Below are 72,089 nucleotides of genomic sequence, written 5' to 3' on the forward strand. Positions count from 1 at the left end.
ACAAAGAAGTCACCAGAAGATTCCTGGACTTGGCTTGTAAACAAGCCCTTACTGGAAGCAACCTGTTTTCAGATAAATGCCAGCAGGGAGCTTGTTGTTTTGACTTGGAGAAGGTGTTTATAGAGAAGTGACAGGTCAAGATTTATAGAGGTCAAGAAGCTTGATTTCTGGAATGGTTTCAGTTTCACTTTGATTTGTTAAAAAAGACTGTTGGCTTTTGCCTGCCAAGAAAACCCAGATCATTTCTTTCTCTCTCTTGGAAAGAAACCCTGCATATCAAGTGTGTCAGTCTCCTCTTTCCTCCTGTGTTTGAAGAAACCCTGCATATCGAATATGTGGGAACTGAAACCCCTGTTGCCACATTTATGCTGTAAGGCCTATCTGAAGCCTCTGTAGATGCATTTCTTGGAAAGTCTACCCAAACCGATCTTCAAAATCACCTGGAAAGAACTGTTTTAGGAAGATCCCAATGACAGCCCTCTATACGCATTTGGGACGCCAAACCAAAACAAAGGACATCTTTCCACATCTTTTCTTTATTCTTCAAGAATGAGCAAATATTCAGCCTAAGTGGGGTTTTTTTGGTTTTTTTTGTAACAGAGCTCTAAAGCGAAATTTCCTTTTATTCTTCCAGTTAAGTATGTGTGTGAGAGTGTGAGGGACTAAGGTAAAATGGGAATTGTTATACTTCAATCTGTGTGTTTATGCTTTGCTTCATTACTAGTTTGGACTTATTTTATAATAAACTGATCATTTTGTTGTTTATTAAAGAAACCTGGTTGATGTGTTTTATTCTGGGATAAAAATAGAGTCTACGATTGACCAGATTGGTAAGTGGGAAAAAAATTAAATATATGTTGTGACCCATGCAGAAGTGGAACTAGAATAAACAATGCACTCTTCCTGCCTCCCTCATAACACAGGATACAATTGGGTCACTGCAACTTTCTGGTGATTAAAGCCATTTTCCTGCTGATTACCAGCAGAACTCCCACAGATTTTTGGATCTATCTTTTTGATTAGACCTAAAATTATGAAGAAACAAAATAAATTAGAATGTAAAACGAATATATTACATAACTTTAGCTGGTACTTTAAACTGTTTCCCTTTAACTCAGACCCAATGGGGTAATTTTGGCTTTGTGCGATAATGTAAAACCGGTGATAGTGAAGTTGATGGAATTAAAAATTGGGAGAGATGTAAAACAGACTGCCAATTTTCTATCATCCAATTTGCACTCCGGCACAAAGTAAAAATCTACCCCAATGATTGTAGCTGGATGCGTAGCTGCATGGAGTTCCATCTTATTGTTGCAACACGTGGGACCGGTAGCATTGTGGTTATATCACTGTAGTAATCCACAGGCCCCCAACTAATGATCCAGAGACATGAGTTTAATTCTCCCCATAGCAGCTGGAGAATTTAAATTCAGTTAATTAAAGAAATCTGGAAAATAAAAAATAGGAGCAATGGATTATATGGTCCCTCAAGCCTGCTCTACTGTTCAATAAGGTAATGGCTGATCTTTGACCTCAATTCCATTTTCCCACCTGATCCCCAAATCCCTTGATTCCCCTAAAGTCCAAAAATCTATCTCAGCCTTGAATATACTCAATGACTGTGCACCCAAAGCCCTCTGGGGAAGAGAATTCCAAAAATTCACAGCCTCTGAGTGAAGAAATTTCTCCTAATCTCAGTTTTAAATGATCAACCCTCTACCCTGAGACCATGCCCCCGTGTTCTAGATTCCCCAGGTAAGGGAGACAATCTGTCAGCATCTAACTTGCTAAGCTCCCCAGATAATTAAAAATTTTGATTAAATCAACTCTCATTCTTCTGAACTCTAGAGCGTATAAGCCCAATCTACTCAATGGTCATCATAGGACAAACCTCTCATCCCAGGAATCAATGTAGGGAGCCTTTGTGGCAAACCTCCAAGTAAAGTATATCCTTCCTTTTATAAGAAACAAAAACTGTGCACAGTATTCCAGATGTGATCTCACCAAAGCCCTGTACAATTGTAGCTAATGTCATGCCCAGTAAACGCATGTCCTATCACTAATTTTAAACATGGAATGCATTCAGCATAGAAACTTCTGGAACTGAATGTTCCTTTTTTTAAATGAATCGCAATGGACTTAAAAGGCTACATAAGCTGAGGGTCAGGTGACTTTTGCAATTTCGGCCCAGTCTCGTAAGTATCTCAAGCATCCGACAGTATCTAATTGAATGACCATGGGTGGTGTCCCTTGAATGGACAGACCAAGATGAAACCATTTGTGGAATTCCCACCTCCTATTGTTTGTGGTCTTACCTAAACTCAATATCCAGGGACTCCTAGACTCACTGTCTCTGAGCTCAAAGCTTAACAAACAGAGTTGTAAGAAACCAACTACATCATAAGTACAGGTGAATGGCCACCATCTATCCCTGACTATGTAGTAATAGCTTTGAACTGCAAATCATTTTATGTGGACAATGGAAGTATTGATCGGGGGTTCCCTGACCAAAATTACTCACAGTTAACAGATCCTATTATCCAAAGAACCAGGGAGAAACTGGTCAATCTTCAAACAACAGCTGCAGAGACAGTAGCAAAGGTAAAACACCTATGCTTTAAAACTATAGACTACAACACCTTAAGGTCTCCAAGCCTGTTCCTTTTCAAGTCCACCAGGACAGAAAACTGACCTCCTAGTAATGAGACTACAAACAACTAACTTTGTGACCTGCTGAAACCCCACCTCTTCAAGAGAATCCTACAGTGACTTTGATATATGACTCTGGCTATCGAATCCACCTAACTACACTTCAGGAGTGAAAACGCCTTCTTCACCAGGCCTACAATGCATGCCTTTTCCCCGGGATAGGCCAAAATTACGTGACTTATGAGCTAGCCCTTTGTTTGTAATTGGTAAAAGGTGTACTATCCTCTTTAACGGCTTTCCTTCCTGACCATGTCTATGTGTGAGTGATGAATGAGTGACATAGTGTTAGATTTTCGGGATGAACATATGAATAAAAATAATCCTCTTGATTTAAACCCATGAAAAGCATGCTGCTGGTTATTCAAATTGGCCATACATTCAAGGGTTAAACACATACATCTTCCTTATCAAAAACACACTGATTACGGACAGTAAAGGGAAGGGAACTGGGGTTTCAGTTCTCTCTCAATTCTGTCCGTAACACAAGACTTCCTTACTGTTGTACCCTAGCCCCCTTGCAATAAAGACCAACATGCTACCCTGCTAGTTACATCCTTAAAAAGCTCTAATAAATTTATCAGGCACGATTTTCCTTTCATAAAATTGTGTTGACTCTACCTCATCATATTATGGTTTTTTAAGTCCCTTGTTAACATTTCCTTAATACTAGATTTCAGCATTTTCCCAATGACTGATGTCAGGCTAACTGGTCTGTAGTTCCTTGTTTTCTCTCTCCTTGCTTTCTTGAAAAGCAGTGTTACATATGCTACCTTCAACCCACTGGGACCACTGCAGAATCTAAGGAATTTTGAACGATAACAACGAAAATCTAGTATCAGTAATGGTGACTATGGAACCACCAGATTGTCACTAAAAGCCTCTGGTTCACTTATGTCCTTTAGGGATAAAAATCTGCTTTCCTTACCTGCTCTGGCCCATATATGACTCCAGACCCGCAACAATGTGGTTGACTCGTAACTGCCCTCTGAAATGGCCCTAACAAGCCACTCACTTGTATCAAACCTCGACAAAAAGGTCAAATAAGCATCAAGCTGGACAGAACACCTGGCATTGACCTAGGAACTGGAAATGACAAAGGCACAACCTGCCCAGTCAACTCTGCAGAGTCCTTCTCACTAGCATCTGCAGGCTTGTGCCAATATTTGGAAAGCTGTCCCACAGAACAGTCAAGCAACAGCCTGACATAGTCACGCTCACAGAATCATACCTTATAGCCAAAGTCCCAGATTCCTCCATCACCATCCCTGCATATATCCTGTCCCACCGGTGGGACAGACCCACCCGAGGTGCTGGCACAGTGATATACAGTCGGGAGGGATGGCCCTGGGAATCCTCAACATTGACTCCGGACCCCATGGCACCAGATCAAACATGGGCAAGGAAACCACCTGCCACCCTCCCTCAGTTGATGAATTAATACTCCTCCATGTTGAACATCACTTGGAAGAAGCATTGAAAGTAACAAGGGAATACAATGTACTCTGGGTGGTAGAATTTAATGTCCATCATCAAGATTGGCTCAGTAACACCACTACTGACTAAACTGGCCGAATCCTGAAGGACATATCCGACAGACTGGGCTTGCGGCAGGTGGTGAGAGAATCAATAAGATGGAAAAAGCTACTTGACCTTGTCCTCACCCATCTACCTCTTGCAGATGCATCTGCCCATGACAGTATTGGTAGGAGTGAACACCACTCAGTCCTTGTGGAGTCGATATCATGTCTCTACACTGAGGACACCCTTCATTGTGTTGTGTGGCACTACCACTGTGATTCAGATCAGATCCAGCAGCTCACAGCTACGCTGTGGGCCATCAGCAGCAGCAGAATTGTGTTCAACCTCAATCTGTAACCTCATAGTGTGGCATATCCCCCACTCTACCATTACCATAAAGCCAGGGCATCAACCCTGGTTCAATGAGGAGTGCATAAGAACATGCCAGCACCAGGCATACCTAAAAATGAGGTGCCAACCTGGTGAAGCTACAACACAGGACTACTTGCAGGCGAAACAGAGAAAGCAGCAGTCTCTAGACAGAGCTAAGCAATCCCACAATCAACAGATTAAATAAAAGTTCTGCCACATCCAGTTGTGAATGGTGGCCGGCAATTAAACAACTCAAGGGAGGAGGAGGCTCCACAAATATCCCCATCCTCAATGATAGGGGAACCAAGCATATCAGTGCAAAAGACAAGGCTGAAGCATTTGTAACCATCTTCAGCCAGAAGTGCCCAGAGGATGATCCATCTTGGTCTCCTCCTGCGGTCCCCCACTTCACAGATGCCAGGCTTCAGCCAATTTAATTCACTCCATGTGATATCAAGAAAGGAATGAATGCACTGGATATAACAAAGGATATGGGCCCTGACAACATCCAGGCTGTCGTACTAAAGACCTGTGCTCCAGAACTACCCTCACCTCCAGCTAAGCTGTTCCAGTACAGCTACAATAATGGCATCTATCTGACAATGTGGAAAATTGCCCAGGTATGTCCTGTCCACAAAAAGCAGACAAATCCATCTGGACAATTATGGTCCCTTGAGTCTACTCAATCATCAGCAAAGTAATGGAAGGTGTTGTTGACAGTGCTACCAAGTGCCATTTACTCACAAATAACCTGCTCATCAATACTCTCTTTGGGTTCTGCCAGAACCATTCAGTTCCAGACCTCATTACAGCCTTGGTCCAAACATGGACAAAAGAGCTGAATTCCAGAGCTGAGGCAAGAATGACTGCCCTTGATATCAAGCAGCCCTGACAAAATTGAAGTCAATGGGAATCGAGGATAAAATTCCCCACTGGCTGGAGTCATACCTAGCACAAAAGAAGATAGTTGTGGTTGTTCAGAGCCAATCATCTCATCCTCAAGACATTGCTGCAGGAGTTCCTCAGGTCAGTGTCCTGGGCCCAACCATCTTCAACTGCTTCATTTATAACCTTCCCGCTATTATAGACAGGCGGGAGATGATAGGAGAGTTCCTCCTTTTCATCTCTCGACTGACTGAAAACTGTTTTTTTTAAGGAAAGGATATTTTTTAACAGAAAAGCAAAATATTACAGATGCTGGAAATATTAAATAAAAACAAGAAATGCAGAAAATACTCAGCAGGTCTGGTAGCATCTGTGGAGAGAGAAGCAGAGTTAACGTTTCAGGTCAGTGACCCTTCTTCAGAACTGAAAAATATTAGAAATGTAAAAGATTTTAAGCAAGTAAAGCAGGGCATGGAGCAAGAGATAATAAAAGAGGTGTTGATAGGTTAAGATCACAAAGAATAGCTGACCAGAAGGTCATGGAGCAAAGGCTCCAATATATTAATGGTGTGCTGAAAGACAAAGCGTTAGCACAGACAGGGTGTGAATAGACTGTAAAGCACAAAGCACTCCAAGCACAAACATTAAACTTTTTTTTTAATGGAAACCGTGGATAGGCACAGTAGAAACAAACTAAACACACTAAAAATACCTAAAATAAAATAACCAAATAAAAAAGAAAAAAGAAAAAAAGAAAAAATAACTAAACATAAAAGGGGGTGGGGGGGGTGGGTGCCCATCATGCTCTGAAATTATTGTATTCAATGTTCAGTCTGGCAGGCTGTAGGGTGCCTAATGGGTAAATGAGATGCTGTTCCTCGAGCTTGCATTGATGTTCGCTGGAACACTGCAGCAATCCCAGGATAGAGATGTGAGCATGAGAGCAGGGGGGCGTGGGTGTCGAAATGGCCAGCAACCGGAAGCTCGGGGTCATGCATACGGACTGAGCGGAGGTGTTCCACAAAGTGGTCACCCAATCTGCGTTTGGTCTCCCCAATGTAGAGGAGGCCACATTGTGAGCAGCGAATACAGTATACTAAATTGAAAGAAGTACAAGTAAATCGCTGCTTCCCCTGAAAGGAGTGTTTGGGGCCTTGGATAGTGAGGACGGAGGAGGTAAATGGGTGGGTATTACACCTCCTGCGATTGCAGGGGAAGGTGCTATGGGAAGGGGACGATGGAGGCAATGGAGGAGTGGACAAGGGTGTCGCAGAGGGAACGATCCCTTCGGAATGCTGACAGGGGAAGGGAGGGGAAAATGCGTTTGGTAGTGGCATCATGCTGGATGTGGTGGAAGTGGCAGAGGATGATCCTTTGGATCTGGAGGCTGGTAGGGTGGAAAGTGAGGACAAGGGGAACTCTGTCAAGGTTCTGGGAGGGAGGGGAAGGGGTGAGGGTAGAGGTGCGGGAAATGGGCCGGACACTGTTGAGAGCCCTGTCAATCACAGTGGGGGAGAAATCCACAGTTGAGGAAAAATGAAGACATATCAGAAGTACTGTCATGGAAGGTAGCATCATCAGAGCAAATGTGTCGAGACGGAGAAATTGGGAGAATGGAATGGAGTCCTTACAGGAGGCAGGATGTGAAGAAGTGTTGTCGAGGTAGCTGTGGGAGTCGATGGGCTTATAATGAATATTAGTAGACAACCTATCCCAGGAGACGGACCATGTGAAGGTGACAGAAGGGTGGGAATTAGAAACAAAGTTGATAATGTTTTCTAGTTCCAGGTGGGAGCAGGAAACGGCACCGATACAGTCATCAATGTACCAGAAAAAGAGTTGGGGGAGGGGGCCTGAGTAGGACTGGAACAAGAAATGTTCGACATATCCCACAAAAAGACAGGCATAACTAGGACCCATGCGGGTACCCATAGCAACACCATTTACTTGAAGGAAGTGAGTGGAGTTGAAAGAGAAGTTGTTCAATGTGAGAACAAGTTCAGACAGGCGGAGGAGGGTGAAGGTGTATGGGGACTGGTTGGGCCTCTGCTCAAGGAAAAAGCTGAGAGCCCTCAAACCATCCTGGTGGGGATGGAGGTGTAGAGAGATTGGACGTCCATAGTGAAGAGGAGGCGGTTAGGGCCAGGAAACTGGAAATTGTCAAAATGACGTAGGGCATCAGAAGAGTCACGGATGTAAGTGGGAAGAGACTGGATCGGGGAGAAAAAATAGAGTCAAGATAGGAAGAAATAAGTTCAGTGGGGCTGTCAGTGGGGGATGTTTTTTTAACCCCTGAGTACTTTAATTGTCAAGAATAGACAAATAAATGTTTATTATACAACACCCAAAAAAACACAAAACCCATTCTGACACTCATACAGATACACATACACTCAAGAAAAGATAGAGATTATAAAAATAACATACGTTAGGTCTGATGTTTTGTAAAGAGTTCTCTGTTAAATTTGCTTTTCTCTGGGGTGAAGACTTGAAATGGTGCAGGCCTGTAATCTTTTCCCTTGTTCACTCAGGAGGTCAGGAAGATGGATGTGTGTTATATCAACAGTATGCTGATACTGGCAACAGAAGCAGTTTCCATGAAGTACTAAAATCTGTCTATGGACCAACACATCAAACCCAAAGCCCCTTGAGGAGCGCCGATGGCATGATTCTACACACCAACAAGGAGTCAGTCAGATCGGTGGTCAGAGCACTTTTAAACTCTCTTCAGCACCACGTGCACAGTGCATGATACTGCCATCAATTGCTTCCAACAACAGCCCGTTAAAGAAGGACTGGATGAGAGCCCAACTCTGGAGGAAACTGACTGCCATCAACTAGATGGAGGGCAACAAAGCCCCCGGAGTTGATGGAATTCCACCCGAAGCCTTGAAACATGGTGGCCCTTCCCTATACACCAAGCTCCATGAGTTTTTCACGGCTTGCTGGGAACAGGGTAGGATTCCACTGGATTTTCATGATGCCATTATCATCACTTTGTACAAAAACACAGAAGAAAAATCAGACTGCTTCAACTACCATGGGATCACCCTCCTTTCTATTGATGGGAAGATTCTGGCTAGTATACCTCTGAACAGGCTTATGCCTACCATTGTGGAGAAAAACCTCCCAGAGAGCCAGTGTGGTTTCAGAGCAAACAGAGGCACCACAGACATGGTATTTGCACTTAGACAATTACAAGAAGTGTCGTGAGCAAAACAAAGGCCTGTACGTCACTTTCATAGACCTCACCAAGTCATTCAACACTGTGGACAGAGATGGACATTGGAAAATCCTTGTAAAACTTGGATGCCCACCCAGGTTCCTGGCCAGGGTGAAGCAGTTTCATGAAAATCAGTATGGACAAGCCAAGCAAAACAACGACCTCTCAAGTCCCTTCTGAATCTCCAATGGCGTGAAGCAGGGATGTGTGCTGGCCCCAACCTTATTCACCGGGCTGAATTTTATTTGGGCGCTGTGCTGCGTGGTGGTGCCCTTTCAACTCAGCGCGGCGCCCTTATTTAGCGACCACCGCAGAGCCCGGGGGCTCATTAGCATCACTGCGCTGAGCCTCCCCCCCGACATTACATGGGGAGAGGCGGGACATCTGGCACAGTGAGGAACCCTTTGACAGTTGTGCAGCAGATGCTAGGGCCCTATTTTAAGTGCCCCAGCACCTGCTTCCTGACAGCTGTCAAAGAAATACTTACCTGACTGCTGAAGAGTGGGGCTGCAGTCAATCTGGCAGCAAAGTAGAAAGTGCTGCAGAAATCCAGCAGGTCAGGCAGCATCTGTGGAGAGAGAAGCAGAGTTAACTTGCCCAAGTTCACAGACCTGAAAGTTAACTCTGCTTCTCTCTCCACAGATGCTGCCTGACCTGCTGACTGACCCCAGCACTTTCCACTTTGCTGCCACATACTTACCCTACTGTGTCCCAGTGTCCTGTAAAGTTGCGATCCTCTTCTTCCACTCAAGTGTAACATTCCTTCTTGTAGGCATGCTGCACCTGGGTGAATAATCTTAAATTTGCACATTCCAGGACATGAGACTTAAATAGACGATAAAAGGTATTTCACAGGTTTACAGAGAACACACTGACACAAGTGGGAATGTCATGGGTGTCACAGCAATGTAAATAAGTCTTTCACTAAATGTTCCTCACCAGCAAGTGTGTCCTTTTCTCTGTGCGAATGATGTGTGCCAGCATGTAGCCCCAATGTCACATCCCTTTGCACCGTTGGCCCTTCAGAAGAGCCAACGTGTGCAATAACATCATTGCCATGCCACCATTACTCATGAGCTTCTCCACGGATACAGTGACATGCACATTAGCTCAGTCAGCTGCTGCCTCTAAAGGTTTACTCAGGGATGCTGCAGATGTGGACTGGTGCACAGCAGGTGATCGAGGGTGATGTGTGGCCTGCAGAGCTGATGTCGGTTCCTATGGAGCAGACAGCCCTTGTCTGATAAGCTACTTCCGTACATCCCTACCTCACTGCTAGCCTGCGTGCAGATCCTGGGTGCCATCTGCCCTCCCTTGTGTATTCATGTTGTAGGTCCTCAGCCTTGTAGTCTGAGGAGGAATCCTGTTGATGTCAGTCCTCATCACGCCAGGCCTGGCCCCTTTTGGGTGCATAGTTGTGCAGAGCAGCAAAGAAAGGAGCTGGCCTTTTCAGCCCATAGTACAGGGCATCACCCTATCCATACAGGCACTCGAAGCACACTTTCAGCATGCCGATCTCCTGCTCAATGGTGGCTCTTGTAGATCAGTGGCTGGCATTGTATCTCTCCTCTGCAGCAGTGGTGGAGTCGCTCACCGGTGTCGAGAGCCATGTCTGCAAGGGATAACCCTTATCTCCAAGAAGCCACCCCTCCATCTGAGCCAGTTCAGTGAACAACGGTGGCAACCGGGACTGGCGCAAGACCCAGGTGTCATAGCAGCTGCCTGAGAAGCGGTCATACATTCGCAGAAAACATCGGCGGTGATCACATACCAGCTTCACCTAGATTGAAAGGGCTCCTTTATTGGGACATCTGCAGGTGGTAGCCTGGCAGGAGGCCTGATGTCCACATGAGAGCAGTCTATGAACATTACAACCTATGGTTCTCCAGCAATGGTGCCAGAACTAATGGCCCTCTGGGCCTGGCTGTGAGAGTCCGTCCTGAAGTGGACATACTCACTGGCCCTCCGGTGCAGGGCATTGCTGACCTCTATGATGCAGCGGTGCACTGCTGACTGTGTGACCCCACAAAGGTCTCTGGTGGGCCCCTAAAAGGCTGCAGAGGCGTCAGGCTCGAGAACCAATGCCACTATAAGGAACAAAGGCATGGGATGTCCCCTGGAACCCATGGGCTGCAGGTCATCCTTGAGCAGGGCACAAAGACGTGTCACCACCCTCTCTATATGCGCAATCTCCTCTGACACCGGTGCTTCGACATCCGATGGCATGTCATGTGGGGCCTGTGGATGCACGGCAACTGTAATGGCGGGCTCCCCTTGGGGGCTGCTGCTCACGACCAGGGGCCTCTATGTGGACCGCACGTAACCGTTGGTATTGCCTCTGGCGCATACGCATCCTCACATACAGAGGATCACACAATGTAGGATAAGCCATACTTATTTCCATGTGATAAATAAAGTTGAACTCTTCAGAGGTTCCTAACAGGGCAGGGATTGGTGTTGATGGGTACATCAGCTGCTTTCCTGAATCAACTATGTGGTGCGCCATGGCATTGCCCATCTTGGCCAATACTCAGAGTGGCACAGCATCACCACATCAAGATCCTACCAGCTGAATCCATTGCCCCCACAATCCATAAAACCTTAATGCTCCTGCCCTTTCTGGCACCCTCCCCACACACAGGGTGCCTAGTGTACATTGCCCCCTCACAAACACAAAGTGTACACTGTTAACGGAGGGATGGTACACAGTAGCAGAGCTTTCCCTCCAGTAATCCCAGACCCCCTCCCCTTCAGAATGCAGAGTGAGACCACTGCATATCCCCCCTCCCTCCTCCCTTTAAGAATGCAAAGTTAGACCCCTTCATATCCCCCCTCCTGTAAGAATGTGTATCCCCCCCCTACCTCCTCCCTTCTGTAATGCAGAGTGAGGACACACCGGCTTTTCAGATCATGAACGGAATGGCACGTGACGGCCGTCTGTTCAACGAAAAATCCGCAAGTGTCAGTGAAGAGGCGGCGGGCTGCATAATCAGCATAGGTAAGTAATCATTCCTACATGTTTATTTATTTATTTAGAGATACAGCACTGAAACAGGCCCTTCGGCCCACCGAGTCTGTGCCGACCATCAACCACCCATTTATACTAATCCTACACTACTTCCATATTCCTACCACATCCCCACCTGTCCCTATATTTCCCTACCATCTACCTATACTAGGGGCAATTTATAATGGCCAATTTACCTATCAACCTGCAAGTCTTTTGGCTGTGGGAGGAAACCAGAGTACCCGGAGGAAACCCACACAGACACAGGGAGAACTTGCAAACTCCACACAGGCAGTACCCAGAATTGAACGCGGGTCGCTGGAGCTGTGAGGCTGCGGTGCTAACCACTGCGCTGCCCTGTTGATTATGGCGCTGCCGCTGTGCGGCGGGGGGGGGTGGGGCCTGCACCGAGGTGCTGCCGCTGGTAATATGTGGCGGGCCCTTCTCGACGTTGCGGGTCGAGGCCAGTCTCTCCCCATAACATTTTAACGGCCTCTGCGCCATGACCCGCGGCGTCGAGGGGCTGGTAAAATTTAGACCACCATCTTTTTCAGCATGATGCTGCAGCAGACAACGGAAGACCTTAAGGAAGGTGTTATGTACACTTCCGGACTGAGGGAGGCCTTTTCAACCTCGGGTATCTTCAGGCTCACACAAAGACACAAGAAAAACTCATCTGTGAACTTCTTTTCGCCGATGACTGTCCTCTCCTGGCCCACAGTCATACAGACCTGCAACGTATAACAACACATTTTTCCGAGGCGGCACAACTCTTCGAACTAAAAATCAGTTTAAAGAAAACTGAAGTCCTGCATCAGCCTGCACCCCAAGAAGAATATAGACCATCAAGCATTGTCATCGAGGGAACCGAGCTGAATGCCTTCAAGCAATTTACTTATTTGGGGAGTGTCATCTCATTTGATGCCACCATAGACAAGGAAGTGGACAATAGGCTCTCAAACGCAAACAGTACATTTGACAGACTCTACAAACGAGTGTGGAGCAACCACAGCCTCAGAGCAAAGACCAAACTCAAAGTGTACAAAGCCATAGTCCTCACCACCCTTCTGTATGGCATCCAGTCATAGGTCCTATACCGCCATCATGTACGCCTTTCAACAGCACTGCCTCCACAGCATCCTCAAGATCCACTAACAGGCCTGCATCACAAAGATTGAAGTGCTGGAAACAGCCAACATCACCAGGGGTCATGTCGCCCGGATGGATGACAGTCACCTGCCCAAGATTGTGTTGTATGGAGAGCTGACCACTGGTAAAAGGAACAGAGGGGTCCCATGCAAACGTTTCAAGGACTCCCTGAAGAAGTCCCTCTCTGTGTGCCACATCGACCATCACCACTGGGAAGCGCAGGCCATAGATCGTGATGCCTGGAGATGTTACATCAGGAGGGTTACAGACACCTCTGAGAGTGAGCGACGAAGCAGCAAGAAAGAGAAAAGGAGGAGAAGGATAGATCCAATTGCCCCCAGCAGTGACCACACCTTCACTTGTACCCGCCATGGAAGAATCTGCCAATCACGGATAGGCCTGAGTAGCCACCAGCGGGCCTGCAACCGATGAGTTCAACCTTCCCAAAATCTTCATCTGTGAAGAAATGCCAAGAATATTCCAGGTGACGGTCAATGGTGAGGTCCTGGTATAATTTCTCAGGTCGGAGGTTCAAGATGGTGATCTTAGGCAGGGTGTTTCCTCTTCACTGGAATTAGATGAGATCTTCAATTTTGAACTAATAACTGAATTAACCAACATTGATTCCACTCTGATTATTCCAGAATGCACTGCCACAATCCTTAGGGGAGGTGGTGGCGTACTGGTATTGTCACTGGACTAGTAACCCAGAGACCCAGGTATTGCTCTGAGGACATGGATTCGAATCCCAGAACAGCAGAAGGTGGAATTTGAATTCAATTAATAAATCTGGAATTTAAAGCTAGTTTAATGATGGCCATGAAACCATTGTCGATTGCTGTAAAAACCTATCTGGTTCACTAATGTCCTTTAAGGAAGGAAATCTGCTGTCCTTACCTGGTCTGGCCTACATGTGACTCCAGATCCACAGCAATGCAGTTGACTCTTACATGCCCTCGAAAATGGCCTAGCAAGCCACTCAGTTCAAGGGCAATTAGGGATGGGCAATAAATGCTGGCCTGGCCTGCGACGCCCACATCCCATGAAAGAATTAAAAAAAAAATCCTTGCTCCTGATTGGTCAGTTTGAATCCGGGCCGCTTCAGCGAACCTCAAGTCTGTTTGGGTTTGTTTCATAAGTTTATTATGTTGTTCATAATTTCTCCTTGCATAAGCATGACACCTCCTCACAAAAAGGGAAAAAATGAAAGTCCTTTAATATTTCATTTGCTTTTTAGAAAGAAGGAAAAGTAAGAACACATGATAGTATACATCTACATGCATTCATTCACATGCATTCCTCAGGGTTATTGTCTCCAGACCTTCCACAGTTTACTGGTGGCATATTGCCTGTTTAAATTCTGGACAGAGCATCCACAATGACATTGTTTTTCCCAGCTATGTCCCTGACTTTTAAGTTAAAAGGCTGGAGGAGCAAACTCCATCGGAACAGCCCGGGGTTGATAACTTTGAATTTCTCGAGGAAGGTTAGTGGTTGTGGTCAGTGTACATTAAAGTTTCCCTGTGTCCATTATTAACATAGACCTCGAAATGTTGAAGGGCTAACAGAAGTTCCAAAGCCTCCTTTTCTATGCTGGAATATTTCTGCTGATATTTGTTTAAGTTTTTGGAAAAATAGTCAATTGGTCTGTCAATACCTGAGTCATCTTCCTGAAGTAAGACAGCTCCTACTCCCACATTGCTCGCGTCAATAGCCACCTTGAAGGATTTGTTAAAGTTTGGTGCTGCTAATATGGGTTCATTTGTTAGGATAGCCTTCAATTTCTCGAAAGCCATCTGGCACAGTTCTGTCCACATTATTTTAGCATTTTTCTTTAATAGATTGATCACTGGTCTAACTAAGGTGCTGAAATTAGGGACAAATTTTCTATAGAAACCGCGCATCTCCAGGAATTGCATTAACTCCCTCTTGGTCTTGGGAATAGGGCAATTATCAGGACTTGTACTTTTGCTGCCCATGGCAACACCTGACCTGCTGGCCTACAACATGCTCCAAGACCGTCACTTTGGCCTTTAGAAACTGACTTTTAGCTAAATTTGTCACTCGGTTAGCATTTGTAGACCTTTGAATAATGCCCTTAAATGGCTTAGGTGGTCTTCCCAGCTGTCGCAAAAGATCAGCAGGTCATCAAGGTAGACAACACTGTTGCTTAGGCCAGTCACCACTTGATTCATCGGTCTTTGAAAGATTGCTGGGCATTCTTTAAACCGAATGGCATGACTTTGCATTGGAATAAGCCATCTGGCGTTACAAAAGCCGAGATTTCTTTAGCTTGAGCGGTCATGGATACTTGTATCCTTTTAATAAATCAACTTTACTGATGTAAGCGGAGTTGCCTACAATCTTCAATGACAGGAATCGGGTATGAATCTGTTCAGGTCACTGCATTGACTTTTCTATAGTCGATGCAGGGTCTCTTAGATCGGTCCAGCTTAGGAACTACTACAATAGAACTCCAGCTGCTTTGACCGGGTTTGACTAGCATGTATTGGATCTCCTCTTGGACTTGAGCCAATTTATCTGGTCTCGGACGATATGGGTTTTGTTTAATAGGTGGGGTCTCCCCTACATCCACATCATGAATGGCCAAAGAGAGGCGACCCGGTTTGTCCCTACAAGCTTCCTGAAACACTCTTAACCTTTCCTGTGCTCATCATTTAGATAATTAAATACAGTATTTAGCCTCCCTAAGATTTATGTGTTAGCTAATTTCACAGTAGAGGTTTCAATATGAGAATTTTCTAGGTTTCCTTCTTTCTCTAGTTCCTCTTCACTATTGTTTCCATCCTCAATTGTCCTCATTACCTGGCATACATCCACTCGTTTGTCTTGTTCCCGATTATAATATTTCTTTGACATGTTTATGTGGCACAGCTGTTGTTTCTTTCTCCAGTTGGGGTGTTAATCAAGTAATTGACCTCACTGATATTTTCCCCCATGCAGTGTGGGTCACTAAATCTGGCTTTCAGGGGTTCGCCCTGTAACGGCAACAGCACCAGGACCTGATCCCTTGTTTTAAATGTCTGAACCTCAGCATGTCTGTCTGCCTGCTGAGCCTCAATCAAGAAGGGTCCTCCTTCTTCTCTCTTAAATCTCTGATAAAGGTTTCGGCCAGCCAGACCTCTAGGTCATCTGTCCAAATTACTCACTCAGCTCCTTCTAATGGAGCTTGCTTACCATGAATGAATAAAGAAAAAACATGGAGCTCAATGATTGAAGCAACTGAACTCATGATATGACCAAAATTATGTTTTATGCATCCCTAAACTGTGAGTCAAGCCAGATCAATGTGCACCCAAGCAACTTTTGGAAAACAAATCTTATTCTCGATGGCTCATACATTTGAGGTAGCAACTATATCTGTAAACTCATATTCTGTGATGCTTATACGACTGGACACTACAAATGGAATTACCATTGTCCTTCAAAGAATTTAGTTAGCTATAGTCAAAATCCACTGGGGTATCGATAGGTTCACAGGCAGGAGAGAATTTCTATTGCAATTTAGCAGGTAGTGAGCATGAAGCACGCATGCACAATTCACACACAATGCACACACAAGAAATTTATCCCAGAATGCAAGCAACAGACCAGAGTTTAAATTTTCCACTCTAGGCCTTGTTAAAAATCACAGATTTCTAAACTACATATCTTTTCAAAATATGATACAGCATGAAACTGATTTCTGTCATCATCTAGTTCTGCTGTCACAAGCACTGTTGGATTCTTTTCTGAACTGAGTTTGAACATAACTGCCTTCTTAGTTTCTTTCAATTTTCTATTTATTTGTGAATTAAAATTTCTGAAACAAATATATAAAAGCTAGATAAGCTTCTGTCCTTTTTAGCTTAATTGAGATTAAAACATTACATCAGGAACATAATCACTCTTTGCCATTAGAGTCATAGAGAGATACAGCACTGAAACAGGCCCTTCGAGTCTGTGCCGACCATCAACCACCCATGTATATTAATCCTACATTAATCCCATATTCCCTACCACATCCCCACCTTCCCTCAATTCTTCTACCTACACTAGGGGCAATTTACAATAGCCAATGTACCTATCAGCCTGCAAGTCTTGGGCTATGGGAGGAAACCGGAGCACCCAGGGAAACCCACACGGTCACAGGGAGAACTTGCAAACTCCTCACAGGCAGTACCCAGAACCAAACCCAGGTTGCTGGAGCTGTGAGGCTACAGTGCTAATCACTGCGCCACTGTGCTGCCCGATGTTGCAACTTTTGCTAAAATTATATGTACATGCAGCTCTAACTTTAATACAGCATAGAGAATGAGCACTTAAAGCATTTATTTTTAATAAACTCAGCTGAAATCTTTTTCTGTTCTGGAGGGCTCTTTTTTAATGAACTCTTCCTCAGCAAGCTTCTGCCAAGGTTAACATTAGTCCAAGATTCATGTCTATTTAACCTCATCAGCAGGTCTCCATGTTTTTGCTGATACATTAACAATGTCATCTAGAAATTCCTACATGAGAGAAGAACATTTTGTAACTAAACTGAAATTTATTGCCACATGGGCAGTAACTGGATAACCCTGGGATTCCGAGTGTGCCGCAGTAGGTTGGGGATTCATGCTCATTTGTGAGCTTGATGGCTCTTTCCAATGCTCAAATACCTGTAGTCTGGATGACAACGTATGCAAATAGGAAGAAGATTCAACTTCTGCCTATTCACTGTAAGTATCGGGCTTTTAAATCTCCTTCACCTTCACCTGCGCATCATATCATCATCTAGGAAACAATGAATCTCCTCTTAATTACCTGAGGTCCTCTGGTAGTGTGGCCTCTGATTGGCAGCTGCAAGTTTGAAATATTGTAGAGCTTCACTCTTCTCCAAAGATAGTCCATTCCTGCTCCCTGTTTGGTCTTTAAATTCACAAACGCTGGCAGCCACAGATTCGGAAGAGATGAAGCACAACCCATCAAATTTATCATGTGACTCCGTGAAGTCTGCAGCAATGCCTCAGGCAACACCCTGCTCTCCCTGGACTCTATTACTGAATTATATAGTATCCTCTTTCCTGCTGAAAATCATGTCATGCTGGCTAAAGTTTGGCAGCAAGAGCAGCTCATGCTCCACATCTTCTAAATCTTTCAGAACCTACTTAAGATGCGAAAAGATTTCTTTCAAAAAGAACTCATCTAGTTTTCAATAAAAACAACTTTTTTAGCTCCAGGAAGAAATGTCTTTGGGTTTTGTGTCGTGCATTCCAAGGTCATTTCATCCCCAACACCCGTATTTCAACAAAAATGAACCAATATCTCCTTCTGTGCTGTAATTTTCGTGAGTCCAAGAGTGCACCTGCAATTGATGGAAATTTGCTTGTTGATATTTAAGCAGTGGCGTTGCTCATGCCATTCGAAAAATATGCAAATCAGTGCCTCAGGGTACTGTCAGCAAATGCACAGGGACATTTAAATTAGAGAGAGAGAGAGAAACACTCATGTCTGAGACTAATCTGCAGACAAAATTCAATTTCATAGAGAACTCATTCAAATATGAGAAGCACGAGGGTAGTGTGGCCAGTTTGAGCACTGGCTCTTTATTTTACCTTCAGCAAAAGATTGAAACAACAAAAAATAAAAACCCATTTGCACTGGGTGCCAGTATTTGTACAGTATTGGTGGAGGTCTGGGGGGGAGGTGTTGGAATGAGGGTGAGGCAGTGGGCTCACGCCCATGGAGCTCTGTGAACTTGCCTTTTTGCCCAATACATTTTTTTCAATCCTTTTAGTTTAGGTTTCAAGGAGAGAAGGCTTTTGAAAGGATATCACACACCTACATGATGGACGTGCACTCCAAAATGGGGTTTGGGGAGGGAATCTGCAATTGGATCAAACTGCTCGACACAAACATCAGTAGCGCACTCTCAATCAATGGGTGGGAACTGAGCAGGATGAGATGTGCTCGCATTACTTCTTCCAAGAGGTACACAGAGAGAGCTCTGTGATCAGAAGACTGAAGGAAGAAGATGGCTCAGCAACATCTTCGCAGTCCGACATACTAAGGATCAGCAAATCCTTTTATGCTGGGCTGTATGACACGAAACCCTCAGACAGCAGAGCCTCCCAGTCCTTCCTGTCATCTATCACAGAAGTCTTAGATGACAGCATGAGGGAGAGACTGGACAAGCTGCTAACTCTGGACGAGCTGACAAAGGCCGTCAAGTCCTTTGAGACGAGTAAAACTCCCAGAAGCGATCGCTTACCGGTTGAGTTGTATTCTGCCCTCTGGGACTGGGTCGGCCCGGACCTGCTGGAAGTATACGAGAGTATGCTCCTGACCGGCAGCATGTCAGAATCCATGAAGAAAGGCATCATCACCCTCATCTACAAGCGGAATGGGGAGAGGGCAGAAATCAGAAATTGGCGGCCCATCTCACTGCTTAATGTTGACTACAAGATTCTGTCAAAAGTCATAGCCAATCGAGTGAAGTCTGCTCTGGAGTTAGTGATTCCCCCTGATCAGACCTGTACTGTACCCGGCAGGAAGATCTCTGATAGTCTTGCGCTACTCGGGGATACGATCGCCTATGTACAGGACAGGAGGGTGGACACCTGCCTCATCAGCCTGGACCAGGAGAAGGCTTTTGACAGGATATTGCACACCTACATGATGGACGTGCTTTCCAAAATGGGGTTTGGGGAGGAAATCTGCAATTGGATCAAACTGCTCTACACAAACATCAGTAGTGCAGTCTCAATCAATGGGTGGGAATCAGAAAGTTTCCCGATCCAATCTGGAGTCAGACAGGGCTGTCCTCTCTTCCCGGTCTTGTTTGTTTGCTGTATTGAACCCTTTGCTGAGTCTATTAGGAAGAATGTGAGCATAAAAGGGGTGACAATCCCAGGCAGTGGAGGCACTCAGGTTAAAACCTCCCTGCACATGGACGATGTCGCCTTCTTCTGCTCAGATCCGCTGTCTGTGCGCAGACTGATGAGCATCGGCGACCAGTTCGTACTGGCGTCGGGAGCCAAAGTTAACCACGGCAAGAGCGAGGCCATGTTCTTTGGGAACTGGGCTGACCAATCCTTTGTCCCCTTCACCACTAAGGCAGACTACCTGAAGGTGCTGGGGATATGGCTCGGAAGGGCCGGGGCGTGCACCAAAACCTGGGAGGAGCGAGTAGCCAGGGTACAACACAAGTTGAGCATGTGGGGGCAGCGATCTCTCTCCATTATCAGTAAGAACCTGGTCATCAGGTGTGAGGCACCCACGTTGTTGCTGTACGTGGTGCAGGTCTGGCCCATACCCCACTCCCCTGCGCTGTGACGATCACCCGAGCCATTTTCTGCTTCATCTGGGGATCCAAAATGGACCGGGTCTGGAGGGACACGATGTTCAAACCTCTGGATAAGGGCGGGAAAAATGTACCCAATGTGGCCTTCGTCCTGATGACTACCTTCGTGTGCGGCTGCATCAAGCTGTGTGTAGACCTCCAGTACGTAAACTCCAAGTGTCACTACACGCTGAGGTTCTATCTGTCCCCGGTGTTGTGAAGGATAGGCCTGGTCACATGACCGTGGAATGCTCCATCCAGTTGGACCGTGCCGTACTACCTATCCTTCGTGGAAAAGTTTCTGCGGAGAAACACCCTTGACCACCAATCCATCAGGCAGTGGTCTGCATGGAATGTCCTCAAGGCCCTACAGGAAAAAGAGATGGTGGATCCTGTCGGATAGTTCCCCGAGCAGACTGCCAAACTCATTTGGCGGAATGCCTCATCACCAGAACTTTCAAACAAGCACCAAGATGTAGCTTGGCTGGTCGTGAGAAGAGCCCTCCCCGTCAGATCCTTCCTGCACGCCTGAAGTCTCACCCCCTCTGCACAATGCCCTTGAGGTGGCTGTGGTGGGGAAGAGACGGTTGCCCATCTTCTGGAATGTATCTTTGCAAAGTAGGTGTGGAAAGAGATGCAGTGGTTTTTGTCGAGGTTCATCCCAAGCAGCTCTGTAACACAGGAGTCTGTGCTCTACGGGCTGTTACCGGGGACGCATACTGAGTTAAACATCAACTGCTGCTGGAGGACTATCAATCCGGTGAAAGACGCCCTTTGGTCTGCCAGAAACTTGCTGGTCTTCCAGCGCAAAGAGTTGTCCATGACCGAATGTTGCACACTGGCACATTCCAAGGTCCAGGACTACGTGCTGAGGGATGCACTAAAGCTTGGGGCAGCCGCAGCAAAGGCTCAATGGGGAAAGACCACCGTGTAAGGACCCCCACCAAGATGAACCGAGGGGCTGGATCCATGGAAAACCCCTCGAGCTGTATCCGGAAAATATTTGTTTGCTGTAAAATGTACATGGCATGTAAAATGAAATGGAAGGATTGTGAGGGAACTTACTCCTGTATTGAAGGAAACTGATCTCCTTTGCACTCTTTGTATTGTTCGACTTGGTGCTGTTTGGAACTGTTTTGTAATGTATTTTTTACAGATTTTTATGAATAAAGAATATTTTGAAAATAAAAAAAAAGAATCAGAAAGTTTCCCGATCCAATCTGGAGTCAGACAGGGCTGTCCTCTCTCCCCTGTCTTGTTTGTTTGCTGTATTGAACCCTATGCTGAGTCTATATTGAAGGAAGCGGGCATAAGAGGGGTGACAATCCCAGGCAGCGGAAGCACTCAGGTTAAAGCCTCCCTGTACATGGACGACATCGCCGTCTTCTGCTCGAATCCGCTGTCCGTGCGCAGACTGATGAGCATCTGCAACCAGTTCGAACTGGCCTCGGGAGCCAAGGTTAACCACGGCAAGAGTGAGGCAATGTTCTTTGGGAACTGGGCTGACCAATCCTTTGTCCCCTTCACCGTTAGGTCAGACTACCTGAACGTGTTGGGGATATGGTTCGGAAGGGCCGGGGCGTGCACCAAAACACGGAAGGAGTGAGTAGCCAGGATACACCATAAACTGAGCATGTGGGAGCAGCGATCTCTCTCCATTGTGGGTAAGAACCTGGTCATCAGGTGTGAGGTGCTCACATTGTTGCTGTATGTGGCACAGATCTGGCCCATACCCTACTCCTGTGCCGTGGCGGTCACCCGAGCCATTTTCCGCTTTATCTGGGGATCCAAAATGGACCGGGTCCGGAGGGACACGATGTTCAAACCTCTGGATAAGGGCAGGAAAAATGCACCCAACGTCGCCCTCATCCTGATGACTACCTTCGCGTGCGGCTGCATCAAGCTGTGCGTAGATCCCCAGTACGCAAACGCCAAGTGTCACTACGTGCTGAGGTTCTATCTGTCCCCAGTGTTGCGAAGGATGGGCCTGGGCACATTGCCGCGGAATGCTCCATCCAGTTGGACCGTGCCATACCACCTATCCTTCGTGGGAAAGTTTCTGCGGGAAATCACCTATGACCATCAATCCATCAGGCAGTGGTCTACACGTAATGTCCTCAAGGCCCTACGGGAAAAGGTGATGGTGGATCCTGTCGGATGGTTCCCCGAGCAGGCTGCCAAAGTCACTTGGCGGAATGCCTCATCACCAGAACTTTCAAACAAGCACCAAGATGTAGCTTGGCTGGTGGTGAGAAGAGCTCTCCCCGTCAGATCCTTCCTGCACACTCGGAGTCTCACACCCTCCGCACAATGCCCTCGAGGTGGCTGTGGTAGGGAAGAGACGGTTACCCACCTCCTTCTGGAATGTGTCTTTGCAAAGCAGGTGTGGAAAGAGATGCAGTGGTTTTTGTCGAGGTTCATCCCAAGCAGCTCAGTGACACAGGAGTCTGTGCTCTCCGGGCTGTTCCCAAGGACGCACACCGAGATAAACCTCAACTGTTGCTGGAAGACCATCAATTCGGTGAAAGACGCCCTTTGGTCTGCCCGAAACGTGCTGGTCTTCCAGCGCAAAGAGTTGTCCACCACCAAGTGTTGCAGACTGGCACATTCCAAGGTCCAGGACTACGTGCTGAGGGACGCACTAAAACCTGGGGCAGCCGCAGCAAAGGCTCAATGGGGAAAGACACCGTGTAAAGTCCTTTCACCAAAGTGAACTGAGGGGCTGGTCCCATGGGAAACTCCTTGGGCTGTATACATCAAATATGTGTTTGCTGTAAAATGTACATGGCATGTAAAATGGAATGGAAGGGTTGTGAGGCAACTCACCCCTGTATTGAAGAAAACTGATTTCCTTTGCACTTTTTGGAATGTCAACTTGGTGCTGTTCTGAACTGTTTTGTAATGCATTTTTTACAGATTTTTATGAATAAAGTATATTTTTGGGGGGAAAAAAGGTGCTGCCTACACAGTACTTAGATGATCGTTTGGATGGAAAACTGAAACCATGGCCTACTAACCAACTTTGATCGACAGATCTTGATCAAGCCTCTTGCTTGCTTTGGCTGAAATCTTAGTCTTTGTGTATATATTATAACCATTTTATGTCCAGTGTCCTATGCTCCATAATGAGCAGAATGTTTTGATCATTCCTATCAGTGTGCTGCAAGTTTGAAAAGTGTCATTGTCATTGCTCTGATGGAAACTTGTCTTCAAAGATGTTAGCTTTCAACATTCATACTTGACTCCCTATAGCCACAACCAACTTTGCAACCATTTGCACCACTAGTGAGTTGCATTGTCATGCCTATTGCAGATGTATTGAGGAGTCACTCCTGGTCTTTATGATCTATGAATGAACAACACATGCAGTTTACTGTCTTTTGAAAGCTAGTCTTGCTGTGAATTACACCATTAATGTGGGATGTTATCACCCATTGAAGTACTAGTGGGTACTGCCTTCATGCTAACATTACCAGAATAAAAATGCTAACGTCCTGAATTTCTTCTATGGCAGTTATGCCATTGTTACATTGTTGTGCTGGAAATTTACACCATTTACCAGCAGAGGGAGTTAAAGATATCCATCATCTGGCGTATTTTGTTTTCTGGTTTAGAGATATCCTGCGGGTAAACATTTATGTCAAAATCGGCTTAAAATCATTAAGTTCCATAAGGTGGATGTGATATTCAGTTGTGTGTAGTATTCCCTATCCATGCGTTCGCTGGAGTGGAACGCCATGATATTACATCAGGGAGATTCATGCACAAAATGTCTGCTTGGACTATCTTCATAACTGAAATTCCTCATCCCTGGAACCATTCTCGTGAATCCCTTCTGTACTCTCTCCAATGCCCTCCCGTCTTTCCCCAAGTGTGGCTCCCAGAACTGGATGCAATACTCCAGCTGAAGCCGAACTAGTGTCTTATACAAGTTCAACATAACTTCCTTGCTCTTGTACTCTATGCCCCTATTAATAAAGTCCAGGATACTGTATGCTTTATTAACTGCTCTCTCAACCTGTCCTTCCACCTTCAATGACTAATGCACATATACACCTAGGTCCCTCTGCTCCTACACTCCCATTAGAATTGTACCCTTTATTTTATATTGTCTCTCCATGTTCTTCCTACCAAAATGAATCACCTCACATTTCTCTGCATTGAACTTCATCTACCACCTGTCTGCCCATTCCACCAACATGTCTATGTCCTTTTAACGTTCTACACTATCCTCCTTACAGTTCACAATGCTTCCAAGTTTTGTATCATCTGCAAACTTTGAAATTGTGCCCTGTACACCAAGGTCTGTGTCATTAATATATATCAGGAAAAGCAAGGGTCCCAACACTGATCCCTGGGGAACTCCACTACAAACCTTCCTCCAGCCCGAAAAACATCCATTAACCACTACTCTTTGTTTCCTGTCACTCAGCCAATTTCATATCCATGTTGCTACCGTCCCTTTGATTCCATGAGCTACAAGTTTGCTCATAAGTCTGTTGTGTGGCACTGTATCAAATGCCTTTTGAAAGTCCATGTACACTACATCAACAGCAATGCCCTCATCAACCCTCTCTGTTACCCCCTCAAAAAACTCCAACAAGTTAGTTAAACATGATTGTCCCTTAAGAAATCCATGCTGGCTTTCCTTAATTAACCCGCATTTGTCCATGTGACTATTGATTTTGTCCCGAAGTATTTTTTCTATAAGTTTTCCAACCACCGAAGTTAAACTGACTGACCTGTAGTTGCTGGGCTTATCTTTACACCATTTTTGAACAAGGGTGCAACATTTGCAATTCTCCAGTCCTTTGGCACCACCCCTGAGTCTAAGGAAGACTGAAAAATTATGGCCAGTGCCTCTATGATTTCCATCCTCACTTCTCTCAGTATCGTTGGATGCATTCATCTGGTCCTGGTGTTTTATCCACTTTCCGTATTCCCTATTCCCCCCACATTAAATGCCAATGCTTTGATAAAGGAGACTGCCACACTTTCAGTATTTGTTACGTTTTACATTTCCATGGTTTACTGTCCTCTGACAAGTTTTATGCAAGGACATAGGAAATGTGAGATGGAAAAATGCCAAGGTCCAGTTCACCTTCTACCATCCTGTAGTTACATGATACAACAATAATTGAGTTATTGACTACTCATGACAATCAATCTCTATTAACTGACCCAGTTAAGTGGCAATAAAAGCTTTAAGAACCAGGGCCAGAATTTTACATCCACCGGGAGCAGACTAGAGGTGGGGTGGGGGTGGGGGGCATAAAATCGAGTGGGAGGCGGAGGGTGCTGTTCTTGCTGCCTACCCACCTGCGGCCATTTTACCAACAGCGGGGGAGGCTGTAAATGGCCTTACTGTCTCAGGCCAATTGAGGCCCTTAAGTGGCCAATGAATTGCCACTTACAGGCCTCCTCCTGCTGCCGTTGGTATCTTACCAGCGACGGCTGGGCGCCATTACCTGGAGAGGCTGCCCGGTAAAACCCAGCAGCCACCTTGCGGACTGGGGGGCCCCGCCTGATCGGGCACCCTGGGACACACAGAGGGCCCCCCATGGCACAAGCCACCCCCACTGGAGCACCTTCCCCCCCCCCACTCCTAATCGACCCCTAGCCCCCTCCCTGGAGGCCAGCCGATTATCCCGGCAAGGACCGAAACCCTACTCACCTATTGGGGCCAGCGTCCATCCTGCTCTGCTGGCTGCATGCAGTTTCAGCAGTGGCCACTGCTCCCGGTGGTGCTGCTGGGACCGAGGAGCTGCCAGCCGGTTGATGGGCCCGCCGGCTGGGCTTCCTGTCTCAAAGGGGTGGAAGCCCCAAGCAAGGCCAATTAAGAGCCTGAGTCATGCAAAATTACAGCGTGGCTTCCAGGTCCGGAGGAGACGGGCTCACCTCTGACATTTCAGCTGGTGGGTGGGGCCTCCGCCACAATGTAAAAATCTGGCCCATTGGTCCAAAGCCACCTGTTCTTCCCAAGCTTACTACTATCGTATGCCATGAATCACATTACTCATATACTGTATCCCAAAATATTATTTTCTGAAATAAATCTAATTTGCATTTGAATGAATGAATGAATCAACACTATCTGCTGCTACTGTCTCTCTATGCAGCCTGTTCCATAAATCCCTCTTGTAACCAGGGATTGGTCAGTAGAACTCCCATCTGAGCGCCCCTGGATTACACTATTGTATAATTAGCGATAGGGCAGTATACACAAGCTCCTGAAGGTAAGAGGCATGAAGTTAATTTCCAAGAGTGATCAGTGCCACTGAGCCTCAGTGAATGTCTAAGATAGTCCCAAAATTTTTAACAGTAACCTTTATTTCTTTATTGTGGAGAAACTTTACACTTTCCCACTATTATGTCTCCATCACACAGTAGACAACAAAAGACCTCACCAAAGCTTGATTTACTGCTCACTCAACTCTGGTTTATTAAGAAGTTAGCATATTCTTCAAAAACAGGACTTAAATCTAAACCTGTTTATAGCAGGTGGCACCAGAGGAAAGCTTTTCAAGAAAGTTTGTTCAACATACTGACGACAAAACTAGGGTTTTAGATCTTAGATATTTATATATTTTCATGCAACAGCAACTGACAATTTTGTTCCACTCAACATTATTAATGGTGGAGCAGGTAAGATGACATGACTGTGAAGGATTATTTTCAGTACCCTGATTCTGGATTGCAAGAGTCACCAGGGACAAGTACTATACAACATTAATAACAGCTTAAAAGCACTTTACTTTCCCCAGTGCCAAGAGAGCTTTGAGGCACTTTTATGTTCGCCAATTCCTGTCAATTGTATACGTGAAGTACTCCTGCAGTCAATGACACTGTAATATAAAGTGGTGGTACTCTGCAGATCTGTTGGGATTGGAGATCTGCATTATTTTGGGTTTCCTGAGCTGCTGTCAGGTTTTCAATTTAATATAAAAGCACAAACAGGGCCCTTCTCTTTTGTTGTTTACAGTTGTGGGTCTTTGCCTTTCAAAGGAGTTTCGCCAGAATGGAGGCACAGGATAACAAACAGGGGCAAGCAGTGCAGAGAAGATCATGGGGGCAATTTTAGATTTGGGTGACTATCGAGTGGGACGATCAAATTGCCTGTTGATGTCGCCAATGGGAGGCCCAAACAATTTATGTGATTGAGCCTCATTAAAATGGAATTGGAAAGTTGTCAACACTAAATGGCAACTTACTGATAGGAGAGGGAGGGGATAGTGCAAATTAGGTAATCCAGTGTCAACTCCACACAGGCAAACCTTGAGGACAACATTGGAGGGCAGGCAATAGCAGCAGCAGATGGGGGAGGGACAGGGAGGGTGTGGGTGGGTGGTTGTGGAGGGGCCATCAGCAGGCAGGATGATTTCTGTGCAACCAGAAAGGACAGTCATGCTCCTCCAGCGCCCACAAACATCTCTAAGAAACTTATCTTTAATGCTTTAGAGTGATTTCCAGCAATTCCTTTCATCATTTATGCATTGCCCTCGGTGACATCATCCAGAAGCATGGAGTTAACTTTCACATTTATGCTGGCATCATCCTGCTTTAGCTTTCCAGCTCCACCTTCACTTTCACCTCTGTTGCTATTGATCTACTTGTCTAACTCATAATTTATGGGTATAATTTAATTTTCTCCGGCCTAATGTCTATAATATCTTAGACATTGTATGCAACTCTCACCTGGACTCATTAATTTTCCCAGTTGTTTCCTCAAGCCCCTGCACGCCACCTGATCCCAAGCTGAGTCTCTTCTATTCTGATGAGTTACTTTCTTTCACCTCTAAAATATTGTAAGCCTGAGACTCTAACTCTCCTTCACCACTGCAAAGACCATATTCTACAGATCCGAATGATCCAGCATGCCTCCTACCTCTGCAAACTACAACTTGTCTGCACTATCATGGCCTGAGCCTCTCCCAGACAGATCTCCAGGCCCTTACCCTTGACAAGTTTCCCTGAAAACCTGTACCCGAACGTATTACAAAATGCTTGTCTTCATGTAAAAATCACTTGAATCACAGAATCACACAATTGTTACAGTGCAGAAGGAGGCCATTTGGCCCATCTTGTCCACACTGGCTCTCTGAAAGACCAATTCCCTCAGTCCCATTCCCCTGCCTTCTCTCCATAACCCTGCACTTTTCATATAACTGTCTAATTCCCTTTTGAATGCTTCAATTGAACCTGCCTCCACCACTTTCTCAGGCAGTGCATTCCAGACCTTAATCACTCACTGCATGAAGAAGTTTTTCCACCGGTCACTTTTGCTTCTCTTACCAAATACTTTAAATCTGTGTCCTCTCGTTCTCGACCCTTTTACGAGTGGGAAGTTTCCCGCTATCTACTCTATCCAGACCCCTCATGATTTTGAATACCTCTATCAAATCACTTCTCAGCCTTCTCTTCTCCAAGGAAAGCAGTCCTAACTTCTCCAATCTATCTTCATAACTGAAATTCCTCATCCCTGGAACCATTCTCGTGAATCTTTTCTGTACTCTCTCCAATGCCCTCACGTCTTTCCCCAAGTGCGGCATCCAGAACTGGATGCAATACTCCAGCTGAGGCCGAACTAGTGTCTCAGACAAGTTCAACATAACTTCCTTGTTCTTGTACACTATGCCCCTGTTAATGAAGTCCAGGATACTGTATGCTTTATTAACTGCTCTCTCAACCTGTCCTTCCACCTTCAATGACTTATGCGCATTTACACCTAGGTCCCACAGCTCCTGCACCTGCTTTAGAATTGTGCCATTTATTCCATATTGTCTCTCCATGTTCTTCCTACCAAAATAAATTACCTCACATTTCTCTGCATTGAACTTCATCTGCCACCTGTCTGCCCATTCCACCAACTTGTCTATGTCCTTTTGAAGTTCTACATTATCCTCCTTACAGTTCACAATGCTTCCAAGTTTTGTATCATCTGCAAACTTTGAAATTGTGCTCTGTACACCAAGGTCTGTGTCATTGATATATATTAGGAAAAACAAGGGTCCCAACACTAATCCCTGAGGAACTCCACTACAAATTATCCTCCAGCCCAAAAAACGTCCATTAACCACTACTCTTTGTTTCCTGTCACCCAGCCATTTTCATATCCATGCTACAATCCCTTTCTTTGCAATCTCTTCAAACTGCTTATTTCTCCACATAGCTTTGTAACTCCCCCAGTTCCACCACTGCTGGTAATTCCTTCAACCATGATGGCTTTGTCCTCTGGAACTTCCTCTCAATATCCATCAATCTTCCCAACTTTTCGTGCTGCTTTCAAAAGTCTCCTTTAAACCTCCCCTCTTTATACTTTCATCTGCTCCTAACTTCGCTGTTTTCATCCTCTCCTGTTCAATGACCACTTACTTCTGCAAAGTGCTGTGAGACATTTTTCACCTTCTGGGCATTACTGGAGGAGAGAATGTTTTTGTTGTATTCCTTGGCCTGAAGAGGTTATTTTGTGAAGACCACAACACTTGCTTGATTAATAATAATTGAAAACATTACCTCGTGTTAAATTTAATATTTGTCTGATTTCCGTTTGTTTTATTTAAATCTTAGATTTCCAGTAGATGCCAAATACTTCCAGGTTCCTGGCACTGAAGGCTTTCGGTCTCAGTACCCAATAATAACAATTCTTCACATTAGATACCCAAGCCATATTATCAGCTGCAACAGGTTATTGATTGTTTTCTCAGTATTTGTACCAAGCAGAATCAGTCCGAAATGGATTTAAATTCCATTTCTAGAGCATATATCCGACATGGTTTGTTATGTGACAAAACAATCACAAATCTGTACAATTGGGTGGTTAACCCTAATTAAGTAATTAATTAATAAGTAGAGGAGTAACTAAACCGGAGGGAGGAGATTACTGTATTTGGCATTTAATATTTCTAGCAGAAATCTAACCATATAGTTAATTGTAACTTAATTTAGCAAGGATTTCATAAGTACTTATTTTAAATTAATTTATTAATTAGTGCTAGAAATGTCAGTTAGAGGGGTAAAGTGCTTCACCTGTGAGATGTGGGAGGTCTGTGACGCTTCCAGCGTTCCGGACAACTACATCTGCAGGAAGTGTACCCAATTGCAGCTCCTCACAGACCGCATGGATCAGTTGGAGCAGCAATTGGATGCACTTAGGAGCATGTAGGTGGCAGAAGGCATCATAGACAGGAGTTTTAGAGAAGTGGTTACACCCAAGGTGCAGGCAGATAGATGGGTGACCACTAGAAGGGGCAGGCAGTCAGTCCAGGAATCCCCTGTGGTTATCCCCCTCTCTAACAAGAAGAGCGTTTGGATACTGTTGGGGGAGGATGGCTTATCAGGGGAAAACAACAGTGGCAGCCAGAGCAGTGGCACCACGGCTGGCTCTGTTGTTCAGCAGGGAGGGACAAAGTGCAGAAGAGCAGTAGTTATAGGGGACTCTATAGTCAGGGGCACAGATAGGCGCTTCTGTGGACGTGAAAAAGACTCCAAGAAGGTATGTTGCCTCCCTGGTGCCAGTGTCCATGATGTCTCTGAACGGGCAGGGGGCATTCTGAAGGGGGAGGGTGAACAGCCAGAGGTTGTGGTACACATTGGTACTAATGACATAGGCAGGAAAAGTGATGAGGTCCTGCAGGGGGAGTTAAGGGAGTTAGGTAGTAAGTTACAAAACAGGACCTCTAGGGTTGTAATCTTGGGATTACTCCCTGTGCCACGTGCCAGTGAGGCTAGAAACAGGAAGATAGTGCAGCTAAACACGTGGCTAAACAGCTGGTGTAGGAGGGAGGGTTTCAGATATCTGGATCATTGGGATCTCTTCCGGGACAGGTGGGACCTGTACAAGAAGGATGGGTTGCATCTAAACTGGAGGGGCACAAATATCCTGGCTGCAAGGTTTGCTGGTGTCACTGGGAGGTTTTAAACTTGTGTGGCAGGGGGGTTGGGAACCAGAGCAGTAGGTCAGCAGGTGAAATAACTGAGGGGGAACTAGTAAATAAGGCCAGTAAGACTGAGAGGAAGAGCAGGCAGGGAAATGTTGCTGAGTACAGCGGGACTGGTGGTCTCAAGTGCATTTGTTTCAATGCGAGAAGTATAACAGGTAAGGCAGATGAACTTAGAGCTTGGATTAGTACTTGGAACTATGATGTTGTCACTATTACAGAGACTTGGTTGAGGGAAGGACAGGATTGGCAGCTAAACGTTCCAGGATTTAGATGCTTCAGGCGGGATAGAGGAGGATGTAAAAGGGGTGGGGGAGTTGCATTACTGGTTAAGGAGAATATCACAGCTGTACTGCGGTAGGACACCTCGGAGGGATCATGCAGTGAGGCAATATGGGTAGAGCTCAGGAATAGGAAGGGTGCAGTCACAATGTTGGGGGTTTACTACAGGCCTCCCAACAGCCAACCGGGAGATAGAGGAGCAGATATGTAGACAGATTTTGGAAAGATGTAAAAGCAACAGGGTTGTTGTGGTGGGTGATTTCAACTTCCCCGATATTAACTGGGACTCACTTAGTGCTAGGGGCTTGGATGGGGCAGAATTTGTAAGGAGCATCCAGTAGGGCTTCTTGAAACAATATGTAGATAGTCCAAGTAGGGAAGGGGCTGTACTGGACCTGGTATTGGGGAATGAGCCCGGCCAGGTGGTTGAGGTTTCAGTAGGGGAGAATTTCGGGAACAGTGACCATAATTCCGTAAGTTTTAAGGTACTTGTGGATAAGGATAAGAGTAGTCCTCGGATGAAGGTGCTAAATTGGGGGAAGGCTAATTATAACAATATTAGGCGGGTACTGAAGAATTTAGATTGGGGGCTGCTGTTTGAGGGTAAATCAACATCTGACATGCGGGAATCTTTCAAATGTCAGTTGATTAGAATCCAGGACCAGCATGTTCCTGTGAGGCTGAAGGATAAGTTTGGCAAGTTTCGGGAACCTTGGATAACGAGGGATATTGTGAGCCTAGTCAAAAAGAAATCGGAAGCATTCGTAAGGGCTAGAAGGCTGGGAACAGACGAAGCCCTTGAGGGATATAAAGAAAGTAGGAAGGAACTTAAGCAAGGAGTCAGGAGGACTAAAAGGGGTCATGAAAAGTCATTGACAAACAGGATTAAGGAGAATCCCAAGGCTTTTTATATGCATGTAAAGAGCAAGATGGTAGCCAGGGAAAGGGTTGGACCACTCAAGGACAGAGGAGGGATCTATGTGTGGAGCCAGAGGAAATGGGTGAGGTACTAAATGAGTACTTTGCATCAGTATTCACCAAAGAGAAGGACTTGGTGGATGATGAGTCTAGGGAAGGGAGTGTAGATAGTCTGGGTCCTGTCGATATCAAAAAGGACGAGGTGTTGGGCGTCTTGAAAAACATGAAGGTAGATAAGTCCCCAGGGCCCGATGGGATCTATCCCAGAATACTGAGGGAGGTAAGGGAAGAAATTGCTGGGGCCTTGACAGAAATCTTTGCATCCTCATTGGCTACAGGTGAGGTCCCAGAGGACTGGAGAATAGCCAATGTTGTTCCTTTGTTTAAGAAGGGTAGCAAGGATAATCCAGGAAATTACAGGCCGGTGAACCTTACATCAGTGGTAGGGAAATTATTGGAGAGGATTCTTCGGAACAGGATTTACTCCCATTTGGAAACAAATGGACCTATTAGCGAGAGGCAGCATGGTTTTGTGAAGGGGTGGTCGTGTCTCACTAACTTGATCGAGTTTTTTGAGGAAGTGATGAAGATGATTGATGAAGGAAGGGCAGTGGATGTTGTCTAAATGGCCTTCAGTAAAGCCTTTGACAAGGTCCCTCATGGCAGACTGGTACAAAAGGTGAAGTCACATGGGATCAGAGGTGAGCTGGCTCCGTCACAGAAGACAGAGGGTAGCAGTGGAATGGTGCTTTTCTGAATGGAGGGCTGTGACTAGTGGTGTTCCACAGGGATCAGTGCTGGACCTTTGCTGTTTGTAGTATATATAAATGTTTTGGAGGAAAATGTAGCAGGTCTGATTAATAACTTTGCGGACGACGCAAAGGTTGGTGGAGTTGCAGATAGCGATGAGGATTGTCAGAGGATACAGCGGGATTTAGATCGGTTGGAGACTTGGGTGGAGAAATGGCAGATGGAGTTTAATCCAGACAAATGTGAGGTAACGCATTTTGGAAGGTCTAATACAGGTGGGAATTTTACAGTAAATGGCAGAACCCTTAGGAGTATTGACAGGCAGAGAGATCAGGGCGTACAGGTCCACAGATCACTGAAAATGGCAACACAGGTGGATAAGGTAGTCAAGAATACATACGGCATGCTTGCCTTCATCGGTCGGGGCATAGAGTATGAAAATTGGCAAGTCATGCTGCAGCTGTACAGAACCTTAGTTAGGCCACACTTGGAATATTGCCTACAATTCTGGTCGCCACACTACCAGAAGGATGTGGAGGCTTTGGAGAGGGTACAGAAGAGGTTTACCAGAATGTTGCCTGGTCTGCAGGGTTATTTGCTACGAGGAGAGGTTGGATAAACTCGGATTGTTTTCACTGGAACAACGGAGGTGGAGGGGCGACCTAATAGAGGTTTACAAAGTTATGAGCGGCATGGACAGAGTGGATCGTCAGAAGCTATTTCCCAGGGTGGAAGAGTCAGTTACTAGGGGACATGGGTTTCAGGTGCGGGGGGCAAAGTTTAGAGGGGATGTGCGAGGCAAGTTTTTTTACACAGAGGGTGGTGAGTGCCTGGAACTTGCTGCCGGGGGAGGTGGTGGAAGCAGGTACGATAGCGACGTTTAAGGGGCATCTTGACAAATACATGAATAGGATGGGAATAGAGGGATACGGACCCCAGAAATGCAGAAGGTTTTAGTTTAGACAGGCGCAGGCTTGGAGGGCCGACTGGCCTGTTCCTGTGCTGTACTGTTCTTTGTTCTTTAACTGTACTTAGGTGATTCAAAATTCGTGGCTAACACATGGAGCCCAACAGTTCAGTAAAATGACCTAAGGGAAATCTCCAGTATTTATCTGGGTTCAAACACCTCTACATAAAGAGCAGTCAAAGATCAATAAAGTTCAAAGATATAATGGAGTATAACATGAATACAATCATTTGGTTTGTAACACCCTCAGGGACATAGTAATCTCTGCAAACGAAGCTGGACAAGGGGGTTGGATACAAATCTGTCTTGGATGGTTGCATAAAACAGCCCATAGTGAATTGTCTGCTATTTTACACTGACATCAATGGAAAAGAAAATTGGATGCAGCATGACAGAGGCTGTCAGTTTGTTGTTGCTCAGTTTATGTTATCGCCCAAGATGGATTTATAGCCCAGGAAGTCAGCTTCCATCTTAACTCTGGCTCAATTTGTTTGTTGAAACTAACTTTCAAATCAATTTATCGAGTTATTAAAAAAAATGAAAATCTTGCCAAAACATCAAGAACATCACTTTTAGATACAGTGGGCACCTTGGGATGCCACTCTTGAGCACTTAGCTTGATTGTATCATATTTTTAAAAAGCTTTTAGCTGTTTCCTATCTCATATATATATATATATATATATATATATATATATATAGAGTTGCTGTGCGAATTATGGTATTAGCCATGAGGTCTGCGGATTACTAAGGCTTCCTGCTAGATACCAAAGTTAACTTTTTTGAAACTGTTTGCTGTGTAGTTCAATGATTGCATAGTATACAGCACAGATAGCCTGTTTCTGAGTTTGACAACAACTGCTGCACTAAGGAGCATTTTTTATTTCTTTGAAAAGTTGCATGCATTTTTTAAAAATGCATTGCTCATCCACATTCAGATGCTGTAAGAACTGGAATCTGGAGATTCATCTAAAAGAAAAAAGATATTAATGCTTTGGATGGGATTTTTCAGATGAAGGATGCCACTCAAAATCTTTTTGTTGTATCGTTTGGTAGGCTGCCACCTTAATATGCTTAGGTAGTTTAGTTTAGTGAGATTCCTTAGTCTGGAGTAATGCGAACATTAACCTTTATAACATTACAAATATGTACAGCTTTACACCAGTCTGTGTGACTCCGCAAAAGCAACGCTACATCTATCTTCAAGTCTCTCTCATGTGATCTCTTACATCATCGTGGTAGGAGGTATTATTTACGCTCTTTCAACATTAACCCATTCAGGCCCTTATACTGCATCTCCCCCTAAGTCTTTATCAAATATATATATTTACATACATTGACTTTTATTTACATATTACCCATCTTCCCCCAAGACTCTGACTTCATAGATTCAATCTGTCAGGAGGCTTCACAACTCTCCCTGATCTTCTTGTCATCAGATGCGGAAGACTGATGGTCTTTTTCTGAACTCTTATTTCTTGACTTGGAAGGCCTTCATTGAGATTTGCAGTATCCGGTGCTTCCTGAATTTCAGGTTCAACATCTGATTCATCCAAATGTATGACTGATTGGCATCTTTGATGAATAGGAATAAGATTCCTTCTGTTTCTTATTATAGTACCATATGAAGTTCTACAAATAAATCGCTATTGATTCTCCTCTGCCCGCACAACTGCTCCTGATATGTTTTGATCTTGTACCCATACCTTTTGCCCTTCTGACAACTTTGGTAGGTTCCTGGTACAGTATTTCCTGTTATAATTATAAGCTTGTTGTCTTCTAAAAACTTTTCTCTGTCTTGAACTCTCTGATAATCTTGGACATGTATCCCTGGAAGTAACTTCTTGGGTAGGATTGGAAGTTGCATTCTAAGTTTTCTTCCCATTAACAGTTCGGATGGTGTTAATCCCTATAACAATGGAGTCGTTCTGTAGTTCAGAAGTGCTGTTGAAAATCTTGATTTTTGTTTAACAACGCTTTAATAGTTCTGACTGTTTGCTCAGTTTCTCCATTAGATTCTGCATACCTGGGAGAACTTGTTAGATGTGCAAATCCAGTTTTTAGCAAATTATGTGAAGTAATCATTTGCAAATTGTGGTTCATTATCTGACACTATCTGATCAGGTAGATCATGTGTTACGAAGAATTCTTGTATCACTCAAATGACTGCTTCAGTTGTTATGTACAAAAGTTTAACTGCAATCAACTAGGATTTCCATTAAAGATGAATAGATCCATTGCTAGACGCTCCAATGATCTGGCTGGGAATTGGGTCGAGATACGAGGTTCTCGCTGATCCTGTCTCTGCACTGCACATACATGGCAATTTGAAATAATTTCTGCTGTATCCTTCAATATTCTTGGCCACCACACGGGCGTCTGAGTCCATGCTCTACATTTAGTTATGCCCAAATGACCCTGGTGTATTTTCTCCAAGATATCTACTCTGAGTGACTCTGGAATCACCAGTCTCGCGTCATAAACCAGCAAATCATCCACTATAGTAAAGTGTCTTCTGTGTTCGAGGAAAATTTTCATCCTCGTACCCTTGGGACTCTGTTGCAGCCAGCCTTTCATGCAATATTATAGATGCATTCTTCATCTTGCATCTACTCATGATGAATCTGTTGTACAGAAATAGGAAGTGGAAATTTGCTCACTGGCTCTTGTCTTTTGTGGGTCTGCCATTATGTCGCTACTGTTGACAATGTGTCCTAAAAAAAATGAATGGATGTTTTTGAAAACTTGCACTTCTCAATAAGTGTTAGGCCTTCCTCCTGCAGACAACTCAAAACCACTCTAACCCTCTGATGACGTTCTTCATTTGACTCACCGTGAACAAAGATCTCACCCGTATAACATATTACACCTTCAAGGCCCGTAGAATATTCAATATAGTTCTTTGGAATATTTCCAGTGCTGACGTGATATCGAATGGTAGACGGTTAAAACAAACTCTCCAAACAGAGTAATGAAGGTTGTCAATAACCTTGACTTATTATACAATGGAACTTGCCAAAAGCCACTATTCGGGTCAAGTATCGTGAAGACTGTACTTTTGGATAACTTTGCCAAGCTTTTGTCCACTGAGGACATCGGATGAGCTTACCATACCACAGCTTTATTGAGTTAAGTCTACACAAATGTGAAGATCACCGTTAGGTCTAGGAACTGGAACCATTCCCGAACACCACTCTGTAGGTTTAATAACAGGAGAAATGCCTCCCATCCTGGTCATGTCTTCTAACTGATGTTGGATATGCTTCATTAGAGGGTGTGGAATCTTCGTTGGAGTGATAAGACAAGCTGGTTTAGCATCTTTTCACAAAGTAATACAATATTCGGCCTTCAGTCCCCCTAGACCAGTAAACAATTTTGGAAATTCCTCCTGGAAGTGACTCCTGGATTCTTGTCGCTTAACTTCTCTCACTTTCTTTATAAGATGAAGGTCAACACAAGCTCTTTTACTTGTTATGACTGAGGTGGGAGGAGTGCACTGTCTTTTCTAGTCCCAATTCTCTGCAGATCACAACATATACTTTTAAAATGTTTATCCAGTTACTGAAGCAGTCAAACATATACTCTACTCTTTATCCCAGAATAAAATACACCAACCAGGTTTCTTTAATAAACAACAAGATTATCAGTTTATTATCAAACAAGACTTATTCAGTAATGAAGCAAAACATTAACACACAGATTGAAATATGAAAGTTCCCTTTTTAAATTCCCCACACACACACTCATTCACACACACACTGAAAAAATACAGAAATTCTCTCTGTAGAGGTCTGTTACAAAAAAAAAGGGAAAAAAAAGAATACTTTGGCCAAATACTTGATAATTCTTGAAGAAAAAAAAGATACGGAAGGGAGTCAGTTGTCCCTTTTGGTCTGGTGTCCGGGTATAAGGAGACGGGTCACTGGGATCTTTTCAGAAGCAATTCATTATGGAGATGTCGAGAAATCATCTGATAGGCTTACCAGGACATGTGGCATCAGGAGTTTCAGCCAACACACACCTGAATCGCTCGGTTTTCCTTAAAACTGGAGGACAGAGGAGCTGACACATTGGCTATCTCAGTGTCTCTTAGAAAGGTACAGGCAAAATTAGCTGAGGTTTCTTTTTCCTGGGCAGGCAAAACATCTTCAAAACAGTTCACACCCCAACTGAACTGAAAACGCCGAACAGAAAGTCAACCTCCTGACCTCCATAAACCTTGACATATGGCTTCTCTGTAAATATCTTCCCCAGGTCACCCAGGTTTCTGTTGTTTATTGAGCTTAAGGCACATGATTTCCAGTAAAGGTTGTTTTCAAACAACATCTCAAGTATCCTTTCAGTGAACTTGGTAAAAAAATATACATCCATGGAATCTTTTTAGTTTTAAAACACGAGTGCTCAAAAAATAAAATATTAAAAAATGGAAGCACTTTCATAACATACTTAAGAGATAGAATTCCTGATTTGTTAGAACATACAGTGTTTTTAATATTTCCTTTCCCTTGCACAGGAGTGTTGCCTGTAGCTTCTCCTTTACTTTGAGCTCAACCCCTCCTGGGCTATGTAACTGAGTTTGACATATATATCATTGACACATATATCTGCAGACCAAAATGCCTGATTTGGATCATTGATCTCACCAAGAAAATGTTTTGGTTGCTCTCCTGAAGGAGGTTGTTTAAGTTCATTAACCATTCTATTCTTGAATGCTTTTTCCTTTGAACTTTATACCAAAATGCCCTACTTTTCTTACAGTGGAAGCATACTGCTTTGTTTGCAGGACACTGTTCGCATCTGTGGGTACTTTTGGCACCACATCGCTGGTAGAGTTTAATGGTATCTTTCACTTCCCCCTGCCAGTGTAGCTTTTTTTCTGGTGCTTCATTTACAGCTCTCTGGTTAAGGAACTGTACAGTTGCTGGAGGTTTCTTGAACCAAGGACTTTCTTCTCCTCTTGGGATTGCTCTGTTCTTCTTCTGGATCTCTGCTTGTCTCACCAGCTGAATAGCTTTGTCCAGGGTGAGGTCTTCTTTGGACTGCAATAAATCTGATAGGGATTCATCAGCAATATCTATTACAATGCGGCCTCTTATTAATTTTGTTTTAAGATCTCTATATTCACATCCTTCAGCTAGCCTGTAAAGGTCATTGATAAAAGCATCAACTGTTCCATTTAGTTTTTGCACCCTCCTGTTGAATCTTGCTCTTTCTAAAATCTTGTTGCTCTGCAAATTGAATTAAGAATCAAAAGCTTTTAAAATCTAATCAATTTTGGCAGATGTCTCACTAATGCCTTGTCTTGAAATAACATCATCTGCTGTAGCCCCAATAGAACACAAAAATGTGTTAACTTGCTCTGCTTCAGACTGTGGCTGTCTAATTTGGAAGCAATTCTGTATCTCAGAAATCTTTTTTGCCAGAGTGACCAATTTTGGGTTTGGTTTGGTCCTTCCATGTGGCCAAACCTCTCTGGTACTGTGAATTTTAGCTCCATAGCTTCAATTTGTTTTAATTTCAGGTTTGGGTTTTACTGTTCAGTATCAAAAGTTTCCCATACTTTTCAGCCCTGCACTGACTCTCACTATGGCCAACGTTTCTGCCTTTGAAATATTGCTGCTAGACTTAGGATTAATTTGCTCCTTGTATAGAACTCAGTTTTATAGCATTACTGCTATACTGTTTTAACTCCCTTCTCACAGAGAATCAAATATTTGCAGCCTCATTGTTTGTTTTTTTCTCTCTCTTCACTCAGTCGCCACGTGTAATGGTGCTGACCTTGGATCAGCCCTTGCTAAGGACTTTCCTGGTGCTGCCTCCTCAGTGCCATTAGGGACAATTTTTTTTTTACCTTCTTTCGGGGTTGCTCACCAGATCCTTGATCATTGCTTGGTTCTCCAACTTGAAGTCTTAGATCGCTGGACCAGCCTTGTACCACTTGTACCCCAACTCTCAATGTCATAGAGTTAAATAGCACAGAAACAGGCCCTTCAGCCCAATGCACCTTTGCCAACCATCAAGCACTCATCCAATCTAATCCCATTTTCCCGCACTTGGCCCGTAGCCTTGTATGCTATGGTGTTTCAAGTGCTCATCTAAATACTTCTTAAATGTTATGAGGGTTCCTGCCTCTACCACTGCTTCAGGCAGCATGTTCCAGATTCCAACCATCCTCTGGGTGAAATTTTTTTTCCTCAACTCCCCCTCTAATCCTCCTGCCCCTTACCTTAAATCTATGCTCCCTGGTTATTGACCCCTCCACTAAGGGAAAAAGTTTCTTCCCATCTATTCTGTCAATGCCCCTCATAATTTTATAAACCTCAATCAGATCCTCACTCAGCTTTCTCCGTTCCAAGGAAAACAACCCTAGCCGAACCAGTCTCTCTTCATAGCTGAAATGCTCCAGCCCAGGCAACAGCCTGGTGAATCTCCTCTGTACCCTCTCCAGTGTAATCACATCCTTCCTATAGTGTGGTGACCAGAACTGTACACAATACTCCAGCTGTGGCCTAACCAGAATTTTATACAGCTCTAACATAACCTCCCTGCTCTTATATTCTATTTTTTTTAAATTTCCAAAATATACTTTAATCATAAAAATCTGTAAAAAATACATTACAAAAGAGTTCCAAACAGCACCAAGTCAAAAATTACAAACAGTGCAAAGGAGGTCTGTTTGCTTCAATACTGTCATGAGTTGCCTCACAACCCTTACATTTCACATTTGTCATGCCAGATACATTTCTACATTTTACAGCAGACAAAATTTCCCGATACAGTTGGAGGGGTTTCCCATGGATCCAGCCCCTCAGTTCAGCTTGGTGGGGGACCTTACATGGTGGTCTTTCCACATTGAGCCTTTGCTGCGGCTGCCCCAAGCTTTAGTGCGTCCCTCAGCACGTAGTCCTGGACCTTGGAATGTTCCAGTCTGCAACATTCGGTCGTGGACAACTCTTTGCGCTGGAAGACCAGCAAGCTTCGGGCAGACCAAAGGGCGTCTTTCACCGAATTGATAGTCCTCCAGCAGCAGTTGATGTTTGTCTTGGTGTGCGTCCCTGGGAGCAGCCCGTAAAGCACAGACTCCTGTGTTACCGAGCTGCTTGGGATGAACCTCGACAAAAACCACTGCATCTCTTTCCACACCTGCTTTGCAAAGACACATTCCAGAAGGAGGTGGGCAACCGTCTCTTCCCCACCAGAGCCACCGCGAGGGCATTGTGCGGAGAGGATGAGACTTCGGGCGTGCAGGAAGGATCTGACGGGGAGGGCTCTTCTCACCACCAGCCAAGCTACATCTTGGTGCTTGTTTGAAAGTTCTGGTGATGAGGCATTCCGCCAAATGATTTTGGCGGTCTGCTCGGTGAACCATCCGACAGGATCTCCCGTCTCCTTTTCCCGTAGGGCCTTGAGGATATTCCGTGCAGATCACTGCCTGATGGATTGGTGGTCAAAGGTGTTTTCCCGCAGAAACTGCTCCACGAAGGATAGGTGTTGCTGCACAGTCCAACTGGACGGAGGGTTCCACGGCAGTGTGACCAGGCCCATCCTTCGCAACGCCGGGGACAGATAAAACCTCAGCACGTAGTGACACTTGGAGTTTGCGTACTGGAGGTCTACACACAGCTTGATGCAGCCGCACACGAAGGTAGTCATCAGGATGAAGGCCACATTGGGTACATTTTTCCCGTCCTTATCCAGAGGTTCGAACATCGTGTCCCTCCAGATCCATTTTGGATCCCCAGATGAAGCGGAAAATGGCTCGGGTGACTGCCACAACACAGGAGTGGGGTATGGGCCAGACCTGCGTCACGTACAGCAACAACGTGAGCGCCTTGCACCTGATGACCAGGTTCTTCCCCATAATGGAGAGAGATCGCTGCCCTCACATGGTCAACTTGTGTTGTACCTTGGCTACTCGCTCCTCCCAGGTTTTGGTGCACACCCCGGCCCTTCCGAACCATATCCCCAGCACCTTCAGGTAGTCTGACCTGACGGTGAAGGGAACAAAGGATCGGTCAGCCCAGTTCCCAAAGGACATGGCCTCGCTCTTGCCGTGGTTAACTTTGGCTCCTGAGGCCAGTTCGAACTGGTCGCAGATGCTCATCAGTCTGCGCACGGACAGCGGATCCGAGCAGAAGACGGTGGCGTCATCCATGTACAGGGAGGTTTTAACCTGAGTGCCTCCACTGCCTGGGATTGTCACCCCTCTTATGCTCGCATCCTTCCTAATAGACTCAGCAAAGGGTTCAATACAGCAAACAAACAAGACTGGGGAGAGAGGACAGCCCTGTCTGACTCCAGATTGAATCAGGAAACTTTCCGATTCCCACCCATTGATTGAGACTGCGCTACTGATGTTCGTGTAAAGCAGTTTGATCCAATTGCAGATTCTCTCCCCAAACCCCATTTTGGAAAGCACATCCATCATGTAGGTGTGCGATATCCTGTCAAAAGCCTTCTCCTGGTGCAGGCTGATGAGGCAGGTGTCCATCCTCCTGTCCCGCACATATATTCTGTCATGTATCCTGTCCCTGTTCTTATATTCTATGCCTTGGCTACTAAAGGCAAAAGTATCCCATATGCCTTCCTAACCACCTGTGCTGCTGCCTTCAGTGATCTATGGACAAGCACCCCAAGGTTCCTCTGACCCTCTGTACTCCCTAGGGTCCTACCATCCATGGTATATTCCCTTGCCTTGTTAGTCCTCCCAAAGTGCATCATACCACACTTTTCAGGATTAAATTCCATTTGCCACTGCTCCGCCCATCTTACCAGCCCAACTATATCGTTCTGTAATCTAAGGCTCTCCCCCTCACTATTTACGACACCAATAATTTTTGTATCATCTGCGAACTTACTGATCATACCTCCTATATTCACATCTAAATCATTAATGTACACACAAACAGCAAGGGTCCCAGCACCGATCCCTGCAGTATTCCACTAGCCACAGGCCTCCATTTGCAAAAACAACCCTCGACCATCACCCTCTGCCTCCTTCCACTAAGCCAATTTTGGATCCAATTTGGCAAATTATCCTGGATCCCATGGATTCCTACCTTCTTAGCCAATCTCCCATGCGGGACCTTATCAAAAGCCTTACTGAAGTCCATGTAGACTACATCAACTGCTTTACCCTCATCTACACTTCTAGTCACCTCCTCGAAAAATACAATCAAATTTGTTGGACACAATCTCCCCGACAAAGCCATGCTGACTATCCATGATTAATCCCTGCCTCTCCAAGTGGAGATTAATCCTGTCTCTCAGAATTTTTTCCAATAATTTCCCTACCACTGACGTTAGACTTACAGGCTTGTAATTACCTGGTTTATCCCTGCTACCCTTCTTGAATAATGGTACCACATTCGCTGTCCTCCAGTCCTCTGGTACCTCTCCTGTGGCCAGAGAAGATTTGAAAATTTGTGTCAGAGCCCCTCCTTCCTTGCCTCACATAACAGCCTGGGATACATCTCATTTGGGCCTGGGGATTTATCCACCTTTCTTTTGGGCCTCCTTATCTCGAGAGACAATGGATACGCGCCTGGAGGTGGTCAGTGGTTTGTGAAGCAGCGCCTGGAGTGGCTATAAAGGCCAATTCTGGAGTGACAGGCTCTTCCACAGGTGCTGCAGAGAAATTTGTTTGTTGGGGCTGTTGCACAGTTGGCTCTCCCCTTGCGCCTCTGTCTTTTTTCCTGCCAACTACTAAGTCTCTTCGACTCGCCACAATTTAGCCCTGTCTTTATGGCTGCCCGCCAGCTCTGGCGAATGCTGGCAACTGACTCCCACGACTTGTGATCAATGTCACACGATTTCATGTCGCGTTTGCAGACGTCTTTATAACGGAGACATGGACGGCCGGTGGGTCTGATACCAGTGGCGAGCTCGCTGTACAATGTGTCTTTGGGGATCCTGCCATCTTCCATGCGGCTCACATGGCCAAGCCATCTCAAGCGCCGCTGACTCAGTAGTGTGTATAAGCTGGGGATGTTGGCCGCTTCAAGGACTTCTGTGTCGGAGATATAGTCCTGCCACCTGATGCCAAGTATTCTCCGAAGGCAGCGAAGATGGAATGAATTGAGACGTCGCTCTTGGCTGGCATACGTTGTCCAGGCCTCGCTGCCGTAGAGCAAGGTACTGAGGACACAGGCCTGATACACTCGGACTTTTGTGTTCCGTGTCAGTGCGCCATTTTCCCACACTCTCTTGGCCAGTCTGAACATAGCAGTGGAAGCCTTACCCATGCGCTTGTTGATTTCTGCATCTAGAGACAGGTTACTGGTGATAGTTGAGCCTAGGTAGGTGAACTCTTGAACCACTTCCAGAGCGTGGTCGCCAATATTGATGGATGGAGCATTTCTGACATCCTGCCCCATGATGTTCGTTTTCTTTATCCACCTTTAAGCCCGCTAATACAACTAATACTTCCGCCTTTTCAATGCGAATTTGTTCAAGTATATTACAATCCCCCTCCCTGATTCCTACACCTACATCGTCCCTCTCCATAGTGAATACAGATGAATAGTAATCATTCAAAACCTCACCTATGTCATCCGGCTCCACACGCAGATTGCCTCTTTGATCCCTAATGGGCCCCACTCTTTCCCTGGTTATCCTCTTGCCCTTAATACACTTATAAAACACCTTGGGAGTTTCCTTTATCTTGTCTGCCAGTGTTTTTTTATGCCCCCTCTTCGCTCTCCTAATTACTTTTTTTAAGTACACTCCTTCACTTTCTATACTCCTCTAGAGCCTCTGCTGTTTTCAGCGCTCTGAATCTGCCATAAGCCTCCTTTATTTTCCTTATCCAATCCTCTATATCCCTTGACATCCAGTGTTCCCTTGACTTGTTGGTCCTACTCTTCACCTTTGTGGGACCTAAACCCTCATTATTTCCTTTCTGAATGACTCCCACTGGTCTGATGTTGACTTTCCTACAAGAAGTTGCTCCCAGTCCACTTTGGCCAGATCCTGTTTTATCACATTGAAACCTGCCTTCCCCCAATTCAGTACTTTTCTTTCTGGTCCCTCTATGTCTTTTTCCATAACTACCTTAAATCGTACAGAGTTAAGGTCACTATCCCCGAAATGCTCCGAAATGGAGGACTACGTGGATGGCACGTTGCAGGAGGTAGTCAACCCAGTACCTAGGCGAGCACAGTCGGGGGGTGGGGGGGGACTGGGTGGCTGCGGGATGGACAAAGAAGTCAGGGTAGGTAGTGCAGGAGTTCCCAGAGGACATACCACTTTCTAACCGGTATTCAGTTCTGAGTACTGATATCTGGAGCTCTGGAGCTTTTCCACAACCTCTTCTCAATTTCAGCAGTTTTGCCACTTTTCCCAGGTCAGCCCTCTTCTAAATTTCTTCAAAATCTTCTTCTGGGTGTAGCATGGTAAGAACCACTGTTGTTCTTGATCTCACTGCTGATTATCATGTTGTATGTTTGTTTGGTAGGCTGCCACCTTAATATGCTTACTTAGTCTAGCTTAGAGAGATCCCTTAGCCTTGAGTAATTAGAACATCAACCTTTATTACATTACAATTATGTACAGCTTCACAACAGTCTGTGTGACTTCTCTAAAGCCACACTACATCTATCTTCAAGTCTGTCTCACCTGTGATCTCTTACATCATCATGGCAGGAGGTGTTATTTACACTCTCGCAACATTAACCTTTTCAGGCCCTTATACTATACTTTCCCTTTCAAATGCTTTCTGAGCGAAAGCGCATTTGAAATTTTTTCTTTTCACCTTTGGAGCGACCTCCAAGCACTCTACTCACCTGGTTGTGATGAGTCAGAGTTTAGGTTCACCTCCTGATAAGAATCATGCACAAGAACTGTAATGTAACAAGTCTGTATCCAACCTTTCAGACATCAGAATCATTGCTCAAATTATTAAACATGAATAACTCCATTAGAAATCCCTCAGGAACACACCTATCATTTCGGGGCAATCACATGTCACAGTGTTCAAAATCTTAATTCACCAGCTCATTGTAAGCATGAGCACTCAAAACAAGAGTGCTCATATTTCAAGTCTAAATTGGCAATGTAACAAGAGTGGCTTTTTGGGAAATCAAAATGTCACACCTGTGCAATAGGAAGAGAGCTTCTGAAGTTACAGATAAGGCATGTTGTTGGGACAATGTTGAGTGCTTTACTCTTCACCTAACCCATGCTGTAACTGACCTTGGAAGTGTTTTATGGTGCCATGCACAGAAAACATCAATCTGCATCTACCTGTACCCTACATGACCTTGAAGTGCCAATATGGATGCTATTATACTCATGGAAGGAGCAATGATGAAAAATAAAATGAACTGGAGGAATTATGAAACAAAAATCAACTGTTTGAACTGAGCTACAAGAAAACGGACACATCTAGGCTACAGACAAGATGGAGGAGAGTTCAGTTGACCCTCTCCTGTACTGTCAATAAGCAAGCCCATCTGGAAAGAAGACACTCAATAACTGCATCGAAATTAGCTTTGGGGAAAACACCTTGAAATGGACAGAAGCACTTTTCATGTTAATGAATCGTATCAACAGGAATGGGACTAACAAAGGTTCTGTAGACAGACTGACTCCACAGCCCAAATCAAGATGAATATTGTGAAGTAGCACCATTGTAACAGGATAGTCCCCCATCCAGGTGCCAACAGAAGCAATGGTTTCCATATCTTAGACCATTGTGTGGTCACACCAGGGAAGAGTGCCCTTTGTCACCTGACAGAGACTCAAGTGTGATAGATTTTTACCTTAAAAGGTAGCCCTTCGGAGAGAGATAGGGGAGATCAACAAAAGACCACAGAAAGCCAGTTCCAGCCAGAGGCTGTAAGGTACGGTTCAGGTAAGCAGTAAAATCCTGCTGAACAACCACTGGGGCAGAGAAATTGCAAGGTTATTTTGAGACTCTCCATCTGTGAAAGGAAACCAGGATTCACACCACCAACTTGGGGCTGAGTTTTAGCCACAGAAAACTACAACACTTCACCACTTCAAGACAAGGAACAGGCTTGCAACACTGTTATAAAATTTCCTCCTGAAAAAAACTCTGGAAGGTTTTTATTTTAAGCATCAGACATGGATTGCATCCTACCCTTTTCTCTCTATCTATCTATTCTTGTTTGTGTATACATGTGTGAATGCGTGCATGGGGGAGGTTGCGACCATTTTGAGAATTGTTTAAAAAAAAGTTACCTTTTTTTAACTGACAAGAAAACCTGTTGTTTGCCTGTTTATTTGATCTGAAAACACTCAGGGACTAACACACCATTGTTATCAAAACACTAGGCTGGATTTTGTAAGCTCGCCGCTGATCTAAAGTGCGGTGGCTCATTTAATAGCTGGGGCAGGCCAACCCCCCTCCCTACCCCACCCCCGCCCCCGATCACGTGGAGAGGGGAGGCTGTCTGTCCCTGGCAATGGCATTTTTAAAGGGCTGTTAGCCCTATCAGCTTATTTAAATATAGATTAAATTAAATAAATACAAATCCTTTGCCAATCTCCTGCCCCCAATAACAATTAAATTAATTATCTTCCCTTTCCCCCCCAAAACACTTACCTTTACCATCTGAACTTCCCCTCCCACCCAAACTGCACAAATGTTAAACTACAACCCTTCCCACCATCCCCTACACCCATGATGTTAATTTGACCCCGTCCCCCCACCCCGCACTGATAAACTTACCACTTCCCCACTCCCCACCAGTGTTGCGCCTCATTTCCCTGGACGAGGATCCGAAGGTGTGGGAGTGCAGGCCACCAGGTCAAAGATTGCGGCGGGCCATCAAGAGGAGGCGTGAGTATATTTAAATTAATTATTTTAATTGATTTGACTATACCAATTGTGGTCCTGTCGCCCAGTGGTGGGGAGGCTGCCACAGAGCCCCACCACTGCCAGGAGGATCAGGCCAGGCCCTACCGGCATCGAGGTCTGTTTCGTGCCTCATCCGGGGCCATCTTAATGACCCCCTGTCACGGATCCCAATGTCGAGGGCTCCTTAAAATCCAGCCCACTCTCTGTGGCCAGTTGGGAGGTAAAAAGTGGAAGACACCCCACCACTTACCACCTGTCTGTTATAATACTTAGATCAAAACCTAGAGGATGCTCACTTCCCCAGAAGTGACATCTTTCATACAAAAATCCATGAAAAAAACAGAAAATTCATACTGGGGCCAATGCTTCTCTATAAATGCACATTTGCACACACTCATATTGATTTTTTTTTCTATGGACAGTGTTATGACCCGTCAAAGCCCCCAATCAAAATATACGATTCTGACTGTGATGGGACCAACGCACTGTTAATTCAATCCCCTCACTCCACAGATTGGCTAACATATCATTTAAAATTTTACAAATTAAAGAAAGACCCAGCCAAATTGTACCAGCTATTAACCCCCTGAATGAAGCTAACCAAACCATGTGTCTTTAAATCAAAAAATTAACTCTTTAATTAGAAGAACTAAATTCTTAAACACTATGAATATATAAACATTTAAAATAGAAAAAATTACAGTCCTTGCAAATTTACAGTCCAATGTTGCTTGAAGTCTCACAGAATGTTGCTTGAAATCCTCACAGAATGTTGCTTTCCTTCTCCAGAAAATTTCAACAATCAATGACTTGCAAACAATTTCAACAGAATCAATCTAACTTTAGAGTTTTTGAGGGATAAAAGATTGTCACAGTCTAACTTCCCTTTCTGCAATTTAAATTACCAGAGATCTCTGTTTTGACTTGACCTTTTTAGAATTTTGAGAGATGATAATTAAACAGACTAAAATCCTATTCCTTCAGTTTAAATAATTGAGAGCTCTTTTTCAGGTCTGCTAAACACCACAGCTGTGTCTGTATGTCTTTGTGTCTGTCTGTTAGAACAAACTGTCTTCAACTAAAAGCCAGTTCAAAATTGAATTGTAACAAATGTATTGCATGAGACTCACTCCCATTGGCTATAACTATGCTAATGAGAATGCACCCTTTGAATCGCAGTCTCCAAATGGCTGTTTCTAAGGCAACAAAATTGCACCTTCCTATAACTCCAGAGGCTTGCTTGTTCTTACAGCAATACTGATCCCCTGAAAGCCTTAAAGACAAACCGCATATTCTGAAAAAAAAAACTACAGGACCATGACAATATCTTGAAACAGGAGCAAAGCACAAACTACTTTAATTTAAAAGCAACATCTCCTGCAGTCAGACATAAACTGGACTAATACAGGATAAAAACAAATGGAAGCATAAAATTAGAAATAGCCATCAGCCCCATGAGGCCTATTTCCTCCATAGACCAGTAATGGACATAGATTCATTTTTATTTTTTCCAGTGTGTATCAGTAGCTGAACCTTTGAGCTATTAGGGAATCCCTAGCATTTGAACAGCAATGTATATAACTGGTCTAGTGATGGGTGTCCCACCTTCATCTTCCTCCTCCTTCTCCTCATGCTCTTTAATATTCTCATCATCTATGATAATGGCTGACCCCTATGGTCGTACTCCACTTCTAATCCTCCTTGCTGTGCAATGTTGTGCAGGAGAATCATTCTGGACATTCTCACTGGCAATTACTGAAGGGCACCCCAAACCTATCTACAAGCACTTGAAACACATCACTACACAGTCCTTAATTCTATTTCCTGGCATGGAGAGGTTTGGAATGTTTAGACTGCCACAGTATAGAAGCATCTCCCAGGAAATCTGGCCCACATTGGGTCAAAATCCTGGAATTCTCTCCCTAACGCACTGTGGATGTACCTACACCACATGGACTGTGGTGGTTCAAGAAGGCGGCTCACCATTATCTGGGCAATAAATGCTGGTCTTGCCAGTGAGACTCACATCCCATGATAATGATCCCCCGATAATGATCCCCATGATAATGATTCCTTGTGATAGATATAATGAGAATTTTTTTTTGTTGTCTGATGCAACTTAAATGAGATACGTGGAGTCCAAGTTGTTGAAGATCTCAAACAGTTTTATTAACAGCTGACAAGTATACAGAGTCCAGAGCTATATATTTACATGACTTGCCTCTAGATGTTACGGTAGTAGAGTGATGCAGGCTCTGAGTCACATGACTGCATCCTGGCACTTGGCTCATTAGCATACTAAGATCGTAAAGGGACATCACTCTTAAAGGCAATCACTCAATATCCACCTTCTTTCCAAAGAGAAGTCTCATATGCTAAAAGTAAAAATACATAAACTCAGATAACATCAAAATTATTTACACATGTGTAGAGATGATGACATTTACAAATATAGAGGGTCAACAGCCCATATATCGACTCGGTAGTTTAGCAACTCTTGCTTGGGGAGTTTGCGTCTCATCTGTTGCTGTTCTTTCTGAAGTTTCTCCCTCTCTGCGTTCAGGTTCTGTTGCTCTGCTTTCAGCCTGCTAACATATTCTGTTGCTTTTCTCAAGATGACCACCTTTGAGGCCTCATCGTTCTTGGAAAGTTCTGGCACCTCATCTCGAAGAGCTAATAGACAATGCTTCAACTCATTCCTCCTCTGCCTCCTCAGGACATTGTGTGTCCTTCACCTCTCCTCATCCTCTGCGTCTGAAGGCCTGGAGCTCAAGGTTGAAGACGTGTTGGGGGAAGAGTACTTGGTCTCATGGAGGTACCTGCCTGTTCTGGCTCATTGTGGTGCTGGTGGTTCTCTCGAGAGCAGAAGTGAAGGCATGGCGTAGTTGTTCTGTTGCTGGGTTTCCAGACTGCACAACTTGATGCTGACCAGAGTCTGCGAGCAGGTTCTGGTCCTTGGAACTTTCCCCTTGGAAATGCTCTTGTGGATAGTTATAATGCTGAGATCCTTACACGCTGGTAGTCCTGCCACTGCTGGTCCGTTCGTGTCTACTAGGTAGAACGTTTGTGGTTTCCATGTTGACTTGACGTATCTGCATTGCATTGTTAATGTGCCACTGCAAGGGATGGGTGACCCGTTGTATGCAGATAATTTGGAAGCTGTCGCTTGCATCATTGATTTCCAATGACTCCGGTACATATCTTTGAGGATTCGGACTGGTAGGATATTTGAACTAGCACCAGTGTCAATCTTTACCTTGAGTGTATGTTTGCCAGCTTCCTTTAGGCACATGATGTTAATAGTGGCGAAAACTTCCAATTGTTTGACTTCATCAACGTGATGTGTCAGGTTCCCAATGTGGAATGCCTGTTCGTTTTCTGGCTGAAGATTGCTTCTCTTTGGGTCTTGTCTCGGGTCTGTTTTGCTGTGGATTTTGTGTATTGGCTTGCATTCACACAGGTCTCTGGCGCTTTCCTTGCTGCTGTTGCTCCCTCGGCTGTTTGCTTGTTTCCGACCATTAATTTTGTCTGCGTCTGTGGAGCCAGAATTCCTGCATAGTACTTTTACACTGCACGCCTTGCACAGATCTCAAAATGCAGGACAACTTAGCCGTGAGTGGGACCAACCACACTTACCACATGGCTTGCTTCCTCTTTTTGACCTGGTTATGGTGCCGATACTGTTGGCTGCACCTAGTGCTTGCAGCTGCTGTTGTCCAGCTACAATGGCTTTGTCTTTCCTGCCATCCTCCAGCAGTGCATCAATGATGTGATGTTTCTTTTCCCTCAAGAGGTCATTCTGAAATGCTTTAATGGGTGTTGAGACAATCTCCAGCTCCATTATTTGGTCTGACAGCTCAGTTTCTGAAAAATTGCATTCGTTGCCCTTACTACAGCATCTACTGACAAACTGGTCTATTGATTCCTGTGGCTGTTGCCTGTAGGACATCAATTCTAGGTGGTGAATGTGAACATTCACTCTCAATCGGAGCTGATCTTCTTGCACTTTCCATATCTTTGCAGGATTTTTCTGGTGCTCTACAGATATGCCTGAGGTATTAATTCTGTGTAACCCCTCATTTCCAATTGCTATCATTATTTTTACAGCTTGCTTTTCTGCTTCTGAAATTACTTGATCTGTAAAGCATAATTGCATTCTCTGTTGGAACAGTTTAAACTTGGATAGGATATCCAAGACTTTCCAGTTCATGCTGGGAAAATTGGTGTCCATGTTCTTTTGCTTTAGAACTTGCTTTAAGACCTGTTTCTGTGACTCTGTACTGTCTTCCCCTTTAAGAAACTCTCCTGGCAGTTTTGAATTGACAGCAGCAGCTTGTCTATTTATCTAGCTTTGAGCACGCTAGTTAATTTGTTTACACGGTTGTGCAATAGGCATTTCAGGTGCTCTTTTTTTGCTAGGGTTTGTTTATACATTTGTGCAGTAGGCAATTTTTCATGGTTGAGTGGCTTTAATGTTTTTTTTCAAATTTTGGCTGAGTAAATGAAAGCTCTTCATGCTGGAATGATTTAATGGTTTCTATCTATAGCTCTAGCTGCGAGCTACATGAATGGAGGATTCCCAAGCTTTTTCTTGTCAGGCGCCTCCTGGTAATGGTGCGGACCTGATCAGCCTGAGGGAGCCTTTGAAAACAGTCGATATGCCTGAAATAGGGATTCGGATGTCCCTGTGTTTTTTTTTTTACTAAGCCTTTTAAAAAATCAACTTTGCAAGCACCTCAAAACTATTTTTAAACTGGGGTTCCTATACCGACTCACCTGCTCACAGTGATTGATTTGTAGCTTGTTGTTCAATTCTGTCTTCTGTAGCTTGCGGTGAGTTTTTTTTCTTCTTTACACTGTTTGGGCCAGTGTTTCTTTTAACTTTCTCTCTTTTAGCTGTAGTTAGTTTTTGAAGTTAGTTTCCTGTGGTCTTCAATCTTGATTTCTGTCTCCTCACCACAGCTGCCAACATGTAATGAGAAGCTTTTTGTGTTGTCTGATGCAACATAAATGAAATGTGTGGAGTCCAGGTTGTTGAAGATCTCAAACAGGTCAATTAACAGCTAACAAGTATATACAGTGCAGAGCTATCTATTTACACGACTTGCCTGTAGGTGTTACAGTAGCAGAGTGGCTCTGGCTCTGTATCACATGACTGCATCCTGGCACTTGGCTCATTAGCATACTAAGACCTTAAACGGACATCACTCTGGGCCAGTTTTTGTTGCCCATCCCTAATTGTCTCGGAGAAGGTGTTGTTGAACTGGCTTCTTGAACTGCTGCAGTCCATATGGTGCTGTTAGGAAGGGAGTTCCAGGATATCGATTCATTGACAGTGAAGGAACAGCGATATATTTCCAAGTCAGGATGGTGTGTGACTTGGAGGGGAACTTGCTGATGGTGGTGTTACCATGTGTCTGCTATCCCTGTTCTTCCAGGTGGCAGAGGTTGCGGGTTTGGAAGGTTTGGTGAGTAGCTGCGATGCATCGTGTAGATGGTACACACTGCTGCCATTGTGTGTCAGTGGTGGAGGGATTGAATGTTGAAGGTGGTGGATGGGGTACCAATAAGCGGGCTGCTTTGTCCTGGATGGTGTCGAGTTTCCTGAATGTTGTTGAAGCCACAATCATCCAGGCAAGTGGAGAGTATTCCATCACACTCCTGACTTGTAGATGGTGGACAGGCATTTGGGAGACTGGAGCTGAGTTACTCACTGCAGAATTCCCAGCCCCTGACCTGCTATTGCAGCCACAATATTTATGTGGCTGCTTCAGTTCAGTTTCTGGTCAATGGTAACCCCTAGGATGTTGATATGAATATAGTATACTACATTAAGTATCCATATGTAAATTTGTCAATCAGAATTTCTAGGTTTTAATACCTACATATTGCCTTGGTTTGGAGATCATCCCAGGACAGAGATTTGGTCTATCGTTGTACCTGGTCCTCATAAAATACATTTTTCAAGTTGATATAATAGACTGATACAACAGCCTACACAGTTTATAAATTGTAAGGTATATGTTTTGAAATGTTTCAGTTGCTTGAATTAACGCAAACGCTGCCAGTTCTACTAAATTCTGACAATAACACAACAGCAAGAAGTAGTTCGGGTGGGAGTTAAAGTTTTAAAGTACCCAAATGTTTTGACAATGAGGATGCGAAAAAGTAGTAAATATGCCAAGTAAGTACTTCTTGGAGGTTTTTAAGCTGGGAGGATAGGAAAATGCCATTCAAAGTCAAACATAATGTGCACTCTGAGAATTTGATATTACTGAATTGGAAATTCTGGATAGACTTTAGACCTTAGGAGTTCAAGGATGTAGATTTATAAAGCACTGGCTGTCATGCTGAGAGAATTAATAAAGATTGGGATGCTCTACAGATGCAAAATAGACTAAAAAGGGCAACAGAAATATGCCTGGCAACTATTAGTAATTGACATCAATAATTGGAAAATTAATGGATTTAGTCGTCAGAGACAAAATGTCATTTGTCAAGTTAACATTTTCAGAAGGACTAAGATCTCACCTGACCAATTTCACAAACTTACTTTGAGGATGGAGGAAGTTACAATAATTTGTACATCTAGACATCCAAAAGGTTTTTATAAACGTCTGCATGCAAGATGCCACAAGCTGAGATCTGTTTTAAAAAGATTGATTCTTAACCAGAACAGAATGCTAGCTCTTTTCACAGATGCACCAATTGAAGGTAATTAAAAATATATAGGAATTGTTGCAGCTAGTAATGACCCAGGCTACCGCTATTGCCTCGAGTATGTCAAGTGAGTCCCTAGTGGTTGCCATTGCTAGTTTAAAAAGTATTAGAAAATCTAATGATGCAGAGATCCAAGCAATGTGAATGAGTTATTGGAGACTTCCAGAGGAGAGAAACTGTGATGTACTCCATCTTCATTTCTAGCCTGCTGAGAGAAAAGTCATGGTGCAATTGTGAGTGCATTTCAAACATCTCTCAATTTCATATTTCATACTTCCAGACTTTTTTCTCTCAGTTATCTGAGGCTTCATTCAACAATCTAGATCTGAGGTTTGAGAAGCTGTATGACAACAATTAGGGTATCCGTAAACATGTAAAAATAAGATGTTGATATTATGTGTAATTGGAAGAAAGGGATGATGAGGAAGGAACTGATCAAGCAGTCCTGGAAGTATGCATTAAAAGATGGCCAGCCTGGTAAATCTGATTGAACGGTAGCACCTATTATGCTCAGATCTCTACACCAAAGTAAACTGCTTTAGTTCATAGACTCATAGAATGGTAACAGCACAGAAAGAAGCCATTCAGCCCATCATGACCGTTCCAGCTCTCTGCAAGAACAACTCAGCTAATCCCACTCCCCTGCCTTTTCCCTATAGCCTTGCAAAGTTTTTCTATTCAGATAATTATTCAATTCCCTTTTGAAAGCCATGATTGAATCTGCCTCCACCACACTCACAGGCAGTGTATTTCAGATCCTCACCACTTGCTGCATAAAAAAGTTTTTCCTCATGTCACCTTTGGTTCTTTTTCCAATCACCATAACTCGATGTTCTCTAGTTCTCTGTCCTTCAGCCAATGGAAACTGTTTCTCCCTATCTTTTCTGTCTTGACCCCTCATGATTTTGAACGTTTCTATCAAATGTCCTCTCAACCTTATCTTTAAGGAGAGCAGTGCCAGATTCTCAAATTTATCCACGTAACTGAAGTCCCTCATCCCTGGAACTATTCCTGTAAATCTTTTCTGCATCCTCTCCAATGCCTTCACAGCCTTCCTAAAGTGTGTTGCCCAGATTGGACACAATACTCCAGTTGAGGCTGGACCAGTGTTTTATAAATGTTCATCATAACTTCTTACTTTTGTACTTTATGTCCCTATTTATGAAGCCCAGGATCCCATATGCCTTATTAACCGTTTTCTCAGCCTGCCACCTTCAATGATTTTTGCAAATATAGCCCTAGGTCTCTCTGTTCTTGCAACCCCTTTAGAATTGTATCCTTTATTTTATATTGTCTCGCCCCATTTTTTCTACTAAAATGTATCACTTTACGCTTTTTTGAATTAAATTTCATCTGTCACGTGTCAGCTCATTCCACTATGTCCTCTACGTCCATCACTATCATTCTCAGAGTTCACAATACTTTAAATTTTGTGTCATCTGCAAATTTCAAAATTGTGTCCTGGACACCCATGTCTAGGTTATTCTTTTCTTTTCTTTTTTCTTTTGGGCCTCCTTATCTCGAGAGACAATGGATACGCGCCTGGAGGTGGTCAGTGGTTTGTGAAGCAGCGCCTGGAGTGGCTATAAAGGCCAATTCTGGAGTGACAGGCTCTTCCACAGGTGCTGCAGGGAAATTTGTTTGTTGGGGCTGTTGCACAGTTGGCTCTCCCCTTGCGCCTCTGTCTTTTTTCCTGCCAACTACTAAGTCTCTTCGACTCGCCACAATTTAGCTCTGTCTTTATGGCTGCCCGCCAGCTCTGGCGAATACTGGCAACTGACTCCCACGACTTGTGATCAATGTCACACGATTTCATGTCGCGTTTGCAGACGTCTTTATAACGGAGACATGGACGGCCGGTGGGTCTGATACCAGTGGCGAGCTCGCTGTACAATGTGTCTTTGGGGATCCTGCCATCTTCCATGCGGCTCACATGGCCAAGCCATCTCAAGCGCCGCTGACTCAGTAGTGTGTATAAGCTGGGGATGTTGGCCGCTTCAAGGACTTCTGTGTTGGAGATATAGTCCTGCCACCTGATGCCAAGTATTCTCCGAAGGCAGCGAAGATGGAATGAATTGAGACGTCGCTCTTGGCTGGCATACGTTGTCCAGGCCTCGCTGCCGTAGAGCAAGGTACTGAGGACACAGGCCTGATACACTCGGACTTTTGTGTTCCGTGTCAGTGCGCCATTTTCCCACACTCTCTTGGCCAGTCTGAACATAGCAGTGGAAGCCTTACCCATGCGCTTGTTGATTTCTGCATCCAGAGACAGGTTACTGGTGATAGTTGAGCCTAGGTAGGTGAACTCTTGAACCACTTCCAGAGCGTGGTCGCCAATATTGATGGAGGAGCGTTTCTGACATCCTGCCCCATGATGTTCGTTTTCTTGAGGCTGATGGTTAGGCCAAATTCATTGCAGGCAGACGCAAACCTGTCGAGACTCTGCAGGCATTCTTCAGTGTGAGATGTTAAAGCAGCATCGTCAGCAAAGAGGAGTTCTCTGATGAGGACTTTCCGTACTTTGGACTTCGCTCTTAGACGGGCAAGGTTGAACAACCTGCCCCCTGATCTTGTGTGGAGGAAAATTCCTTCTTCAGAGGATTTGAACGCATGTGAAAGCAGCAGGGAGAAGAAAATCCCAAAAAGTGTGGGTGCGAGAACACAGCCCTGTTTCACACCACTCAGGATAGGAAAGGGCTCTGATGAGGAGCCACCATGTTGAATTGTGCCTTTCATATTGTCATGGAATGAGGTGATGATACTTAGTAGCTTTGGTGGACATCCGATCTTTTCTAGTAGTCTGAAGAGACCACGTCTGCTGACGAGGTCAAAGGCTTTGGTGAGATCAATGAAAGCAATGTAGAGGGGCATCTGTTGTTCACGGCATTTCTCCTGTATCTGACGAAGGGAGAACAGCATGTCAATAGTCGATCTCTCTGCACGAAAGCCACACTGTGCCTCAGGGTAGACGCGCTCGGCCAGCTTCTGGAGCCTGTTCAGAGCGACTCGAGCAAAGACTTTCCCCACTATGCTGAGCAGGGAGATTCCACGGTAGTTGTTGCAGTCACCGCGATCACCTTTGTTTTTATAGAGGGTGATGATGTTGGCATCGCGCATGTCCTGGGGTACTGCTCCCTCGTCCCAGCACAGGCATAGCAGTTCATGTAGTGCTGAGAGTATAGCAGGCTTGGCACTCTTGATTATTTCAGGGGTAATGCTGTCCTTCCCAGGGGCTTTTCCGCTGGCTAGGGAATCAATGGCATCACTGAGTTCCGATTTGGTTGGCTGTATGTCCAGCTCATCCATGACTGGTAGAGGCTGGGCTGCATTGAGGGCAGTCTCAGTGACAGCATTCTCCCTGGAGTACAGTTCTAGGTAGTGCTCAACCCAGCGGTCCATCTGTTTGCGTTGGTCAGTGATTATGTCCCCCGATTTAGATTTGAGGGGGGTGATCTTCTTGATGGTTGGCCCAAGAGCTCTCTTCATGCCATCATACATTCCTCTGATGTTTCCGGTGTCTGAGGCCAGCTGAATATGACTGCATAGGTGTTGCCAGTAGTCGTTTGCGCAACGCCTAGCTGTTCTTTGTGCAGTACTTCTGGCTGCTTTAAGTGCTGCGGATGTTAAATCGCTGGGGGCTTTCTTGTAGTTCAAAAGTGCAATGCGCTTAGCGGCTATGACAGGTTCCAGCTCTTCATTATGAGATTGAAACCAGTCTGCATTTCTCTTCGCACTTTTGCCGTAGGTGGTCAAAGCTGACTCACAGATGGCGTCTCTGATGTGGGCCCACTTGGTCTCAGCATCCCCTGTGGGAGTGTTTTGAAGGGCTGTTACAAGTGGATTTAGAAATTTTTGTAACAGCTGTGGGTGAGAAATTCTGCTCGTGTTGATGCGCGGGTGGCCCTTCTGCTTGGAATGATGCAACTTCTTTGGTCTGAGTCTAACCTTGCTGCACACCAGGGAGTGGTCGGTGTCGCAGTCCGCACTGTGGAAGCTGCGTGTGATTTGAACACTGTTTAAGGCGGCTCGCCTTGTGACAATGAGGTCTAGCTGGTGCCAACGACGTGATCTTGGGTGCCTCCATGAAACCTGGTGACAGGGTTTAGTGTGAAAGAACGAGTTGGTGATGCAGAGGTTATGATAGGTACACAACTCAAGCAGTCTCTGCCCGTTCTCATTCATCCTTCCAACGCCATAGCGCCCAAGGCAGGAGGGCCATGAGTCATGGTCGGCCCCAACCCTGGCATTAAAGTCCCCCAGCAGGAATAGGTGTTCGGTGTTGGGGATGCTGCTAATGATGTTATGGAGTTGTTCATAGAACTGGTCTTTAGCTTCAGGTGCGGAACAGAGTGTTGGAGCATAGATGCTGAGTAGGTGTACTGGACCAGAGGTGGTGAGCAGTCGGATGGACAGTATGCGTTCCGAGCCATTTGAGGGAGGCTCTATCATGCTGAGCAAGGAGTTTCTGATGGCGAAACCCACTCCATGCTGTCTTGGTTCTTCAGGATCCCTGCCCTGCCAGAAGAAGGTGTAGTCTTGCTCTGCTAGAGAGCCACTCGCGGGGAGGCGAGTCTCCTGAAGTGCTGCAATGTCCACATTGAGTCTACTGAGCTCGTTGTTAATGATGGTGGTCTTCCGAGAATCGTTGATTTGTGTAAGGTCTTCCGACAGGCCAGGACACATAGTTCTGACGTTCCAGCTTGCAAAGCGAAGGGCTGGTACCTTCTTTCCTTTTTTCATGTTGTTTGGTGCGGTGTATCAGTCCACCTTTCGGGCAATGACCCTGAGCTCCAAGCACCCATTGAAGCAGGCAGACTGTGGCGGGACAGAACCTTATTGACCGGGGGCTGCCCGGTTTGAGGCGGGCAGTAGCTGTCCAGTGAGGTGCAATGACCTCTCCCACCGACAAAGGCAACCTGTGGCGCCCAGTTTCTACGCCAATTTATCTGGACTTATAACCCGTAACTGCTGCCTTCCGTGTTGTTTCAGTCGCTGTGAGGCAACTATGGAGTGACCTCTCCATGGCGCATGCCTGGGCAAATTTATGGAGGTTGAGAGTTGCCCAGTCGTCAAAACCCCCCTCTCGGCCTTTCTGGTGGGGTCCAAAGGAGTGCAGGACACGACGTTTGGCACCAGTATGGCTGCAGGAACTGCCGGAAACATGCCAAAGGTGACACATGACCGCCTACGGGGTTCCGCTCCGGATTTTCTGTTAGGGTTTACTCCCTTAGCCTTGGTCTCTCCCGAGACGCCCACAAGGCAGTGGGGTTGTTGGGGCCCCTACACAGGTGTAGGATGGTGCCGGTGGGAGGAGGGGATGCAAGGGGGAGGGGTAGAGGGAGGGGGTGGGGGGGGGTGCAGGGGAAGGGGGTGCGGGGTGAAGATGGTGCGAGGGGGGGGGCGGGCTGGGACGGGGTTGTGAGGGGGTGAGCTGAGAGGGTGGAGCAGGGAAGGGGACGGGGGTGGGGGGGGTGGAAGGGGGGTAAAGGGGGGGGGGAGGGGGGGTGGAATCTGGTGCAGGTAATAAGCCATTTCCTCAGTGCCCACCATCGACGTCCGGAAAGCTCATCCACGTCCTTCGGGCGGTGAAGCATCATTTGGCAGACTTAGAGGTGATTACATTTGCTAAGGGTTTTTTTTCAGTGGTTTAAATAAAGGCATGCAGCATTGCCGACAGTGCGCTGCAGATGCTCTCCGAGCCATCTCCCGCGGGCGCTTTGAAGTTGCGGCCGGGGGGGCCGTTCGTGGATGTTTTGGGTGTTCGGGGCACCTTTTCACAGGACTTCTCTCGGGTCCCGCAGCTCCTTCTTCACCTCAATGGACTTACCGCATGCCGTGGCTGCAGACACTCTGGACTGTGAAGACAGCAGGATCGGAGATTGAAGTATCGGCAGCTGTGCTCGTCAGTTTCATCCGGATCAATTTCATTGAGAAAACAAAGAGCAGGTGTGGCTGGGGGAGGGCAGTGGGCCCAGGTAACATACACTAAACTAACTGTTAGCCTTTAGATAGGGCTAAAATGAACTGATTTAAAGAGCCAGGGGAATTTAAACAGTTTAAGAGGGCAGATTGGGGGAGAAAACGTTAGGGATGGGAGCAGATGGCCATGGATAGAGTTGAACAGCAAGGGAGCTTCCTAGGGAGCTTCCAGCCCAGGAGCCATCTTGAAACAACCTAGGTTATTAATAGAAGTATAATGGTGGTCCTAGTACCCATCCCTGGGGAACCCCACTGTATACCTTTCTCCAGTCCGAAAAACAACTGTTCACCATTACTCTCTGTTTCCTGTCACTCAGCCAACTTCATATCGATGCTGCCACTGTCCCTTTTATTCCCTGGGCTTCAACCTTGCTGACAATCCTGTTATGTGGCACTTATCAAAAGCCTTTTGGAGTCCACACCACATCACCCATATTTCCCTCATCAACTCTATCACCTCATCAAAAAATTCAACTAAGTTAGTTAAACATAATTTGCCTGTAACAAATCTATGCTGGCTTTCCTTTATGAATCCACATTTTTTCAAGTGACTGTTAATTTTGTCCAGGATTATTGTTTCTAAAAATAACTAAGATAACTAAGAATGTTAAAAAGACAAGCCTAAAAGCATTGTGTCTCAATGCGTGGAGAATTCACAATAAGGTAGGTGAATTAATCGCGCAAATAGATGTAAATGGATACGATATAGTGTCGATTATGGAGACATGGCTGCAGGATGACCAAGGTTGGGAATGGAACATCCAAAGGTATTCAATATATAGGAAGGACAGGCAAAAAGGGACAGGAGGTGGAGTAACGTTGTTAGTAGAAGAGGAAATCAATACAACAGTGAGGAAGGATATTAGCTCAGAGAATCCTGATGTGGAATCTGTACGGGTGGAGCTAAGAAACAACAAGGGGCAGAAAACGTTGGTGGGGTTGTATATAGACCCCCAAACAGCAGTGATGATGTAGAGGATGACATTAAGCAAGAAATTAGAGACGCATGCACTCAGGGTGCAAATGTAATTATCGGTGAGTTTAATCTGCATATAGATTGGACAAACCAAATTAGCAATAATACTGTAGAGGAAGAATTCCTGGAGTGCATACGTGATGGTTTTTTGGACCAATACATTGAGGAACTAACTAGAGAACAGGCTATCCTAGACCGGGTATTGTGTAATGAGAAAGGATTAGTTAACAGTCTTGTTGCACGGAATCCCTTGGGGAGGAGCGACCATAACAGGATAGAATTCTTCATGAAGCTGGAGAGTGAGAGAGTTGATTCCGAGACTAGAGTCCTGAATCTAAATAAAGAAAATTATGAAGGTATGAGGAGCATGTTGGCCATGATAGATTGGGGAACGTTACTTAAAGGGTTGACAGTGGATAGGCAATGGCTAGCATTTAAAGAGCGCATGGATGAATTACAAAAATTGTTCATTCCTGTCTGGCGCAAAAATAAAACAGGAAGGGTGGCTCAGCCGTGGCTTCCAAAAGAAATTAGGGATAGTATTAAATCCAAGGAGGAGAAATATAAAATGGCCAGAACAAGCAGCAAACCTCAGGATTGGGAGCAGTTCAGAATTCAGCAAAAGAGGACAAAGGGATTGATTAAGAAAGGAAAAATAGAGTATGAGAGTAAGCTTGCAGAGAACATAAAAACTGACTGTAAAAGCTTCTATAGATATGTGAAGAGAAAAAGATTAGTGAAGACAAATGTGGGTCCCTTACAGTCAGAAATGGGAGAATTTACAATGGGGAACTAAGAAGTGGCAGACCAATTAAATTTGGTTCTGTCTTCACAAAGGAGGACACAAATTACCTCCCAGAAATGCTGGGTAACATAGGGTCTCGTGAGAAGGAGAAACTGTATGAAATCAGTATTAGTAGAGAAATTGTGTTAGGGAAATTGATGGGATTGAAGGCTGATAAATCTCTCGGGTCTGATAATCTACATCCCAGAATACTTAAGGAAGTGGCCCTTGAAATAGTAGATGCATTGCTGGGCATTTTTCAAAATTCTATAGACTCTAGAACAGTTCCAACAAATTGGAGGGTAGCTAATGTAACCCCACTATTTAAAAAAGGAGGCAGAGAGAAAACAGGGAATTATAGACCAGTTAGCCTGACATCAGTGGTGGGGAAAGTGCTAGAGTTCATTATAAAAGATGTAATAGCAGAGCACTTGGAAAACAATTACAGGATCGGACAAAGTCAACATGGATTTACAAAAGGGAAATCATGCTTGACAAATCTACTGGAATTTTTTGAGGATGTAACTAATATAATAGATAAGGGAGAACCAGTGGATGCAGTGTATTTGGACTTTCAGAAGGCTTTCGATAAGGTCCCATACAAGAGATTAGCGTGCAAAATTAAAGCACATGGGATTAGGGATAAGGTACTGTCATGGATAGAGAACTGGTTGGCAGACAGGAAATAAAGACTAGGATAAAAGGGGTCTTTTTCCAAGTGACAGGCAGTAACTAGTGGGGTACTTCAGGGATCAGTGCTAGGACCCCAGCTATTCACAATATATATTAATGATATGGATGAGGGAATTAAATGTAATATATCCAAATTTGCAGATGACACAAAGCTGGGTGGGAGTGTAAGCTGTGAGGAGGATGCAGAGAAGCTCCAGTGTGATTTGGACAGGTTGAGTGAGTTGGCAAATACATGGCAGATGCAGTATAATGTGGATAAATGTGAGGTTATCCACTTTGGTGGCAAAAACAGAAAGGCAGATTATCTGAACGCGATAGACTGGGAAAGGGGGAGGTGCAGCGAGAACTGGGTGTCCTTGTGCACCAGTCTCTGAAAGTAAGCAAGCAGGTGCAGCAGGCAGTTAAGAAGGCAAATGGTATGTTGGCCTTCATAGCAAGAGGATTTGAGTACAGGAGCAAGGATGTCTTGCTGCAATTATACAAGGCCTTGGTGAGACCACATCTGGAGTATTGTGTACAGTTTTGGTCTCCTTATCTGAGGAAGGATGTTCTTGCTATGGAGAGAGAGCAATGCAAGTTCACCAGACTGTTTCTTGGGATGGCAGGACTGACGTATGAAGAAGATTGGGTCGATTAGACTTGTATTCGCTAGAATTTAGAAGAATGAGAGGGGATCTCATAGAAACCTACAAAGTTCTAACAGGACTGAACAGACAAGATGCAGGAAGGGTGTTTCCAATGGTGGAGCAGTCCAGGACCAGGGGTCACAGTGTAAGGATAAGGGGTAAGCCATTTAGAACTGAGATGAGGAGGGATTTCTTCACCCAGAGAGTGGAGAACCTGTGGAATTCTCTACCACAGAAAGCAGTTGAGGTCAAATCATTAAATATATTCAAGTAAGAGTTAGATATAGTTCTTAGGACTAAAGGGATCAAGGGATATAGGGAGAAAGTGAGAACAGGGTCCTGAGTTTGGATGATCAGCCATGATTGTATTGAATGGCAGTGCATGCTCGAAGGGCTGAATGGCCTACTCCTGCTCCTATTTTTTATATGTTTCTAAAAGCTTTCCCACGGCTGAGGTTAAACTGACTGGCCTGTAGTTGCTGGGCTTATCCTTACCAATTTTTTTGAGTAAGGATGTAATATTTGAATTCTCCAGTTCTCTGCCACCACCCCTGTATCTAAAGAAGATTGGAAGATTATGGCCAGTGCTTTCGCAATTTCCACCCTTCCTTCCCTAAGTATCTTTGGATGCATCTGATCCGGTCCTGGTGACTTATAAGCTTTAAGAACAGCCAGCCTTTCTAATACCTCCTCTTTATCAATTTTTAGCCCATCCAGTATCTCAATTACCTCTGCTTTTACTATGAATTTGGCAGCATCTTCTTCCTTGGTAAAGACAGATGCAAAGTTCTGATTTAGTACCTCAGCCATGCCCTCTGCCTGCATGTGAAAATCTCCTTTTTCTTCCCTAATTGGCCCCACTTCTCCTTTTATCACCTTTTTAATATTTACATGCCTATAGAAGACTTTTGGATTACATTTTATGCCAGTCTCTTCTCATATTCTCTCTTTGCTTCTCTTATTTATTTTTTTAGTTCCCCTCTGGACTTTCTATATTCAGTCTGGTTCTCACCTCTATTATCAACATGACACCTGTCATACACAGCATTTTCTGCTTCATCTTACTTTATCTCTTGTCATTCGGGGAGCTCTGGCTCAGTCTGTCCTACCTTTCTCACTCGTGGGAATGTACTTGAACCATATCCTCTGTGAGAACAGAATTTTTAAGAACAGAATTTTATGGGGACATTTAAGATGAAATAATTAATCAATCATGTATTGCTAACAAGCTAGCTTCAGTGCTGCAGGGAGGGACAGCTTATCAGAAATGACTTCAGGGCTGCAGAGGCAACTTGGCCTTGCAGCTGGTACAGCGCAATAGCAGAAAGAGACATTATGCTTCAACAACACTCTTCTTATCTCATCACCTAGACATGACACATTCCTAAGGAACAGTTAGTGTGAGAAACATACTGACCAGGCAAACCCATGCCCCTTGTCCGAGGGTGGCTCAGCTTAACGTTCCCAGGGAGATAGGGGAATAAGAAACTGCTTGAGGAGAGGATGACAAGGCAGTGCCCAATCAGGCCCTAACACCAAGAAACTACAGAGTTTGAAAACCAATTGGGAACATAAAGGGGGTGTCACTGATTTGTAAGAATAACTATAATAAGGCTTGATTTTGCGCGAAGAGTTCAGTTCAGTTCAGTTTAGTTTAGTTCAGTGTTAGTTCAGTGTGTGTGTTGCTTTTAGTTTTAGTTCAGTTCATTGTTAAGTTTTCTGAAGATGTAACAATTAAGTACTGCAATAAAGTTTCTTAAAGCTACAGTCGGACTTCGTCTCTCTTTGTGCAACTAATGGGATCCAACATCCTCTTTAAAGGCAGCCCATTGTTTTGTTTCAGTTTTGCCTGCCAATCTTTGATTCCAATTTACCCATGCCAGATCTGTTCTCACCGCACTGAAATGAACTGTCTCCCAATTATTTCTACTCTGCATTGCTCCTTGTCCTTTTCCATTGCTAATCTAAACCTATGAGACTATGATCACTGTCCCCTAAATGTTCCCCTACTGACACTTAATCCTCTTGACCCACCTCATTCCCTGGAACCAGATCCCGCAATGCCTCCTTCCTCGTAGGCCAGAGACATACTGATCTAGAAAATGCTCCTTAAACCAATTCAGAAATTCTGCCCTTTACACTATTACAATCCCAGTCTATATTGTCCCACTCAAGCATGGAGAAATTATGAACTATATAATGAACTTATAAAACAAATCCAAAGCGGACACTTTTCCTAAAAAAATGATGGCATTGAGAGGTCAGGTGACCATCTCTTGTACTGCCAATACACATAGAAACTACAAGAACCTGAGTCAATCTTCATGTCTGGACCAGCCTTGGAGAAGGTACTAAAATGTAAATGGCCCATTCTATGTAAATAGCTACCTTTCCTCAACAAATTGGGTTAGCAATGGTATGGCAGACATGTTGTCTCCAAAGTTAAACTCAAATGAATGGATGTGAAAATACTCCACTTTATCAAAATGGAATGAAGATGGGTGACCCCCTTGTCTAAGAATGGCCCCACCATCAGACACCCTTTATGAGGACAATAATAAAGAGAAACCATAGTCACATGACAGAAACCAGGGGTCTGATAGTTTAATAAAAGTATATGTGGCAGGAAAAAAGACAGAGGCGCAAGGGGAGAGCCAACTGTGTAACAGCCCCGACTAACAAATTTCTCTGCAGCACCTGTGGAAGAGCCTGTCACTCCAGAATTGGCCTTTATAGCCACTCCAGGCGCTGCTTCACAAACCACTGACCACCTCCAGGCGCATATCCATTGTCTCTCGAGATAAGGAGGCCCAAAGAAGAAGAAGAGAATGTGGAGTAGACAAAGAGAGAGCCAGAGAGAGAGAAAGGGAGATTCTATCTGCTCCAGTGGATAAAGAAGGACCCTGCCTAAGAACACCATTTTTAACAACAAGTAGGCAGTGACTGGAAGTGGCCTTAAACTTCATACCTGAGAAATTGTACCAGAGTTTTCAACATTGTATCTCAGTCACAGTTCAAAAACAAAGTCTGCAACATTGCATTTGCCCTCCTTTCCAGGTTTTGTCTTCAGTGAACCGGAAAAAGGAAAAGCATGCCCGCACCATTTTTGAAATCATCACCCCTGGGGAAGAACACAAGGTTTACAGTGAACTCTTTTAAAAACCATCAGACCTAAATGCACATTATCTTCTAATCTCTATCTTTTCTTGTATGTTTGTGTGTCTCTGCTGAAGTTGTAGTATGTGAGAGCTGGTGGGCTCTGGTGTGATCCACAGTTGCCACATCTCTAGCAAGTGTTGCCTGTTCAGGGACCTTCGGCTCAAAGTTGATGATCTGGAGTCCGAGCTGCAAACACTGCGACACCTCAGGGAGGGGGAAAGTTACCTGGACACTGTGTTTCAGGAGACAGTCACGCCTCTTAGATTAATTACATCAAATTTGAGCCGTGGTCAAGGGTGTGACTGCAAGTGAGGCAGATATGGAGATCCAGAATTTAACTTTAGAAGAGCCTTAGCCAGTGCCCTTATCCAATAGGTACAAGGTTCTTGCTCCCGGTCTGGACGAGAGCACAGACTGCAGGGAGGATGATCGAACTGACCGCAGCACCATGGTTCAGAGCGCCATTCAAGTGGGGGCAGAAAAGAGAAATGTAGCAGTAATAGGGGATAACATAGTTAGGGAAATAGATACTGTTCTATGCAGCAAAGACAGGGAGTCACGCAGGCTGTGTTGCCTACCTGGTGCCAAGGTTAAGGACATCTCTTCTGGGGTGGAGAGGAACTTGGAGTGGGAGGGGAAGGATCCAGTTGTCATGGACCATATAGGTACCAATGACATAGGTAGGACTAGGAAAGAGGTTCTGCTGAGGGACTATGAGCAGCTCGTGGCTAAATTAAAAAGAAGATCCTTAAAGGTAATAATCTCCAGATTACTACCTGAGCCATGTGCAAATTGGCGTAGGGTAAATAAGATTACAGAGGGAAACGCGTGGCTCAAAGATTGGTGTGAGAGACATGGGTTCCAATTCATGGGGCACTGGCACTAGTACTGGGGACGGAGAGAGATGTGCCATTGGGACGGGCTGCACTTGAACCATGCTGGGACCAGTGTCCTGGTGAATCATATAACTAGGGTTGTAGATAGGACTTTAAACTAATTAGTGGGGGGGAGGGTTCAATTGAAGGGAAGTTTAAAAAATCAAAAAGAAACGAGAGAGCAGAGGTACAGGGTAGTGACCATGTGAATGGTAATCAAAGTGTGAGAGGAAGGGGCAGAAAATATAAGCAGAAGAATGCAGCAGTAATTAGAAGCAGAATGAGTAATAATGGCAAAAAGTCAAAGCTTAAGGCTCTTTATCTGAATGCACGTAGCATTTGTAACAATATAGATGAGTTGACGGCACAAATAGAAATAAATGAATATGACTTGATAGCTATTACAGAGATGTGGTTGCAGGGTGACCAAGCCTGGGAACTTAATATTCAAGGGTATTCGACGTTCCTGAAAAATAGGCAAAAAGGAAAAGGAGGTGGGGGTAGCTTTGTTAATAAAGGAAGGTATCACTGCGGTGGTGAGTGGTGATATGGGTGCAATAGATGGTGATATGGAATCTGTTTGGGTGGAAATAAGGAATAGCAAGGGGAAGAAGTCATGGGTGGGAGTCGTCTATAGGCCCCCAAAGAGTTGCCTCATTGTAGGACAAAGTATACATTGGAAAATAATGGAGGCGTGTAGGAAGAGTGCTACAATTGTCATGAGTGATTCTAATCTGCATATTGACTGGACAAATTAAATTGGCAGAGGTAACATGGAAGACAAATTTGTAGAGTGCATCAGGATTGTTACTTAGAGCAATACGTTGCAGACCTACCTGGGAACAGGCTATTTTAGATCTAGAAATGTGTAATGAGTTAGGATTAATAAGAGATATTGTAGTTAAGGATCCTCTCGGGGGCAGCGATCACAATATGGTAGAATTTCAAATTCCGTTTGAGGGCGAGCAACTTGGGTCTCAAAGCAGTGTCCTCAACTTAAACAGGGGCAATTACGGAGGTATGAAGAAAGAGTTGTTTAAAGCCGGCTGTGAAAATAGACTAAGGGGAAGGTCAGTGGATGAGCAGTGGCAGACATTTACGCAGAAATTTCATAATGCTCAGCAAACATTTATCCCGGTCAATAAGGACTCGATGAAAAGGATGAACCACCTGTGGTTAACAAAGGCAGTCAAGGAGAGTATTCAATCAAACACTAAGGCATACAAAGCGGCAAAAACGATTGATAGGTCAGAGGATTGGGAATTTTTTAGGAACCAGCAGCAGATGATTAAAAAGCTAATAAAGAGGGAGAAAATTGATTATGAAATTAAATTGGCAAGAAATATAAAAACAAACAGCAAGAGCTTCTGCGGGTATGTAAAAAGAGAGTAGCTAAAGTAAGCGTGGGACCCTTAGAGGATGCGACTGGAGAATTGATAACAGGAAACAGGGAAATGGCAGATAATTTAAAACAATATTTTGCTCCGGTCTTCACGGTGGAGGACATTATAAACATCCCACAGATATCAAATAAGCAAGGAGCTAATGGGAGGAAAGATCTTGTAACAGTCTCTATCATGAGGGATAAAGTATTTGACAAACTAATGGGACTAAAGGCAAACAAGTCACCAGGACCTGATGGCCTACATCCAAGGGTTTTAAAGGAAGTGGCTGCTGAGATAGTGGAGGCATTGGTCAAAATATTCCAGAACTCAATGGATTCCAGGAGGGTTGGAAAACCGCTAATGTGACACCCCTGTTCAAGAAGGGAGGGAGACAAAAAGCAGGAAAATATAGGCCAGTAAGCCTAACATCGGTCGTTGGGAAAATGCTAGAGTCTATTATTAAGGAAGAAATAGCAAGACATTTAGAAAAGCTTAACGCAATCAAACAGAGTCAACATGGTTTTGTGAAAGGGAAATCATGTTTGACAAATTTGCTCGAGTTCTTTGAGGATATAACAAGCAGAGTTGATAAAGGGGAACCAGTAGATGTAGTTTATTGGATTTCCAGAAGGCGTTCAATAAGGTGCCACATAAAAGATTATTACACAAGATATGAGCTCACGGTATTGGGGATAATGTATTAGTATGAATTGAGGATTGGTTAATTCACAGAAGACAGAGAGTCAGGATTAATGGGTCTATTTCAGGTTGGAAAGACGTAACTAGTGGAGTTCCACAAGGTTCAGTCCTAGGGCCTCAATTATTTACTATCTATATTAATGACTAGGAGGAGGGGGCAGAGTGTAATATATCCAAATTTTCTGACGATACAAAAATAGGTGGGAGGGCATGTTGTGATGAGGACATAAGGAATCTGCAAGGGGATATAGATATGTTGAGTGAGTGGGCAAAAACTTGGAAGATGGAGTTTAATCTGGGAAAGATTGAGGTGATGCACTTTGGTTGGAAGAATCAAAAGGCAGACTATGATTTAAATGGATAGAGACTCCAAAAAAGTGCAGCACAGAGAGACCTGGATATTCTTGTGCATGAAACACAAAAGGTTAGCATGCAGGTGCAGCAAGTAATTCAGAAGGCAAATAGAATTTTGGCCTTTATTGCTAAGGGATTGGAATTTAAAAATAGGGAAAACTTGTTACAACTGTACAGGGTGTTGGTGAAGTCGCACCTGGAGTCCTGTGTGCAGTTTTGGTCCCCATATTGAAGAAAGGATATACTGGCATTGGAGGCAGTTCAAAAGAGATTCACTAGGCTGATTCCTGGGATGAAGCGGTTGACTTATCAAGAATGGCTAAACAGGTTAGGCCTTTATTCATTAGAGTTTAAAAGAATGAGGGGTGATCTTATTGAAACACACAAGAATCTAAGGGGGCTTGACAGGTTAGATGTTGAGGAGATGTTTCCACTAGTGGGGGATCTCGAACTAGGGGACATAGTTACAGAATAAGGGGACACTCATTTAAAACTGAGATGTGAAGGAATTTCTTCTCTCAGAGGGTTTGGAATTCTCTACCCCAGAAGGTTGTGGAGGCTAGATCACTGAAAGTATTTAAAGAGGAGGCAGATAGATTTTTGAAATATTAGGAAGTTGAGGGCTATGAGGAGATGGCACGAAAGAGGAGTTGAGGTCTAGGGCAGATCAGCCATGATTTTATTGAATGGAGGGGCAGGCTTGAGGGGCCGAATGGCCTACTCCCACTCCTATTTCTTATGTTCTTATGTATACGTGTAACAGTGGGTGAAGTTGTGAATATTTTTGGGTATTGTATAATAAACATTTATCTTTCTTTAAACCTATGAGAAAACTTGTCATTTATCTGTTTGTTGACTATTAAAATGCTCAGGGATTAAAACACATTTCTAACAAAAACACTGTCTTTGGTCAGCTGAGAGGTGGAAAAGGGGAACCATCCCTATCATATCCTACCTGTCTGTTAAAATATGAGGATATTTATAACTACTCTATAGTTTGCTCACCTCTCTGTAATTTCCTTGTAAATTTGTTGCTCTAAATCTTTTCCACTTGTTGGTGGCCTATAGAATACACCCAGTAGTGCAACGTACCTCTATTGTTTCTTAGCTGTAACCAAATAGGTTCTGTCCTTGACTGCTCTAGGATATCCTCTCTCTCCAGCACTGTAATATTCCTCCTTAATCAATACTGCCACCCCTCCCCCTTTCTTTCCTTCCCTATCTTAACTGAACACCTTGTATTCAGGAAGATTTAGTACCTAGTTCTACTCTTTTTTGAGCCAGATCTCCATTATAGTTACTACATCATAATTTCATGTGGCTATTTGCGCCTGCAGCTCACCAACCTTATTTACTACACTCTGTGCATTCTCATAAATGCACTTGTTATGGATAGGTGGTAAGGAGTGTGGGTGGTTCCCACTGTCCACCTCCCAGTTGTTTGGTAAAAATGATGCTTTAGCTAGAAGTGTCTTTAGGTCAAATAAACAGACAGTGACAGGTTTTCTTGCAGGTTTAAAACAGAAGATTAACTATTTATTGAACACTTTTCATTTCCTGAAATGTTTGCAACACCGCTCACATACACATTCACTCTCACATTCAAACTCAAGAGAAGATAGATAGAAGGTAAAGGGTAAGAGTTCAAGATGGAGTAGGTGTCCGTGGTTTACAGTAAACCTGTTGTTTCTTCCATGTAGGACAGTTTCTTTTAAAGATGCAGGCCTGGGTTGTTTGTAGTCTTGACTTGTTGAGGTGTTGTAGATTTCTGGTGGTTAAGATTTCAGATTGGAGGTGGTGGTCACTTTCAGTTCTCTGCTGCACCAAGTTGAAGTGTAGAATCAACAGCAGGGATTCATCTTCTTGTTTAGGCTGGTTCTTTCCACAGCTAGACTCCTTTTGTGAGGTTGCTGTGATCTCTCTCTCTTTCTCTCCCCAGAGGATTGCCTTTTAAGGTCAAAGTCCATTAAATTAAAGTCT

Source organism: Heterodontus francisci, chromosome 15 (assembly GCF_036365525.1).
Source record: "Heterodontus francisci isolate sHetFra1 chromosome 15, sHetFra1.hap1, whole genome shotgun sequence".
Classification (NCBI taxonomy): Eukaryota; Metazoa; Chordata; class Chondrichthyes; order Heterodontiformes; family Heterodontidae; genus Heterodontus; species Heterodontus francisci.